The 72,089-nt window shown below is 35.6% G+C and overlaps 3 protein-coding genes and 1 long non-coding RNA gene across 4 annotated transcripts in view; all 4 read right to left on the bottom strand.

Moving 5' to 3' along the window:
• Positions 1 to 51,712: 51,712 nt before the first annotated feature.
• LOC127839352 (uncharacterized) lies at positions 51,713 to 52,738 on the bottom strand. The gene is made up of 2 exons (XM_052367688.1): positions 52,630 to 52,738; positions 51,713 to 52,366 (listed from the first exon to the last, which is right to left on the bottom strand). The coding sequence occupies exons 1-2, from the start codon at positions 52,696 to 52,698 to the stop codon at positions 52,058 to 52,060; spliced, it is 378 nt and encodes a 125-aa protein (XP_052223648.1). The 5' UTR covers positions 52,699 to 52,738; the 3' UTR covers positions 51,713 to 52,057.
• A 1,109-nt stretch (positions 52,739 to 53,847) lies between these two features.
• LOC127840000 (zinc phosphodiesterase ELAC protein 2-like) lies at positions 53,848 to 61,486 on the bottom strand. The gene is made up of 5 exons (XM_052368389.1): positions 61,315 to 61,486; positions 60,807 to 60,955; positions 57,861 to 57,951; positions 54,613 to 54,733; positions 53,848 to 53,954 (listed from the first exon to the last, which is right to left on the bottom strand). Exons 1-5 carry the CDS (start codon positions 61,441 to 61,443, stop codon positions 53,848 to 53,850), a joined length of 597 nt encoding a protein of 198 aa, XP_052224349.1. The 5' UTR covers positions 61,444 to 61,486.
• Positions 61,487 to 64,303: 2,817 nt separating this feature from the next.
• LOC127836916 (uncharacterized) lies at positions 64,304 to 67,951 on the bottom strand. Its single transcript, XR_008028995.1, has 3 exons — positions 67,886 to 67,951; positions 65,261 to 65,399; positions 64,304 to 64,522 (listed from the first exon to the last, which is right to left on the bottom strand). It is a non-coding gene; the product is annotated as an uncharacterized LOC127836916 (long non-coding RNA).
• Positions 67,952 to 69,753: 1,802 nt separating this feature from the next.
• LOC127839999 (zinc phosphodiesterase ELAC protein 2 homolog) overlaps positions 69,754 to 72,089 on the bottom strand; it is a 12,846-nt gene continuing 10,510 nt past the window's right edge. The window contains exons 6-7 of the mRNA XM_052368388.1: positions 72,074 to 72,089; positions 69,754 to 69,938 (exon numbers count right to left, since the gene is read on the bottom strand). The exon at positions 72,074 to 72,089 is cut by the window's right edge and continues 48 nt beyond it. Coding sequence (XP_052224348.1) covers positions 69,754 to 69,938; positions 72,074 to 72,089 — 201 coding nt within the window. The remainder of the gene's footprint in view (positions 69,939 to 72,073) is intronic.

Raw genomic sequence — 72,089 nt, 5'->3', positions numbered from 1 at the left:
ACTGAATGAAAACAATTGCACATAATGAAACTAACAATTAATGAAAGTAAGTTCCGTTGTCTATAATAAGTTTCTGTGTGACTAAACAGTTCATGAATCAATGTTTCGTTGAATGAAATTTATAAAGTGTATATAGTTTTTCCTACAAACCTACAAAACAGACTGTTTAACTTTCATATAATTGTATTCATACTGTGCCAATATGACATTGACTTTTAGTTTTGCTTTTCTTTCGATTGTAGTGCTCCAGATCCGATGAAAAAAATAAAGTAACGTGTGTTATTGTAATGCATTTGCATAATATTTTATTTCTATATTATGTAACATGAATAGTTAATTAAGCACGACCAGGTATTATTTTAGATAGGTTCATACAAAATTAAGTATATACGTAGTATTTGATTGTTTACACATTCTGATTACGAAAACAGTCACGACCAAGTCTATCATTTTCCTTGATCAACGCATTGCAACCAACATACAGTGAAATACTTACGTCATTAATAAAACAGATCAACAGATATATGCTCCATTTCTTTGAGTTTGTATATTTCCGCAAACTCACACGCGACATACGTAATTTGTATTTTTAATGTGTAAGATATTATTAATTATGTACATTAATATATTTTAATTGATTACTAAAGTATGTTTTAAGATTTACATGCATCTTTTCAGATGTCATTTAGGTATGAATACAATAAACTACCATTTTGCTAGTGTTAAGTTTGTTCTTACAACTTGACAAAATTATTAACAAGTTCATACACGCTTAAGTGTTTTTTTGTATTTTATTGCATGTCGTTTTTTTGTATTATCAAGCCAATGTATTCACGTAGTATATATTATTATGAATATATAATGATATGAGCAATTGTATGATAACGTGTGTCATTTATATGCAAACTATTGTTGTATGATCATTCAACTGTGTTAACCATAAGCAATGTAGATGTGTATTCGTACACCATAATGCATTGATGAACAATAGAACAGAGATGCTCCAGATAAGTTGAAAATGTATGTGTGTTAGTAGCAACAAACATAAGAACACAATGAAGAGACCTAATAACTAGTTAACGATTGTAGAAGTAATTATACACATATGTCTTTGACACTTCTGTGCTTTAAACACGAATCATTTGAATTACTTGAAGAAACGTAGGAGAATTGCAAATATCAAGGCTCACATAACATTAACCTAAATGCAATACCCAATTACCCAATATGTTTTCTTCCAATACATTGTATTGGTCAATATATTTATGCTATTTCACCACACATATATTGTAAGTATTTTGTAATTAATTTGACTTTGAATTGCAACATAGCAAACACTTGTCTATCAACTCGTTAATTAAATACATAAAGTTTGTATAATTTGATAACACTGCTATTATACAAAATACAATTCATGCAATCTAAATTGTACTATCTTTAAAAGTTAACGATTATTTTGCTGTCTACTAATTTTGCTTGACATGCTAAATGTTACTGAAGGAGACATATTTGCATTTAATTATTATACTGAGTCATCGTATTTCTTTTCTTAGCTTAGTATAAATATATACTACAGATAATGACGCACTCAATTAATTTGCGCTTGGGTGTAGTAGTATGTTTATGTGTTTATAACTCCTTCTTGTAAGTTGAATAAACGAATTGTGATTGTATTTTAAATGATGCAATTTTAATTTCATAAATAATGTATACAATTTGATTGATATACTTTATTATATTTTTTTGTCGTGTCTTGACTAAGCAATCACATATGCGGACCTACTTTATTGTACTTGAAATAATATGACACGTGTTTTACGTCAGATCTTAATATGCAATAACATTGTAGTTTATTATACATCGCATTAAGAGGTGGATAAATCAAATGTCAGTATTGTCATAGTCGGCCAAAAATATGAACGGACAATGAGAATTTGATTGACGTTGTTATATACAGTCATTTGCTTTACGGACTTGATGCGAGTGGAATTGTAAAAGGAATTGTATAAGTTGTATATTATACTGTTTGCTTAATACATTTGAAACGTATCACTCTCGTGTTACGAACAGAGGATATGTATTGAGCATTTACCTCTGCTTTGTGTTCAAGATGTGCAAGCGGGTCATTAAGTTCATACGAAAATAATGCATATGCACATATGAACGTTCTTTAAGGCCATCTGTCCGTATAAAAACTCTTAAAACCATCTAGCTTAATAGATTTAAAACGTCCCGTGTGTGATTGCAATGAAATACGCAGACACTGTAAAGATTTGTATTCTTCGTCTTATTATTATTAATAGTAGTATTATATACTTAATATTGTGTTTTTTATCGTATAGTTGTTATTATAAAAAAATTTTGCTTTTGAAGTGTTTATCAGCAAACCATAGTGCAAGTAATTTTTTTATTTATAAACATAAGAGGTCTGTTTTGGAAAACAGTTAAACGTGATACTTATTTATGTTAAATATGATAACAAAACATCATTAATTCAAAAATTCAACAACAATTACGTCCAATTTGTTTTAATCTGTTTCACGTGTACGCAAACAACTATGGACATTGGTTTGGCTGTAATTGTATGATTATATATAGAGCATTTCGATTGATCAATATGTGTTTAAATGTATTTTGTATTGGAACAAAGTGTTGAGTCTTCAGGTATAAATAAACGTCAGACCGGTAATCGAGCTTCATCATTCGCAGATATGAACGTCAGATATGTTCGTATGCGTATATTCCAGATTAATTTGCCAAATTACTCATACGCATGTGTTTTGTGTAATGAGCAAACGAAGGCTTAACCACATGTTGAATGTGAAATGGTATGTGTTATAATCCGATGGTTAAAGAATAGATACCTAAAGACTCAAAACACATAACTGTTTTCTAGTAATGTATTGTAGTTTTAGTCGCGTATTTTTGTTAGTTTTTTAAGGGACATATTCGCAGATTGCCACGAGGGCACAATTCAAAAAACAAACGTGACACAATGGAGATTATTATTGTTCCTGCTGTTTAATTAAAGTTTGTTATGTCGGCATAGCCGAAAAGTAATCGAAAGGTAATCTCAAAGAGGAAGCATTATTTAACTCCCTCGTTATGCTTTTCTCGTATTGCGTATTAATTAATTAATGAAAGTCCTTTGAATTGCCACGATAAGGCTATAAATGATGAAAATAAAATGAATTGTGAGCATGTCCCATAAATAAGTTATACAATATTACTATAAGATGTTTTACAAATGGTGTTTTGAGGCTTTAGAAAACTTAATCGAATCATGATACAAAAAAATTCGATTCGTCATACGAGAACATAACGGCAATACCCAGATTAAGTTAAAAATATATGTATAATTATTCATTACCTTCAGTCAATACTTTTGGTTCGGTGACAAAAACGCAGTAGCGTTAAATTTCTTTGAACGACATTTACATAAAGTACCTAAAAGCGCATTTGCCACAATAGTTTAAAAAGTTGTTTTTTTTTAAATGTCGCGGATTGAATTCGGGATTTTAATTTTGGCTGCTAGAACCGAGTATAAAAAAAATCTTCTTAAGTATTTGTAATAACCTTTCTTAGTTTTCTACAAAAGCATCATTAGGGGAATAGCCATTTTTCGAGATTTATAATTATGTCAATCTATAGAATAGAAATCCGTCTATATGCCTCTTAAAATCGTTTGAAAACGCATACAGCTAAAAGACATTGCCGCAATTATACTATTTTTAATGAAAGCCTCAAGATGCCATGATATATAATATATTCACATATATATATATGCATGTGTAGTATAATAGCTTTGACATAATAGCAATAAAAAAAAGAAAGTGTGTGTGTTTTGTTTTATTTCGATTCTTGCATATGTCTCACTCAAACGGTTTTGTGTCTCTTCTTGATTAGATCCTTCAGGTTAAATTTACCTTAAGATGAATACGTATTTGAATGTTTACATATGTAAACAAAAAACATTGACGAACTGCAATGAAAAAGGTGTTTTAAATTTTAACAGCCCTTATACATTTTTAATGCCGATCAAATAAGACGAACGCAATACCGCTTTGAAAAACGTTCGTTTAGATGAAGTATTTATGAATAAGTGTAGGTGTGAGGAAAACATACCAAATACAATTTTCATTTTATTTAAAGTATGTTATGTATTTAACAGCATGAATGCAACATTGAATATAAAGACCCATTTGCATATACACAATAGGTCGATGTTAATTTTCTATGACCGAACGAAAACAATGCACGCATTACTAAAAACTTTAACACGTACTAGCGAAAATATGTAGTTTAAACAAGTGAGAAACGTAATTGATGCAAATATAAATGAAAAACCTGAAATTTGCAATACCTTGAAATATGTAAAACACTCGATAAGTTCAAATCTATTTATTTAAGCTCGATTACACAGAAAGATAATCATTTATATAGACACTCTCGAATCCGTTGCCTGTGTAGAACCAGTACTTGGCGTCTTAAGAGGAAATTTTGAGACATCATATCAACTTTGCCACTCAGATATTTCTAAGTGAACTACATGTTTCATGTCGTCGGCATTGTTGACCTTGCTGTTGATAGCTCCTGGCTTATCAATTATCATCGGTGCGATTTGCCATCTGTATAGAGATCATGGCTGCTATCGGCATATCCATTGTGACCAGAGCGTCGTTATGTTAAAAGGGGTGTATAACATTAGATTTGGGGGTCGAGGACACAGTTCAAATAAAGAAGACTTTACAGCGATTGTTTCCTTTTTGTCGACAGAAAATGCACGAATATAACATAAGTTGTAACATCTGATACAGTAGTTATGAACTTAGTGCTTTATATATATTTCAGAAAACAATGTTTTATAAGGGCAATTCGTATAAATACGGTTCGTAGTTCAAAGACGAATGCATCATGCGTCTCTGTTCCAACGGGTAGTGTACACTAATGGTATGCATAGGCATTAAAATGTATATTTTCGGTGTACAAGAGAAATATTTTTACAGCAAAGCATGATTTAAGATAAGAATATCTCTCATACCACACAGATATGAATAACATCCTTCGTCACAGTTTTGTAAAAGTCGTATCAATTGTTATCATTAAGATATGAAGTTCTACATCAACTGAATCAATGGAATGTTTCAGAAATAAATAATTCGGTACATTTTCAAAAGATTCTAATTATTTCGAAAAAAAAGTATGTATCGACAGCAAAACGGACATACAAAAATACGTTTATTTCACCTACTTTAAGCATTCAATAAATACTATTGTATTTGTTTTTATAAAATGTACATTTTTCTTTCATAACTTAAGCTTATAATAACCATCTGAACTTTGCAAAATGGTTAAATCAAAATGTCAAGCAATGTTAAGCGACTTTATTTAAAAAACTTGCGTTTAAGTTCTTCCCCAAAATATCGTTTGTGGATTTCTCGTTTAATGAGTCTCAATAATACTATTTAATGCATGGTCAGTTGTTAAGCTGATCGCATTACTATGCTAATTTGCATAACCGGTTTATATCGAGAAGAATAACAACGTGACAACAATGGATCACGAAGCAAGTAAATGCATTTAAGAATCTTATCCTAATTTCTTTGTCTCGATGTCTCCGACTCGACTGAGCGTTTCTGTTGAAAAGGAATCGCATGAAAAAAATAATTGTTATTACCTACTGAAATATTAATTTGGGCGTTATTATGAAACAGAAAAAACAAGAGCTGTGTTTGTGAAACACAATGCCCTCTACTGATCTTTGAAGCCGTTTCTACTTTAGAAACAAGATTATATTTTGAATGTAAAGGTGACAGTGACCTTGACCTTTGACATAGTGACCTCAAACCATGTTTGATTGTAGATCTCAATGAGATGCATGCACATGTGAAGTCTAAAGAACATAAACACAAGAGTTTTCATTTAATGAGCAAGGTTAAAGTTTTGGGACAGACACACTCCTACAATGACAGACAGACTTATTATGCGAAGATTAATAACATGACAACAATGGATAGCGAAGACAGAAAGACAGGCCGAAAAACAATATACCCACTAATCATTAAATCTGAGGTCATACACATTTTTGAAATAAAAGTTTGTAGGTCATACAAATTGGACTACAGGGTAATCCTCGTGGGCTGTCTCAAAAGTACCGTAGTTATTTTAGTGTCAAAATGTTGTATATATATTTTATGCATTGATCGATAGCAACACAACCTCACAATCAGCATATATATACATGTAATTTGTCCACTCAGCTGAATTGTATCTCTAATCGGCCTTATCGTGCAATAAAAGATGATGGGGGCTCATGTACAGGTTCATCGGGCTCTTAAATTTTGTGTACACTATCGCCTGTCTGTTGCGTTATCTAGTTATCAGTCTTTCATTGATTTCTGGTCAATACAACGGGTGTGAAATCTGCCATCTCTGAGAAATTCCCATTGGTTCTCAACAGAGAACGACGTTTGTCCTGTATACTGTATATGCTGAGCGTGCTTTAATTATGTAAGAGTAATCGTTAATTATCTCCATAATATTTGCTGGGTTAAGAATGTCCTTTGCCTGGATTCCCCAAAGATTGTCTAACAGTGCAGACACATTTGTTCTTATGGTACTTGAGATGAGTTTGAAAATAGTTGCGGTCATTTGGAAAGACATGGCAACCAGGGGGGGCAGGGAATGGTCTTTTCCTTATTTGGAAAAAGTAACAACTTGTTATAATTCTAGAAGTCAAATGTATAATCAGTAGGCAGATAAATATTCACTTTGACCCCAAACAAATTGAAACAAAGGGTATTTTAATTGATCCTGATAGGGTAAGAAGGTCCTTTATAATACATGTATATCAAAAGTCTTACGTAATCGGACCTTCGGAAAGGTTTGGGTTTTTTTCAAGATGGCCGCCAAAATGACCAACGAAACCTATTAACTAGAAATGGCGCGGCAGAGGCCGACGCGTATCCCCACGCCGAATGTTTGACCTAGGTGTGCCCCAGGGTTGGTAATGGGGCCATGCATAGCTGAGATTGACCGTATTGTCATAAGAGAAGTTCATCATCAATTAGAAGTGAATTGGTGTAGAAATGAAGAAGTTATAGTAAAAGGCAATTTTGGGTGGGTGTGACATATGTGGGCAGGGCGCCCCAGGGTTGGTAATTGTGCCATGCATAGTTGAGATTGACCGTATTGTCATAAGAGAAGTTCAGTATCAATTTGAAGTGAATCGGTGTAGAAATGAAGTAATTATAGTAAAAGGCAATTTTGGGCGGGTGTGGTCTATGTGGGCGGGGCCCCAGGGTTGGTAATGGGGCCATGCATAGTTGAGATTGACCGTATTGTCATAAGAGAGGTTCAGTATCAATTTGAAGTGAATCGGTGTAGAAATGAAGAAATTATAGTAAAAGGCAATTTTGGGTGGGTGTGGTCTATGTGGGCGGGGCGCCCCAGGGTTGGTAATGGGGCCATGCATAGTTGAGATTGACTGTATTGTCATAAGAGAAGTTCAATATCAATTTAAAGTGAATCGGTGTAGAAATGAAGAAATTATAGTAAAGGCAATTTTGGGTGGGTGTGGTCTATGTGGGCGGGGCCCCAGGGTTGGTTATGGGGCCATGCATAGTTGAGATTGACCCTAATGTCATAAGAGAAGTTCAGAATCAATTTGAAGTGAATCCGTGTAGAAATGAAAAAATTATAGTAAATGGAATTTTTTGGTTGGTGTGGCCTATGTGGGCGGGCACCCCAGGGTTGGGATTGGGGCCATGCATAGTTGAGATTGACCCTAATGTCATAACAAAAGTTCAGTATCAATTTGAAGTGAATCCGTGTAGAAATGAAAAAATTATAGTAAATGGAAATTTTTGGTGGGTGTGGCCTATGTGGGCGGGGCGCCCCAGGGTTGGGAATGGGACCATGCATGGTTGAGATTGACCGTGTTGTCATAAGAGAGGTCCAGTATCAATTTGAAGTGAATCGGTGTAGAAATAAAGAAGTAAATGTAAAATAACCTAAAAAAATGAGTGATAATTTCTGACGCGGCCCCACCCCAACCGCTATAACTTTTGACCCAGGGGTCAGATCAAAATTCCAAATAGTGCAGGGTCGCACATATGCTCATAGCTACCATGTGTGTAAGTTTCAAGGTTCTAGTGCTTTTAGTGTAGGAGGAGATAGTGGCCAGGACGGACGGACAGACGGACGGACGGACGGACGGACGGACGGCGGAGATAACCACAATATCCCCACCTTTTTTTTCAAAAAGCGTGGGGATAATGATCATATGCAAATATCCACTCAAATTTGATGAGTCTGCAATTAGGATTTGGAGGCAAATAATACATTTAGACCATCACACATAATATAAATATATTATGTTACACAGAAATCCAACATGGCGCGAAAAAAGCCCATTGACACAATACGATGGATCACATGTCCATATCTTTTTCACTCAGACGTAATGATTGTTTCGTCAGAAGCATTGATTTAGAAGACTTGAAGAATTTGAATTGTTGGTGTCACTAAGCAGTTAAATAAACATGAAATCCAATTGATGACATTCAGCTGCCAACTACCACTTGATATGCAATCAACTGTGTCCATAACATGTATCTCAGAGCCTCAAATTGTAGTCCTCCTCCTCCTCAATAACGAACTTTTGTGAATTGTTTGGAGTTTTCAGTTTGGAAAGGGCTACATTCAGCAGTGCAGGGAGTGCAGGGGAGTCCATAGTGTCTGCAGCTGCATCGAGAGGATTCACATCCTACAGAAAAGTTACAATGGTTGATTTTCACTTGATCTTCAAGTTCAGCCTTATTTTCGGTCATGATTGAAGTATTTTGTCGTTATCCTGTTTCCATCCCAATTAAGTTCATTTTTATATTATTTGCCATCCCCATCAATACAATGATTTGATGTATACACGTTGGCTATGGAATACTGTGGCATTTGATGTTGGGGAAGTCACTCAGAAGGGACGATTGTTACGGCAGTAGCCACTTTCTGTGTTAACATGTTATGGCGCAGTGATTATAAGGAATCATTGGACTTGCCACCAAACAGATCAACCCTCAAGCATTTGCCAAGATTTAATATGTCTTTTTGAGACTCGTTTGATAAGCAGGAATGCACTAGCACGTGACTTCATGGTAGGAAGAGGTTTTACTAATTTCCGAACAAATGACTTTTTCGATGCCGAAAATACGAAAAAGGAATTTGATTTACAGCATAGGTAAGCATGAACAAAGAGCAACTCATTGCACAAAATGTCTATCAAAACATGAATATTTGTATATACTTTGTGTTTGTTTGACTGTTTGTTTACATAACAGCTGAAGTAGATGGTCGTATTTTCCGTTTCGGAGTAATGCAGGAGCCAGATGAGCAAATCTGTATCATCGCCAATAACGTTGTATTCTATGACGAGATCGTTCCGCTGTTGCTTTTACAATATCAACGTCTACATCCCCTGTAGACAAACCGACGTAGCATCCCCTTTTTGTTAATGCTGTGCTGATTAGAGCAATCATACCTGCCTAGTTTTTGTCACGATTCAAAATGTATGCCTCAGTCTCAGTCTAGGCAAACACTTGTGGCACCCATACCCCGTTTTAGACCAAACACATCATTAACACTTAAACCTCGGGACAAATTAGACAGCATTCTTCACAAATGTGTGAAAGATCATACACGTGTTCAATGTTATATATCCCTTTTTGACAAACAGTTAGATACAGACATAATAAATAACAGAAAAATGTTCAGTTCTGACTAGGTAAAATAACGCGAGAATGTGACAGGGAATCGTTCCTTTTTCCGAACTGGTCTGCACTTGAGATGTTCTGGAGCTTTGCGTCTGTATTCAATCCAGACACCCTATGTGTTAGAGAGCATAAGAGCCGCATATGAACCTCGGAAACAGGTACCGGGTTGAAATATGTTAATGTTTTATCTTCTGAATGAAGACACGTGAGTCAATTAAATGTTTTAAGATGTGTATTTAATTTCAAAAAGGGAACGTTTGGGTTATGACTGTAGCCTAACAAAGAAAACAATTCTGCATAAATTAAAACATTAAAAAAGGAATTGTATCTAGTTCCTATGTCGTAATAGTTATCAGAGAGAAAGTCTAGATACATGTTCTATACCATACGTTATTCATTACATATTTACAACAGGAGGTTATCCGTTCTTTTACTTCGGACAATAGGAAAGTAATTCGCAACTGTGTTGCAGACATAAACGAGGAAATTCGGATCTAAATTGCAGCCATATCAGGGAAACATTTCATACCTATATTGCTTGTGAATCATGGAAGGAAATTGAATCTTCCTTGCAGCAGTATAAGAGAGGTAAATCATGGTGACATTAAGTAGTAAAAGGGAGACAATATAAATATGCACGGTGCAGCTGCTCTAATAAAGCCTGTATTTGCAACAGTCTGTGTGAAGTTACTAATATCTATATTCAATACGCAGACATCTTAATTTAGTGGTGTAATGATGCTGTTCTACTGAAGACGTAAAGCAGAGATTATTCATATTAACATAACAGTCTTATAAGGGAAGCAACCCGTACATACATGTACCATCGATGATTGACGGATGGTTGACCATCCTGGAATCAACCATCTGTTCTCGGTGCGATTTCAGGCTCGTCAACACGTCATCGAATGTGCGAAGGTAGTTCTTGTTGAGTTTCGCAACAGAATCAGAGCGCTGAAAGGTCCATTCGATTACTTTATGTAAGTACTTGTGATGAACGTTTCTGCAAACATTCATCGAACGTATGAACAAAGTGCGTAAAATTTAAGCAATTTAAATTATTAAATAAAGATTAAGTCTCATAAGTAGTTTCGCACAAATCAAATGACGGCGCTGGTGAAAAATGTTTTTGTTATATTATCCCAAGACTACAAACCTTGTTTATTCGTTGTTCTACATTAACTTAACGTCTGGCACCTCTGTTGTGACGTCATGGCCGTCTTTCGTTCACTTTCGAAACCCGCCGTCCAGGACCGAAATCTTGTTGTGCCTGAACAGCTAATAACGTTCCGTTCATTTGAGTGAAAAGATATTAAAGAAAATAGTGCGCAACAAAGCTTATGGTGGACTAATGAAATTCTATTGAACAAAATCATTAAACAAAAAAATAACGGGAGGAGGTCAAAATGATAGTAACAATAGCTATGCACGTCACTTTAAAAGAGGAGGTAATGGTGTCGTGTTCTGAGAAACCTGGGCATAATGCATTTGCGTAAAGTGCGCAGTCCGCACAGGCTAATCAGGGACGACACTTTCCGCTTGTGTGACATTTTGCGAATAAATGAAGTCTCTTCTTAGCAAAAATCCAATTTAGGCGGAAAGTGTCGTCCCTGACTAGCCTGTGCGGACTGCACAAGCTAATCTAGGATGACACTTTACGCACACGCATTATGCCCTGTTTTCTCACAAAAGCGACGCAATGTTCACTTGATATACGCACCGGAGCATCCACCACGCCCTGTAGGCTGAAATGGGTCCCAAGCGGTCGTAGGCGACAACGTGGGTGTCAGGCCACACCCCTAGACTCTGGATGCAGTCCGTAAAGCAGTTTGTGTCCGGGAGATTGAACAGGATCTCGGGGGTGCTCGTAACTCATTTGAAGATGTCGAAGTGAACATAGTTTGGGATGTGACCCCTGAAAAACACGAGAGAAAACCATGCACAATATAAACTAGAACTTGTCACAATAGTGACAAATACCCCTTTATGCCGCATGCAGTTATATGTAGCAAGGTGTAGCATTGAACGATGGGACACTCGGTCTTTGCGAGTTTTTACCCCAGGGACATTTTTTTAACAATGTTTGTAGATAACAATAATGATTTTACATACAAAATATTAAACATTTGGGCCTTCAGATGTAAGTAAACAAACGGACATATATTTTGCAATTTTTTACATACGACGATACGAATCGCGAATACACAACCATGCCTGCAAGTGCGAATGGTGTACGTGTAAAAGTGTAGTAGAACGCCTGCTAACATGTTTGTGTCCATGGAGAGACAGGCGGAAAGATGTCCATTGTGATTCCAGTATACCTCCTCTACTTCGTAACGCGGGGGGGGGGGGGGTGTTAAAAATATAAAAAAAATCAAAATGACTGAAAACAAATATTAATCACAGGCAATGGATTCTCCACATTTCAGCAATATTACTTGCCGAGCCGGGCTAGATAAGATGCGTTACATGACCTGTTTGGGTATATTTAATGAAAAAAGGTATACGGTCATTCACCCAAATTCTGATTTTAGTGGAACATTAATACTTTTTAACACAAGTTCGAAACGTACTTTTATTTTCATTCAACTGATTACGACATTTATGACGTATCTCGTGTGACGTTATTTATGTGACGAAACACACTGCTTTAAGCTAGACACTCTTGATTTTAGGGACAATAATTCGAACGCTGTTTTATTTAATAGTATAAAATTTATTTTAAAAAAGCATCGAACGAATCAAAAACGTATTTCGGTTTGTGTTTTGTAATGTATAATAGAAAACTTAAAGTTCAAGAGGAATAAAATAAATCACTCCGAGCAGTCATTCGATTTTGTAAAACGTTTTAAAAGTGTAGTTTGAAATAGATTAAGATAAATGGGTGGAAAAAACCGAAAATGGAAGTGCATATCGTTGTAATTTTATTATTATAAGCATTGGATTAAAATTGTCATCGAGGTAAGATTGTCGTTTATTAAATTTTGATGTCGGATGACTCCTGTTAAACTTAAAGCTCAAATAGTGTCATCAATCGAATCAACAGTACAGTCTTAGATGCAATCGATACTTTTTTAATCATTCTAATACGTTTAATTATCTTTTTTTTTATTCCGACAATTTGTGGCTTAATTTTATTAATCACCGTTGGAAAAGACTGAATACGGTCGCCAGTTTGTTCAGTTGACGTCGCGCGATCCGATTCTTTTCTGATATAAAAAAAATCGGCCCTGCGGGCCAATATAATTTATATCAGCCGCTAGATACGAATAACGGCCCGCTCGCGACGTCATTTTGTTACTATTTGTAGTAACACAATGTAATATTTGTAAAATAACAAAGTGTTTGGTGATTGTTTGTATGCATTGCCATTCTGCTAAATGATATCTATAAACCCATGACGTGTCATGATTAAATATTGTATATTATATAACTCTTATTTTAGAAAGTGCATGGTTGTGGTTTTTGTTCATTGAACTTCCCCTCATTTTTATCTATACACCCACGAAGGTTCAAGTTGGAAATGTATATAGTTTCTGAGATATAGCCTTGAAAAGTTTGTGACAAACGGACTGACGGACGGAAATACAACACCAAAACAATATCCCTCCGCCTAGATTTTGAAAGAAAATGAAATTGTATTTATAAAAACTTAAACATATAATAATAACTTGGATGATGATAAGTCGAGAAAAATTATCGTCAAAATTACCATAATTACGTTGACATTGTATTCAGGAACTTTCTCCCTCGTTCGTATATGAATGTTGCGTATCATTCGCCCTTATTTGTTCATGTCATTCCTATGGAGTTTAAGAAATATAACACATGAGTAAGTTATCTGTGCAATTTTATCTGAAGTGTCCCTTATATTTGCACGTAAGTACTTGTTGTTTAAAACCGTAACAATTGCTAGTTATTAAATATATCCATCCCCGTAAATAATTCTGAAACATAAAACAAGTATGATCGCGATATATACGGAGCAGCTAGAGATCACAGTTCCACGCAAAAATGCGTCTAATGACCATGATAGCAACAGGCCACTTTATGACAGTTACAACCACAAAAGGGTCACATTGCAGTGCACTATCCAACAATAACCAAAAACCCAGAGTTATGGTCCTTTCTCTATCACAACTTATCACAGATTTGGGTAAACAAACATTTATCAACAATTGTCATACTGGATGATACTGCCAATCAAGTGCTGCATACCCACGAAGAATGAGATCCGCAGGAAGATCAAGCTTTTGAAGAACAGCAAGTTTGCGGGATCTGACAACGTACCGGCAAACGTGCTAAAGGCTGACGTCAAGATCAGTTTGGAGCTACTCTTCTCGCTCTTCATCCAGCTCCTCGAGAAAGGCGACTTCAGTTCCTGCTCAAACTACCGAAGGGATTATGCTGTCGTACATCTCATAAAAGGTGCTTAAACGCATCCTGCTAAATCGAATGAAAGACGCTGTAGACCCGCATCGCCAGGACCAAGAAGCCGGCGTCCGAAAGGAGTGATCGTGCACGGATCAGATCGCATCTCTAAGCAACATTCTTGAAAAAAAAATCCAACCCTGAGTGGAAATTACCCGTCTTCGTTTACTTCATCGACTATGAGAATGCGTTTCGATAGCATTGACCGGCTATGCCAGGTCCCTCTGGAGACTACTTAGATACTTTGGAATGCCAGAAAAGATCACCGAATCATCAGGACGTCTTGTAATGGGATAACACACCGCTTTTATGGAATTTTTCGTTTGAATGATGTCTCGTCTTAGCGAAAATCCAGTTTAGGCGGAAAGTGTCGTCCCGAATAAGCCTGTGTGGACTGCACAAACAATTGTCATACGAGGAATTTATTTAACAAAACAAATATGAATAAATATTTTGATCAAACTCCTAGATTATAAAATTCCTCTTCAACGCCGCTACACGCATGTAGTGTATGTCACGATGGAGACAAATCCTACAAAATTGGGATAATTTATAGCTGGTAGGTATCTCCCTTTCAAGGATTCAAACGAATTACGCAATGAAATGTGTTAAGATCTCTACCTACGTTTCAGTATAAATAAACGTTGAAAAATACCTTATTCGTACACCTAGTGTTAAGCTTGTTCTTTCTTCTTCTCGATAGCCGCTACACTTGGAAACCGGAGGCAGTCCCGGATTACCCATAAGGCAGAGAAGGCAACTGCATATCAACCCTGCTTTGTTGGGGCCCCACGAGACCGTGACAAAATAATTGTGTACTATACTTTCTTAGTCTAATCTTAATTCTGGGTAAATAGTTAAATACGTAAATATACAGACTGCAGTTTTCTTAAATACTTTTATTTAGGCGTATAGGTAGTATAATGACATGTTATACCTAAACAAGTACATTGACACATGTTATGTCTTGTCAGAAATGGCACTGGTAGGATAATTGAAACGAGTGAAATCGACTGTGCACTGACGTTCTTGTAGGAACTCGGCCGACTATGGACCTGGGGTAAGGCCGCATGGACCCCAATATTTCACTGCCTATGGACCTCCACCGGAGTAATCCGACACTGAACCGAGGCAAGTATGCAACTGGTGGTCTTCTTTAGAGCCTCTATCCATCCGTACAGCTTCTCCTGCAGGCTCACATTTGCCGGCCATACATACATACATACATGTTAGTGTTGATGTGTCGTATGAATAGACATCTTTGCGGGAAATTAAAATGGAATTACATATGCAAACAAAATATAGAAACGAGCATTTTGGATCTAGAAACATCTATGTTACCAGACCACATATGACGTTAAAATTTCGGCACTTGCCATAAGGAACACTGATTTTTAATTGGTTAACTTTATTTTACGAAATATCGTGCGAAATGTTCGTTGTTTTTGTGTAGTAATGGGGTTTTAAGAGAGGGTCGGCGATGGCATATGCACACAGACCGTAAATTTGCCATGGTTTGACTTTTATTCAATCACGCTTACTTATTTTAACGCAAACTTTCTGGTTTGATGGATTTGTGGCATCATTTCAAAAAAGGTGTTAAGTGCTTGTGCCTATTTCATGCTTAGACATGTTTTCAGTGTTGTTTTCCAACGGTTCCTTAAGGTCAAATACCCCCTTCCCCAACACGTTACAATAGTTCAGTATACTGTACTTTCAAAAATGTCATATTTTTCGCACATATTCTCTCATCAAAAACAAAAGTTATGTATGGTTTCTTACATTGGTTACATTCTGGGCCATATCATGTTCGTGATATATTAAATGTATTATACAAAATTTATCTAGTTTAATAATGTGCAAATGTATATTTGATTAAGCATTTAGTATTCTAGCATAAAAGCATATGAATAAGCAAAAAGCAAATTAAAAATGTTCATTAATTATTTGTTTGATTGCATCGCTTACAACAGTACTTGTAATAAAAATGGTTGCAGAGCATAACTGACATGAAGCCGTTTTTTTTGCCACTTTTTCGAAGAACCTTCACACCTTAAAATATAGATGTATACATGACAATACAATAAATGTTGAGTCAAATGTAATTTAAATATATTGAATTATTGGTGTAAACTATAAGTGTTTTTATGACATACCGCAGTGCGCAACTCTTTAATATAATTTTAATAGCTCCATTTAGTTATTTGAATAACTTTAGGAATGTTGTTTTGCAATAAAATAAATTAAATAATTCGCTTTCATAATTAAAACTTTCTCCAAACGGTGGTGGTCGTATCGTTGATGACGTAAACTACTTAAAATGCTACTATTGCATTCTGATTGAGCAATTACCGGTAGACGTTAAGTGACCATGATCTCAACAAACACTGATAAACTTGATACAGTTTATATCTGTATGCACTCTTTCAAGAGTAATAGATATTGTTTGTTGGTAGATATAAAACATCAAATAAGCAGACCAAAGTCTCAACCAATCGACACCACGTGTATTAAATAAACATGCCCTATACGTATACGCTTATAGCCCCCACCCGCATAGATCCCAATTTAAATTTCCTCGAGTAAAACATACCAATCGTACCGATTATAAAGCTTTAACCTCTATTTATAACAACAAAGGTTCGTTGCTTTATTACGTACCGATTTTAAAGCTTTAACCTCTATTTATATCAACAAAGGTTCGTTGCTTTATTACGTACCGATTACAAAGCTTTAACCTCTATTTATAACAACCAAGGTGCGTTGCTTTATTACTTTGTTTATTACGGAATAACGTTAGGCCCATCGTGGTTACACATTAAAATCCAAAGGGCGACAATGCGATAGTGCGATAGTACGATGGCGACAATGCGATAGAACGATGGCGACAATGCGATAGTGCGATGGCGACAATGCGACAACGCAATAGTACGATGGCGACAATGCATTAGTTATCGTACTGTCGTCATCGTATTATCGCATTGCCGCCATCTTACTTTCGCACGGTCGCCATTGCATTGTCGCACTGTCGCATTGTCGTCATCGTACTGTCGCATCGTCGTCATCGTACTATCGCACTGTCGCCATCGTATTGTCGCACTGTCGTCATCGTATTATCGCACTATCGCAATGTCGCATTGTCGCCATCTACTATCGCATTGTAGACTATCGCCTTCCGGTACAAAAACTAGTCTTATTGCAAAAACAAAATAGATGACTTTATAAGGATGTACTTTGAAATAGTTTACAGTTATAATGAAATCGAATTCTTATTAAGTTATAGAATGGGTATTGATATAAGGTATACCGAACTGTAAATAATTTTAAAAGTGGCTCCATCTAGGAAAAAATACGATGTGCGCATGTTTACCGGAAGACGATAGACGACAATGCGACAGTACGATGACGACAATGCGACAGTGCGACAATACGATGGCGACAGTGCGATTGAACGATAACGCAATAGTACGATGGCATACAGTCATATCGTACTGTCGCCATCGTATCATCGCATTGTCGCCAGTTTACTATCGCGTTATCGTACTGTCGTCATCGTATTATCGCATTGTCGCTTTCGTACTATCGCACTGTCGCCATCGTATTGTCGCACTGTCGTCATCGTAATATCGCTCTTTCGCATTGTCGCATTGTCGCCATCGTACTATCGCATTGTCGCCATTGTATTGTCGCACTGTCGTCATCGTATTGTCGCACTGTCGTCATCGTATTATCGCATCGTACTATCGCGTTATCGTACTGTCGTCATCGTATTATCGCATCGTCGCCATCGTACTATCGCATCGTACTATCGCATCGTATTATCGCATTATCGTACTGTCGTCATCGTATTATCGCATTGTCGCCATCGTACTATCGCACTATCGCATTGTCGCCCTTTGGATTTTAATGTGTTATCACGATTGCCCTAAAGGTATTCCGTAGTATTCGGTAGTTTATTGACGCGTTATTGATTCTCGCCATGTTCTGTTTAGTAGGCGACAGCGTTATGTCGCGCGCCAGATGTAGAATATGTACGAGTATGTTTATATTTAAATCAATTTTCTGTAAAATGGTTTCCATATTATCGAAACTCATACTCAAAAAAGCATGCTGAGAAAGTTTTTGTTCAAAAGAGAATTTTGATTCGTAATTCGGTAGCGCGTTAAACGACATCGGATTTTTGGCGGGAATGAAACTCGGGTCAGTCTAATATTTGCTGGGTGCCGTTTAGTTTATGGTCCGTACCTGCAGTACATTGTAGTATACTAAAGAGTACCCGGGGTACTTTTATATAGTACCCGAGCCGACAATAACCAAGTGAGCTTAAATTAGATAACAGATATGATCATAGTACACGTTGAGAACATTGGCAAGGAACACATTGTGTATGCAATCATCAATTGGGACACTATTTACAATAAGTATGAATATGTTTACAAAAATGAGTTTGTAAACACACATTATTCCCAGTTATTTCCAATATGCTGTAATTTGTTTAGTTATGATCGGTAATTCTGCATGTCACTTAATGTGTTACACAAAAAGCTTGGAATATCTGAGCGCCAATATGAACTACACATTCAAAGAATGTAGGAAGTAACCGCGTAAACACCATTTCAGTTTTCGTGCCAAACGATACTCAAATTATCAAGATAAATGGATAACAGTGAAAATGTATGTGAATGGTAAGAAATGGTATTTAAACTTGTTTCAAGGTATAACACGTTGACGACAATTTTTTTTGCCATACACCACATCAAAAATGTTCCAAAATGTATTAATCAGTTTTTAATAGTATTCTATGGCGCAAGATAATATCACTTTAAAAAGGAACTTGATTTTAGCACACAAACAATATGTTCCCCTTGTGATAAGATCGTTTTGTGCCCTGTTTATCACCCTGTTACCCTCTTTAGCCAGGTGTCCAGCCAAACCTTTTCACGTGACAAGTGTATGTAATAAAAACTTGAAAGAAACGTCTAGCCGTTTAAGGTTTTTTTACCTAACTTACCAGCACTTGTCCGACACCAATATATCGCATGATCCTGTTAATTACATACTCACTATAAATAACGTCATTTGCTTTTAGACTACTCGAATACCCACAGTGACATATACAAACAAATATATATTTATCAATAGCACGTTAACATCACTTGGACGTTAATCTCTATATTACTTAAAAAACGTGTGGACGTAGGCCAATCTGAGGTAAATCCTACCGGAATATAACAATGTTTCTAATACATCAATAGTGTAATTCCACCCTTTGTAGATTAGTGTAGACAGCATTTATTGTCACTTTAATTCAATCTTAAATTAAAGTGACATAAGGTTATATTTCTAAAACGATGGTGTATGTATGTTACGCATGCGCAGTAACGCTCATTAGGTCATTGTCGACCCGGGTACTACTTCCTAGTACCCCGGGTACTTTGAAGTATACTTCAAAGTACCCGGGGTACGGGAAAGTATACTTCAAATTAATCTGGGTGCGTGGAAGTAGTACCCTGAAAATATCGTACCCAAAATGTTTCGTTTCCAATTTTCTTTCGTACTCACAATTTTTCGGACCCAAATTTTTGTTGTAACCAAACTTTTCGTACCCAATTTTTTATTCGTACCCACATTTTTTTCTTACCCACAATTTTTTTTTGGGCTTGCAATTTTTTTTTCGTATCCAAAATTGGGTCGAAAATGACCCAATGAGCCGCAGAAGCACTTTTTTAGAGTCATGTTTAAAATGCATGCGTATTATGTACGTTTATTACATGGTGGCATGTACAAGCGTGTTACTTGTATATTGCACGCGTTTTTTTTTCAAACCAAAGATCTATAAATAAACATGTTTATTTTCTAGATCTTTGTTCAAACTAAGCCGAACTGGTCGACTTATCTACCACGTTTCGAAACACGTTGAAACACAGACATGTTATTAATTTGTCATTGTAAAATATCAGACATGCATGGATTCTTATAAAGCACATAACCGTATCTACCTCGGTTTTATTAATTAGCTCTTACAGCAACACGACTTCCCTCTTTTTGTTAAATAGATTGATGCAATTATTGTAATATAGAGAATAAACTATAATAACATCCGAAAAGGACACGCCTTTATATATTTGCATAGAATAAAACGATTTGGCACCTATTACAAACTATAAGGGTTTCCGACAAAATCAGCTGCGTTGTTAATCTCCATATGCAAATGAGGTTGTTATTGTACGTGATACATTATTTATTTGATAAATGTACCTATGAAGTTTCATTATCCTAGGCATAAGCGTTCTTGAGTTATCATCCGGAAACCATTTTACTATTTCCGGTCACCATGATCTTGACCTTTGACCTAGTGACATGAAAATCAATAGGGGTCATCTGGGAGTCATGATCAATTTACCTATGAAGTTTCATGATCCTAGGCATAAGCGTTCTTGAGTTATCATCCGGAAACCATTTTACTATTTCGGGTCACCGTGACCTTGACCTTTGACCTAATGACCTGAAAATCAATTGATGTCAACAAGGGCTGTTTGTAAAACATGCATGCCCCCCATATGGGCTCTCAGTTGTAGTGACAGCCATTGTGTGAATATGTTTGTCACTGTGACCTTGACCTTTGACTCAGTGACCTGAAAATCAATAGATGTCATCTGTGAGTCATGATCAATCTACCTATCAAGTTCCATGATCCTAGGCATAAGCGTTCTTGAGTGATCATCCGGAAACCATTTTACTATTTCGGGTCACCGTGACCTTGACCTTTGACCTAGTGACCTGAAAAGGGGTCATCTGCGAGTCATGATCAATCTACCTATCAAGTTTCATGATCCTAAGCCTAAGCGTTCTTGAGTTATCATCCGGAAACCATTTTACTATTTCGGGTCACCGCGACCTTGACCTTTGACCTAATGACCTGAAAATCAATAGGGTTCATCTGTGAGTCATGATCAATCTACCTATGAAGTTGCATGATCCTAGCCACAAGCCTTCTTGAGTTATTATCCGGAAACCACCTGGTGGACGGACCGACCGACCGACCGACCGAACGACATGTGCAAAGCAATATACCCCCTCTTCTTCGAAGGGGGGCATAATTAGTCTAAATTAGCTATAAGTAAAAATGAAAATATCAGTGGCATCCAATAATTTGATTATATACATATGAATCCATGAAAAGAAATGACAGTTACATAGTTTATTTATTTATCATATTTAACTGTTACAATGAAAACATGTTTGAAAATAATAATATAAATGTGATTTTACCATTTTTCAATTCACAAATTGACCCTTGTTAATTGGATTAAACACAACAAATAACTACAGTTCCACAACCCAAGTTTACTCAAAATTAAATAATTCATCAATTGATCCTATTTAATTGGATTAAAAACAACAACATGTATCAGATACTCAGTAAGATTTTGAGAATATTCCATTTATTCCACTAGTATACCAGCATGCACTTATTAATGATTTACATGCATTCCTTAAACAGTTTAACACAAAAAAAAAATGAATTCTAAATCCAAAGAAAACAACAAACAATATGCTTCCTAGATAAAGTTAATTAAAGATTACATAAGCAAAATATTCATTTTGATAATAAATCAAGATTATACTTCAAACAAACAATTATGAATTTATGGGGGGCGTCAGCACTAAAACTAAAATGGGCGAAGGGAAACGTCTGTGGAGGAAATGTCGTGGGGGATGTCTGGGGAGGAAACATCTTGGGGGATGGGGGAATGTCTGGAATTCCTGCTAAGGGCGAAAAGTGTTTAATGTGCCTTAAGAAGAAATAATTGAAGGAAAGTATTCATTGGTGTATGCCCATCCAGAAGCATTTCTGAGCACAACAATGGGAACACATGCTCCTTGTATGGTAACTTTTACAATTTTATACTTATTAAAAATATACTCTATGATCTAGCTCTTTTGTCATAAAATGAAAGGTTTCATTATCCAGCAGGTTTCTTGTTTGAACCTTACACATTTTCTTACACCCAAGTCCCATCATATAAATTTGTTGTTTTTACATATGATAATTCATAAATCTCTTATTACATTGTAATTACTCTAATCCTTATTGTAGACATTATATTTGATTGGTTTAATAATAATGAGATAATATATACTAACAATTATTTATAACATATAAATTAACATGCAACAGGAACTCAGGAAGCATTCCAGAAATGCCCGCCCGCTCGAAAGTGCCCTCTTCACAAAATAATGCGTGTCGAAAGTGCCCTTTTGACAAAAAAGCCCCCCTGCCCTTTTCAAATCCCAGCTGGAGCACTGTAGTAGTAGTAAAAGTTAAATAGAACAAATAGTAGTAGTTGTTGTTGTTGTTCGTGTTGTAGTAGAAGTTAATCAATAAGTAGTAGTAGCAGTAGTAGTAGTTGTAGTGGTTGTGTTTGTATTTGCATTGAATTCTGGTCTGACAGGGATTTCAATAGATTTTAAAAACCAGGAGTCAATGACCCCTGGATTGAAATTTTTAAGGAGTCAAATTGAAAAATGGTGGGATCAATTTTAAACGCGTTAATTGTGTTTTTGTCTGTTTTATTCAATATTTTAGATAAAAATATGCTCCAAGAGTAAAACAATATCTTAAAAAGTTATACTGCTTTATTATATAACAACATCATGATACATAACACAACATATTTTAATGAATTGGTACATTAAATATACTTCCTTATAGTTATAACACATTTAAGTCTTTTAACACATTTAAATAATTTAAGATATGTACCGGTAGCACCTTTTCATTACATATTTATCGTCATTATATTATCATCATCCCTATGATAGCTTTTCTAACAAAACACAATCTAAATGCATGGAACATCTAGTATATCTATTACCTGTAGTAGTTTTACTTTAATAATCCAATTTTTTCTTGCTGTTATCGGGTTTAACAAACCTTATCAAATGTTTGTTAAATCCAGTTAATGCTTTCTCCATTATTGAATCGCCATTACTTGCAATTTGAATCGCAAGCTTTGAATTGAACGCGGGTTGAATGTTAAGTCCGCCATTTACAATGTCGAAGGTCATGACGCAGCAATTTAATTCTACTCGGATAATTTATATCTTGTCGAGAAAATGTGTTTTCTCAATGTTTATGTGTAGTATTATTACTTGTTAGTATAAAAAATGAACTGTGATTCCAGTTTATATAAGATGGGTGTTACTCGTAATTATCGGTGGATTAACAACTGACAAAACTCGATGGACTTAGATCTACTATTGGATCTACGTAATTAATAGACCATTGATCAATATGGTTTTTACTATAATTAATTTTGCCGACTTTCTTTAACCGTGCCGTCTGAAAAGTCTGCAAAAAATCTGCAATTTTCGGATGGTCAATCAATTATCACGTAACCACTGCTGCTAATTGCCCAGTTAGTGGGCACGCACTATTTAGACGGTGACATGTGTATTGGAAGAGATGAGATAAGATAAACAACGCCCGGGGTATTCCCTCTATTATAGACCGAGTTTCAACAGGGACCTATACAAACATAGGTCCCTGGTTTCAAATACTGAAACATTAATTTCAATTAGGAGCACAGAGGGATTTATTACCATGGAACTCGAGATGTTAACTGACTGACGCACGGGTCAAATTTTCGACGAGTCACAATGACGCACAGCAGAAAAAAAGGGTTTCGTCAAAAATGAGTCATTTTTAATTTGCTCGCGTCAAAACGCAGGATTCTGCGTCTATTGAAATTCCTGCGGTCATACAACATAATTATGCAGCTGCTAATGGTGATGATGATTAATATGATAATGCTGCTGCTGATTGAGATGATGATTATAAGTATTTTGTGAAAAGGGCACTTTCGAGCGCGCGGGCATTTTTGGAATGCTTCCTGTTGCATGTTAATTTATATGTTATAAATAATTGTTAGAACATATTATTCCCATTATTATTAAACCAATCAAATATAACGTCTACAATACGGATTAAAGTAATTACAATGTAATAAGAGATTTATGAATTATAATATGTAAAAACAAGAAATGTGTTTGTCAGAAACACTATGTCCCCTTCTGCGCCGCTTTGATTTTGTTTTTTAGACCTTTGACCTCGAAGGATGACCTTGACCTTTCACCACTCAAATTATGCAGCTCCATGAGATACACATGCAAGCCTTATATCAAGTTGATATCTTCAATATTGCAAAAGTTATGGCAAATGTTAAAGCTGGAGCAAACAAACACACAAACCAACCAACCAACCAAAAGACAGGGCAAAAACAATATGTCCCCCACTATAAGTGGTGGGAGACATAAAAAAGTAAAACATACTGTTCGTGTATCTTTTTATTTATACATGCATCAACTATTCTGGTTATGAATACTTTTTTTAATTATATAAAAAAAATGAGCAAATAAATTAAATGGAAAACATAAAATATTATGTCAAGAGAAATAATTAAGCTGTAAAAATTTCACCAGTTTTACTTTGATGTTGCGATTAGCACATTCAGCATTTTCAGTATCAACTGATAAATAAATATATGAAAATGCCAAATGTCCAAGATACCATGACGTCCTCCTCCAAAAGTTGAATCCTTCGGACTCCATTTTATTTCATCCCTGAATAATCCTCTCACACGTTCCATGTAAGTTTCCTTGCAATGTTCACAGTGTTTTATTTTGAATCATTTAAGTCCACAAAATTCAGCAGGTTTTAAATTTATGATTTCAAAGATAACAGTCATTGCAACGTGTTCAGTGAATATTCCAAAAATAGACTGGCATGAAAAGTGGCTCCTTTTGAAGCACATACTGCGACCAAGAATATATTATAGTAGACCGCGTTTGATGTAGCCTGATTTTTTTTATAAAATTAATTACCATTTTTCATGTGTTTTATGATTACCAGCGCCATGCTGAAAATAGTCTGTTTCCCACAATGCTTAGCGCTCATTTGCACAGATCTGAAAGATCTTTTGTTGACTCATTGCCCTTAACTGGACTTGATCCACTGACCCTTGGATTAAAAGTCAAGTGCTTAAACCAATGGGCCATCAGGTCTCACATCGTCAGTGGTTTATGTTATACCTATATAAGCAATCCTTGTAATGTCACAAAATCAAACTATTACAAAAGAACTCTCCAAATTATTTTTGTCATTAAATGCTATATTCATAAATGTACATGTAAACATTGGATCTTAAAAGCTCCAATAAAAAACAAGAATACAATTTAAAATGTAACCCTCAACTGGTCTTGAACCATTGACCCGTCTACCGCTTAGACCACTCAGCCATCCATGCTCATACAATGATTATGAGTGATGTATTTTATACTTTATGTAAGCAATCCTCGTAGCGTCACAAAATATAACGAAAACAGTCGCTTTAAAATTAATTCAATGTCAATAATGGCATCTTTAAATTTTAACAATTTTGTAAGTTGTGAGAATTCACAGATCTACACTTATTATTATTATTTAAAGAATGTAATCTTGCAACAGACGAGCTACAAAAAACACATTTTAATTTTTCATCTTTACGTCGGGTTTGAACCGAGGGGGGCGCCATCTTGTTTTCAAAAGTAGTTCCAAATCCAATATGACGGTCGCCTTCGTACCAATCTCCACGCAGAGTTGTCGTTCCTTGCTCTCACATACAACTCTGCGAAAGGCTCAGCCCTCCATTTTGACTATAAAATAGATAAAACCGAACAAACGCATTCAACGTATATTTGATTGGATATTTAAGATCGCATGCATTAAATTAAGAAATATGACTTTTAAATGTGCGATAAATCGTGCAAAAACTTGCGAGTTTTAATGCAACTCTTTGGAACTAATTTATTGCCAATTTACGCAGATGGAATCATTTCACGCACTTCACAAACGTAAACAATTGAACATATTTTTTTGAGTGACGTTAGGAATTGCTTCTACGTGTGTATGTACAGTCCACTCTCGTTATCTCGAAGTCGGCGGGAACAAGAAAAAATATCGAGATAACGAGAGTTCGAGATATCCGATTAGGCGTTTTCAAAGAAAACATGAGACGAAAATTTACCTTGTTTTAAACACCGAAATATCTGCTAAGTGGTCTAATTAAAGCCGTCACCGTGTGGCATAATACTCTCTACCTGATATATACGCGTTTTTACGAGGTACGATTAATTTTGCTATTCAAATGCTTAAAATGACGTTTTAAGTTTTACATAATTGCATGAACACATGCGGTTATAATTTTTCTAAACTGTCGAGTAAACATCCGGTAATGTTGCTATTTAAAGTTATGATGCAATTGGCGTCCAAACAAGACGAGGGTTTTCCATCTGAACATGCGTAAATCACGTTCCGGAATACTGAACTGTACATGCACATTTTGTTGTTTGAAATGCTAAGTTCAATCGATTATTAGTACAGGATCAAATAAAAATGAAAAGCCATTTTGAGTCTTGTCTTTATTATCTTTATTACTCAACATCCCCAGATCTACATACAGGCTGTGTATTAATTGCAGTTAACTGATGTTAAAGTGACAGTTAAAGTGACAGGCCTTACTCAAGTGTTAAGGGCTAACGACATTACACACGTGTGATCATTGATGCAATTAACGGATCAATTTCCTACCGAACAGTATCGTGAGCAGCCGGGCGAAGCGGGGCGGTGAAGAATCAAAGAAATTTGTTCTCACCTTTTGCCGACACTGGAACAGTTATTCGCACTTCGAGATAAACCACAGTAAATACATGTAAAATCGGGACTCGGGACAAAATTTTATATCGAGATATCGAATTATTCGATATAACGAAAATCGAGATATGCGATGTTTATTTATATAGATAAAGAAGGAAAAAAGTTGGGACATTGAACTTACTTCGACATATCGAGAATATCGAGATATCCGATGTCGAGATAACGAGAGTGGATTGTATGTTGGTTTCTTAACATAAACAAACCATAACAATTTTATAATAATGAATTGAGACTGATAAAAGATATCATGGAATGAGATGGTTTTCTTTAATGCAGTGAATGCAATGTAACCGTCGTGCAAGAGATTGTTTAGTCTTCTGTAACCTCAATGATGAACGCTTGGAATGATCATGACATAAAACAGACGCTTTCATAACAATAGTCCGTTCTGAGCCCAACACAGAGGCGAATGTAATGTAACCGTCGTGCAAGAGATTGCCTTCGTACATCAGTGAGACGGTGTGGTGTAGCCCACTGTCCGATGCGTTCAGAATGAGATTGTCACGCCTTCACACGCTGTCGGATTATACACGGTAACGTTGCTAATTATAGGAGCTGTCAATCCTGACTGTCTATTTTGGGAACACTCACGACTTTTGCTACCCTGATGGTTGTAAGGCTATGCAGACTGTGAGCGTTTTTCGACCCTTGTCAATGAACCGGCCCTTGTCAATGAACGTGGATTACGCGGAAGTCCACGTGCAGGTGTCGTTTCGTGCACGGTAATGTTTGGAATGAGTGCATCGCATGAAATTGATTTCAACACCGTTTCATCGCTTGTGTAAGCTCCGTTTCAATTTTTGTTTGTAGATATGTATGTTGGCGGTTTATTATTCAGTGTTGAAGGATCCGTGATTGAACGTGTATTTTGTTAAAAATTTACAGCATATTGCGAAGGCAGACCGTTGCTAATGGAAGGGAGCTTTTGCGTTACTTCCGGTGTACTTAACGCCTGGTTTTGAGGGAGGTTTTGCATCTCGTCGACGTGCGGTTGTGATTGTGAGCAGACGCCTTCTATCAACATGTGTAGTGGGTTTGAAAGGGTTCGTGTGTTGGTATCCCACTGATTGGGACCGTTGCGTTGTTGCTGTTCATGTCTTGGGCTGACGTTACGACTAAACTGCGGTGATTTAACAGTTCCAATATTGTTAACTGTTGCCAGCCTGTTTGCCCTGATATATTTTCCCCAATCTGGCATTTCATCCTGGATAATAGTTCCATCGTGTATTAGCTTTGCGGGGTAAACAATATGAACTTTCGACCTTGGATTTTGTTGTTTTATAGTTTTGTATTTTGGCCACACACAACTGACGCACATTGCTCATTATCTTTTCCACAATACCGTAGTCCCGAAAATTGACGATAATTGATCTATTTTGGTATGATTTGTTCGGGTTTCTGTGTCCGAGTCGGTGAGCTCTAGAAATGTATATCTGGCGCGGGTTAATATCTAGGTTGTTCTTTAAAAAGTCAACAATAAGCTGATGGCAATTTTCTCCATAATTTTCGACAAAGTCTTCGCTAATGCCACAGATTTATACTGAAAATACACTTTTTTTTACTAAAAAGCATCGTTAGAAACTGATAAAATTATAAAGCGTCTCAGACGCGAAACGATCTAAAAATGTCGATTTCTTGTGGATGGTATCGTTTTATTTTGTAACAGCATGTGGATAGTTATACAAAGTATAAAATAAATGGCAACCCATGTGAAGACGTATGGTTATGTCCGCACATAATATAGTCGCAAAGAATCAACGACTAACCGAACATAAGCTTTGAATAACACACAAACACACACACACACAGAGACAGACGGACACCATGCCATTCCATAAGCTCTTCTGCCTTTGGAAGTAGAGCTTAAAACGTTAATGTGTACATTTATGCCCATTTTAGATTCAAAATTCAAGATTCACATGACAATTTGTTTGAAAACTGACGCGAGCAAATATAATTATGATTTAATTCAACTGTCCCTAGAATATACGTTCACTTTAAGAGCTGACGATCTTCTTTTTCATTGTGCGCACCACCTGCAACATGATCAACTTCCGGGCGAGGAACTTGTCGCCAAGGGCAATAATGGTGCCCTTGTCACGTGACATTGTAACGTAGAAGATGTCCACGCCGCAGTTGAACACGCACATCTCCGTGCCGTTCTTCAAGCGCCAGAGGCGGATCGTGCCGTCAGCGGAACCGGATATAACGATATCGTTGTCGCTTGAGATGGCCGTGTATCAAACCTGCGGATGTATTAAATGATCCCAGATTAAATATGATAGTGTCTCCATTATAACATACCAAGACAGTAATATTGCTTAAATTGTCCATGCATACATACGAACAAGATCTACTTTACAACGCAAGCTTGAAAACCAGTATTTAATAAGGTTCTTTTTTCGGCGTAAGCTGTATTAAGCCAGCTTTTCACCTCTCCTGACCTTTGTAAGTGTCCAATAAAATTCAAATAAAATTTCCCGCAGCTAGGTACGAATGAATACACTTCATTTATTCCATTGGCTGATTTGAGTATTCCACTAGAACATTGGAAACATATCCGAGTCTTTGTAACACTTTTTTACGGCATGAAACAATTTTATTTCTAATGAAAAGGCTTAATAGATAGAACAGTTTTACACTCAATTCTCGACATCAATACAGTTTGTGCATGCACCCTTTATTTTCAGAGAATTACCAGCGCAACGCGTTTATATTTAAAGGCTATGTTCTCATATTTAGAACTTACTTCCATATTCTTGTCAACATGTTAACATGTAAAAGTATAAAGAGCAGTGGAAGCGAGGCCTCACTTTAATACATTGCATTTCAACCCGCGAGGTATCGGGTCAATTCGCGGCCAGTGTATGAATGTCAGAGTTTATATACAGGTCATCACCGGAGTTCACGGCCAGTAAAATAATAGTTATATAATAAATACGCTATCCGTGAACTAGGTGACCTGGAATTTTCTTTAGACCAGAAATATGTAGATTCTTAATGTGTTTTCAACAATACAATGATAAATATTAATTTTGATTCATTTAACAATAATTATTCCACCATATTGACCAATGTATTAAGCATGAGCGCGATGATTATCGATACTGTTAATAATCGAATCAAATAGCAATGCCCGACAAACCACTAAACAGGTTTGTTCGAAGAACGCGCCTATAAATACGGATACTTCTCGTGTGGTCGGTTGACTCATATGTTTTAATTTCACTTCCATTCTTCTTTTGGTTTTCTGTTTTGTATCTATAGGTTTATGACCAGCAATATCTAATAATGTAAAATAAGCCGCGAAAACTCCGCGTAACATCCCGTACTGCGTGTGATGCAGCTAAGAACTGCACAGAAAAATGACATTCGCTATCCTTGATCTCATTCATTGAACTATCAACGCCGTATATCTTTTTTAAAGATATTTCTTGTTTATAATACCCGTGGTTTAGATATGTTTGTTTGGTGTAAGTTGTCTGCGCTAGGAAGCTGTGCTTATTAATCATATATCTCAATAGTGTCACGTTCAGTAACAAAAGCGGCAGGTTTTTTATGAATTGCCAATAAATAATACATATTGAAATGAAGAAGGCGTCACTTTAAATAATTAAAAGCATTGGCGAATGTATTTAACGGCGAAAGATGAATTGCGCAATTTCGTAGTAAGAAGTAAGTTTTTGTATAACATTTATTAACTGGTGCAAAGAAAATACGCAATTTCTTTATTTTCATGGCATTTTGTCTGATATTTACTTTCATTTATTTGTACATTATTGAAAGGCTGTTTACATCTAGATGTGATATAAATAATGATTAAACTATTTTGCCATGTAGTAAGTTGATGCTAAACAAATCCCTGGGTTGCAAATTAAGCAAGAAAACAGCAGACTTTAAAAGGCATACGTGAGCCCAAAAAATTGATTCCAACTCTTAGCATTTTATAAAATCGTGGAGCTTTGTTTATAAAGAAATCCACATTATGTTTATGACATAATAAACATTAAAATATAAGAAAAACAAACAAACAACAAAAAAACTTAACAGCAAACAACAGTAATACAAATTAGAGCACATGGCAAAAAAAACACGGATATCCACCTGGCAGCTAAATCAACTGCGCTATACACGCTTGCATCATAGTACAGGAAATTAATTGTTTCAGAATGCATGTCATTTTGCCGCGCTCATCTCGTCGAAGACTTGACCCAGATTCAATATTTGTCTTGCTCTTGTCTCAATACACGTTCTAACCAAGTTTAAAGGCAATGACTATTTCAATCCTCTTTTCAAATTATACCATATGCCCTCTCTTGACAACAGCTTTATTTTATTGGCAACGTCAATGAAGTTAAGGTTATTTACTCAACACTTTCAAAAGACGATGCTGTAAATATAGAATACTAGGTCGGTGCCGAATAAAGCGAAGTTTATTTTGCGAGGCTTAGAAAATTTGAACCACGAGCCTTAAAGGCTAATAAAAGGTGACGATCCGTAATTATTACCGATTTTTAAATATTTTTGGCATATTTTATTTATTAAGGTTATCAAAAAACAATATATATATGCTATTGGTCATTACCTTAAAATGAGCAATACAAGTTGTTAACAACATGCTTTTTTGGAAGTTCTGAAAGCATAGAAAGTATGATGAAAATGGTTATGAGAACTTAATATAAAGAAAATTTGCAGTCACCATCATATTAAAGGAATATTTTTCTAATATCAAATGACTCACCAAGAATATAAATTAATAATGAAAGTTCCGTGTACAAAACTTTTGATTTTTGACACCATATATAAATTCAAAATATACAATAATCTTCGTATCTTGTATATGGAGGAATAAAAGTATATAAACATTGCTGTTTATGCTTTACTTGTTACCCGAGCAGTTCACACGGTGTCAACAACGCTAACATAAACATAGGTATAGAGCACTAATGCGCTTTTAGGCGTAGCTGTTTCAGTTTTCATCTATGTGACTTTTACATAACGCCAACAGACACGCATGAATATTTTCGAATATTTAATAAGCTGATTCGAGATACAACCTCTGAATTTTTGCTACATCATTGCGTATGTGCTCAATTCAAAGGATGTAGCACTGTTCAGTGTAAGGAATTCCGGACTTCTCTCTGTATGCTTAAACGACACAAATTGTGGCCCTGTTACAATTACGCGTTACAATCCATCTCGCAGAATTTCACTTTCGCCTCCAAGATGAGAAAACAATCATTAGCGAAATAGTATAGTGTCACGATAAGAGAAAATCGTTTAATTATCATACCACAATGTTTGCCGTACTTGGTCAGCACGTCTGGAAATCATTCCTTAATGTGTGGATAGGCTGCCATTATTAACAAGTTTGCTATTTTGAATTCAATTTTGTATCAAAAAGCATTGTTCTTAAATGTGGCATTTTCAATTCGCAATGAGATTTGTAATGATCCTCGTCATGCGAAAATGGGTCTTATTCCATATGCGCCCATCATATAAATAGCTCACTCAGCTATCCCTCCTTCTGGTAAGGAGAAACATAACATATTGAGTGATTTTAAAGCGAACAGCATCGCCTATGGCCTGACTGCGCAAAAGCACATGTTGGGTTTAACAAACGCTTGCCGAAACGCATAAGACCCATTTTCGCATGACGGCGCTATTGACGTGTGCTTTAAATGTGTCGAAAGAAAACTGCGTTTAAATCAAATATAAACATACGATATATTTCGATAGTGAAGAAAGATACTCATAACAAGGCATATGCGGACACATATGAAGTGCTGTCCAGTAGTATATTTTTTATTTACTCACACTAATGTGTGGTTTGACAATGCTAACACACATTTCATGTGTTGAATATGCAGCTTACAAGTGAAAAACACAACACAATAGTTAAACTTTTGTTTAATTGTATTTAATTATTTAGAAAAGTAAATTGCTAACTTTATTTCAAAGTCAGCGTATACGCCGACTACATTTTTAAAAGACATTTATTGTTATAAATATATTTAATATAATATATTTAGTTGTTTTCGGTTTTAGCGATTATAAAGCATTTTCGAGGTTGCCTATAGTATGCCTGAAGTAATTGATGAACTCATATCCAACTGTCCATGTATTGAGAACTGTGAATATAAACAAGCTAAACCTTCTACTAACCTTCTACTTTTGCGTTACTAGCACCCGTAAATACAAAAGATCGCCGCTATCTGTTCAGAACCAAAGAACGTTTTTAGAAATACCCGCTGTAGTAGCATGAACGAGGTTATGAAACAGGTCATTCGTATTATTATTATAAATTGTTTGTTATATTCGGGTTTAGCGATTATGAAACATTTTTTTTTTGTTTTTGTCTATCGTATCGCTGAAGTTATTGTTGAACTTATGTTCAACGTTTTATAAATTGAGAATATAAATAAGCGTCAACTTTTTCCCGAATCTCTCAATTTACGACCTGTACTACGTCATTGTGTTGTATGTGAGAGCGTAACCTATTGCGTTGTTATAACCCGTAACCTTTCCTTTGTTTATCGACAGGCGCATCTATTAATAGCCTCATATCATGAATGCCAAAACACCCGCGAAAAAAGAACCACGTGACCGAATAGGACGCTAAACGCAAATACCATGGGACTACGACTTTTATTATCGCTCCGCAATTCCTTTGAAGCCGGAGCCTTGTGGTTGCTATTACGTAAAGAATTGACCTCTAACTGAAGTAAGCAAAGGAAACGCAGCACCCATTTGACCCATTCCTTCTATGTGCGAAGGCAGATTGAATTTTACTAATGTATGGTTTGCCTATTATAACACACATTATAATGCGGTAAATATGCGACTAACAAGTAAAAAACACTATTACTAAACTTTTGTTTTGAATTAAGTTATTTAGAAACCAAAATTCCAAACCTTATTTCAAAACAGCAAGACTACATTTTTTTAGAGAATATTCTTGTTATATTTTTTTTTTTTTAACAGTTTCAGCGATAATGAAACATTTTTTATGTTGTCTATCGTATCCCTGTAATAATTGTCGAACTCGTGGTCAACGTATTATTAATTTAGACCTGTGAATATAAACAAGCGTAACCTTATACTAGTGCGTTATTCTCACCCGGACTCCCCTTTGTTTATCGCCAGCCGCAGAGTTATGAATGAGCTGAGCGAAAATACTACGCCACGCAGACGCAGCAGAAAGTGGACTATTTTAATCATTCATAAACAATCTCCTCCGCGACACGTACAATACGATCATTGTTTATTGATTCTGTTCTATAAAACACCGTTCGAAAATATTGAATGTAACACGATATTAATATAATGTTTCCATTTGTGAATACACATAATTGGAGAACTCAAACCTCTTGCATAAATTATACAACTCTTTCTTGCGCGGATACGCAAGCGGGTATTGGGTTAATCATACCTAGGCCGTATCGACCTGAATTTCACATCAAGCACTTTAGACGGTCGCTAAAGCGACCATCTAAAAATTAATGCATGCCGTTGCGACGATCACTTTCTTGTGATCTTCTCTGGTTTTTAAAAGATCTTATAGCCATGGACATGAAAAGGATGGCGACTTCCTGGCAACGGCAGACACCCTCCTTAAGGTTCATGTAGAGGCTTCAATTTGAAAAATGTGGGACCCCTAGCATTGAACTCAAATTTGACTAATGGAAGAGTGCAACATTGAAAATGTATACATATATGCTTTAAAGGATGTTTTTCTTTCAAACTGCTACCAATTTTGTACATCAACGTATCATAACATCCACAAAATCAATCAAAATATAAAGCGATTTTAACAATAAAATATACATTATTTTCAAAAATCTGAATCATGTTTATTCCACGTATTTCGGCGGAAAATTATATAACTAGTGATTAATATCGACATTGTCGAGGGCAAGTTACGCTTAAATAGTAAATAAAGTTTACATATCTAGAAATATCAAAACTCGAACACATGTCATTTCATCACCATGGGGGCAGCCATTTTTAAATTAATAAAATAGAAAGAAACATGCTAAAAACTCACTCATCGCCTAATTGATATTCCAAACGGTTGACGATGACAAATGCATTGGATTGTACTCTTTCCGTTGATGTTTGCAAACTGCACGATCAGACTTCATAAACACTCAAAAGAATAACTATGTAAGAAGCATTTCACCAATGTTTACAATCGTTGTCGAATCACATTGCTTATATTATTACGCATAAAATAGTACGCTTACAGACTGACAGAAAGATCGATACGTAACTCCGTTCAAGTCATCACGGTATACTATTATAATGATAATATATAATTATACATCGCTTTAACAATCTAAAAGTAGAAATAATTCTTTTAAACGGAGTTTTTAATAACCAAAGTGAAAACAACGGAAGTTGGATGGATATTCTGTGAGATGCACTTCGGCTCCAGAAAAACAATACATATAAACTAAAAAAGACGTGTGGGGGACAATTTTCAGCTGGAAAATATTTGAAATAGGGCAAGTGATGATATCTGTACGTGGTCATTTCTGTTATTTAGTGCGATCTCTTGCTGATTTATGTTAATAGTTGTTTTACTAGTTGCCACCCAACTGTCAAAATAAGATTTGTGTTTTCTCAGGTATGTGTGTACACATACCCGGTTTTCTTACCACTGCACGTGGTTTCGACCGATTTGTTTTGCACGTTTTTCTACGGAGCACAGCGATGGCCACGCTTTCAAAATGGGTAGAAGGAATCGAAATATAAAATCAATCGGTTTGCCAATTTTTTTATATTCCTTTACAATTTTATATGTCGTCTGCAATCATTTCAATTTGAGATGGTTTAAAATTTGCAATTTGGTTGAGAGGTAAATAACAAAATTGTTAAGCCTTTGAAATAGAATTGTGACTCTTATTGTCCACCATACCTGGATTTTTAAAAAGTAGTTACGTTTTAGTTATTTTTAGAACTTTGTTTAGGAAATTTATCCAAAAAGGCAGTTGAATAAAAACTCATTTGTTGTTTTATGACAATAATTTTCTGTGAAATGTTGCTAACTTGACCTTGTATATGTATATAGCTTTGTATTTATTCAACTTAAGGTAGTGCATATCCTTCCTAACTTTAGATTGAGTTTTTGTAAATTAGTGTAAAAATGTATTGGTTTTTAAACCAAAATATGAATAAAGCACACAAATATTGAATGTCAAAAATGTGTTTATGTTATTCTATCCGTCTAAAGCTTTAAAATGATATATAGTTTGACCATATCCTACCACATTGAATGAAGAAAAACCAAAGCGAAGTTTTAATGAATGTTATCCCCCTCATGAACCTTAACATTGCAGAAAATAAGATCGTAAAGGAGAAATGTGCTTTCAAGCAGAGAGTGATCTTGGACTTTTTCGTGAAATCGTAAACTTCAAGAATTGGTAGGTTTTGAGATTATGAATATCTTAAAAAATATTTATGACGCTGTTTTTTGCTTGTGTGTATGTTTTATGAAATGTGGTACATGTATGTATGGAATAATAAATCGTGTATCTACAACAATCTTATTTGTGTCGTCACTCGCCTATATGACAAATGCCACGTACGCACATCTATAAAGCACCACGCTCACTTTGGGATTAATCAAAACAAGTCGGTATGGATTGTTTTTGCTTTTAATCGATTAAAAACACATTTTTTAAGAATGCAATTAACATCATCAATACCTGCGTACAGTTATCACATGATACAATAATAATAATTACATGTAAATGTATATGGTTTGTTTTATTTCTATGTGATTCTGTACACAATGTATACCATGTATATTTCAGCAATATGCATACTCTTGGTAAAGCGGAACTCTCTGAAAACCGGACGATCAGGCCAGTCCCGAGACCGTCCGGTTTACAGAGAGTCTACTGTATAACTAACCTATTTTTCTGTTTATCATACACATGTTCTTACGCATGTACTTACGTCCCCGATTTTAAAGAAATGAAAATAAAAACACTAAACAACGGCAGCTTTAGCGGGAAAGAGTATGACTTTTGTCGTTTGACGTGTTAATAATAACGTCATGAGTACGCACACTTAATATTAGTAAATAATGTGTTTTTTTTTGCTTTTTGTGTTGCATTTTGTCTTTAAAATATATAACACCTTGGTATCAAATTGTTTGTTTTGTTGAGTATTGTTTGTTTTGTTGAATCTGATTCGATTTGACATAAAACGATTACTTTATAGTTGATTCCGAGTAATACGACCATCCTCCGCCGCGCGTGACAGCTAGAGTCGATGCGGCTAATTCCGTACGTATTCGGACAAGAATCAATATGGTCGGTTATCGGCTGTTTTCTACCGAGAATTGAAAACTGGAGTGGACGCCGGGACCATTGGTCTATATTTTGCTTGCTTTTTATATCGCGAGTTTTGATTGGATACTTCAGAAAGTGTTGTCATGTACATTTACCTACCCGAGTCTAATTTCGTACAGTGTGTGGGTAATTCCGTACACGCAAAAAAAAGTATGCCAAGGTCAATCTAGACGGGTTTGTGATAGAAATATCGATACCTATATTGGATCATTGTGTACACACCGGTCTAACTTACCTGTGTACTAATGCGAAAGGAGTTGTGGGTGGCACTTCTTTTACGAGTGTAAAGTGAAAGCGAAAGTAGGAAAGGTAATCGTGCTTCTGATAATCGCTATCAGTCTAAATAGATATTCAAAATCACATTTAAACATACTTAAATAACATTTCTCCAAACAACATTCCATTTTAATTAAACACACAATAAAAAACGATTTTTCTTTCATTATTAACATTTTCATTCCTACGCAGAACTACTTTGGCGGAAGCATAATTCCCCAAACCAGGGGAATGCGATGCGTCTTAGTATAGAGGTGACAATAACGTAGTGACGTCACCATCTATGTATAGAATGATATTGGATATAATTAATTTTTAATTTTTAGAAACTCAATATGAAATTAAATTTGTTGTAAATTAAATATTTTCATGTAAAATCATGTTGAATTCGTACTTTTTTTAATATAAGAAATTTGATTCTGTAATTTAGATCTAATTCATAATGTACGTGTAAGCGACACTAAAAGTTTTTTACGAATTCATATTCATATTTGTAATTGTTGTTTAATTTTCTTTTTGTTGCTGTTTTAGTTAGTTTGTTTGTTGTGCAAGAGAGTGACAGTGAAGACTCCGTATCTGTTAATACCTGTTCATCAATGACAATATATAAGATAGTAAAGAAACACTTAGTTAATTAAAGAAACCTTGTATAACCATTAGTTTAATATGGTACAGTCTATAATGTTAGACACAAACATTGTAATAAACTAACCGTTATTTCAACAAATATTAAAATATAGATATTTAAACTTGTTTTCAATGTCATACAGTTGTTGTGTTGTTTTTTTACACAATTCATTTTATTTTGTTATGGGTTTCGCTTTTTTTATAAGACCTAGACAATTTCCGACTTTCTTTTTCTTGTTCGAGCCTTTCTTTTTTCTCCATGTCAGCTCGTTTCTTTTCAACTATTTCCTCGAAAGTTAAAATTCTATGGGGAGTCAACTTCCTGGCATTGGGTTTCTCCATAGTTCTTTCAGATGTCGGCAGCGCGAATTCCTGGTCAACCACAACTGACCAGTCATGTACGGGTTTTTTTCGCTCCTCGTTTTGTTGTACGGACTGACCATTGAACAACTGCAGACTGACTTCCAGATTCCATGTTACGGGATCAACAGTACAGGGATACTGTCCCGATGTAAACAGTTCTATCAGTTCTGCTTAATTTAGGACAGTTCCGGCGTGAGCAGTTTCCAACACTTCCGTGTGATGGTCCCGTGGATCTGGCTGCCGAGCAACAACATTATCGACACCGGATGGTGTTGTTATGTTATGCGTGGTTGGTTGTACATCGAAAGGGACCGAGGGCGCAAGAGCTGTCTTTGGAATGGCATTTCGGTCCACAGGGTATATACCGCATTTGCGAAACCCGCTTACAATTTTAGCAACGCTAAAGGATTCGTCATAAGCTCGCCTGAACAGCCGAGGCCACTCCCATTTGTTTACAATATTGTTTGGACTAAGTGCCATGAATTCGGTACAGATTCTTGAGTCCTCTCGAGAAAGTGGACCGAATATGGACTTGTCCAAAGGACACAATCACTGGGTTGTGTGGGGTGGAAACGCTAAGAGATGGACATCGTTAGCTATAGCAGCGTCTATGAGACCAAGTGTCTCGTGGGAAGAGTGAGAGTCCAGAATTATAAGCTGGGGCCTCGCTGGACCACAGTGTTTAAGAAAATGGCCCTAAACCAGATCTCACCCAAAATATCCTCCATCCAAGCTCGTTCCTGGAATGTGTAAACGCTGCCGGGAACTCCGTTCTCAGTATTGTAAGATAACAAACTTTTGTACGTTTTGCCCTTTACAATAACCAGAGGGGGGATCTTGCCTCCAGCAGCGTTAACACAGGCCAGGACAGAGACATTTTCCCGGTTATTCCCAACCCTTCCGGGAATATTTTTCGCAACGGACGGCCCAAGCACCTTAGCAGGCTTGTGCAGCAGTGGAACGCTGGTTTCATCAATGTTCCAGATGCGAACAGGCTTGTCCTGTAAAGAGAGAGACTCAAGCAGCCTAGCAAGATCGTTAAATAATTATTGGTCACAGTTTCATTGAACACCCTTGCTCTGCACGTCGATAAGGCCTGTGGTGTCCTAAGGCTTACGTATGGGTGCCTCTTCAAAAATCCCGCAATCCAATCCTTGCCAGGAACGCCATTTCTAAATGGGGACTTAATTCCGAGCTTACGGACGATTCTGCCAATCTTCACCTGCAACATTCGTCTGGTTATTTCAAATCCCTGCAACAATAATAATATATGATGTATATGATGAATTTCACCGCATTATATCAATAAATCGATCGTTTAATTTGTTTATACACGTGGGTGATGTGAAACAAAATAAGATTTGCATTGTCGACCAATAATCACCAATACGGAGTTTTTATGATATAAGTAACGGAGTAAAGAACAATTATAAAATGCAAATGGTTTATAAATTAAATCCGCTTTATCGTTGGAAACAATTTGCTACTGTAATAGGCAGTGCTTTAATGCCGCTTCTAGGAATCGAGAACACATTTTTGCGTTGCGTATGTTTGGTTTTAACAACGACCAATAAGCGCAACAGGTCGTTGGAAATGTTAATTTTAAAAATCTTCATTGATTGTTATTTAAACTGACCAACATTTTAAAAACATAATGTGTATTGATCATGACGCATGAATGACAGAAACATTTTCAACAAGCTAGTGTACATAGAAACAGCTACACACCATGTTTGCTGCCCGTTAAAATTTTTCATCTAGCTCCACCTCAACTTCGGCTGGTATGACTGTGGGTCGCCCAGCTTGTGCCAAATCGTCGACCTTGCCGCTGATCCGGTTTTAGATGGTCATGACTGGGACACCGAATTTGCTAGAAGATTTTCGGTACGACATCCCCTGTCTTACCGCACTCACAGCATCGAGGATATTCTTTTGAGAATACCTTTTGGGCATTGTGGACTGTAATTGACAAAAACAAACAAAACTCATAATTGGAAATGTATTGATCATTTTACAGAAAATACGGAAGCTCTATTAAAGAGTGTTAGCTCTAATCTCGTCCACGTGGTCAAGCAAGTCACAGTCCTGCAAAACTCTACCAACGTTCCTTGCGAGATGCACTATGCTAAGTTCGTCCCTATCAAGACTGCAATTTGCATTTCATATCACCTGCTGATAATACACATTTTCTGTCAATTGAATTGACAGTCTGGTGAGAACGTCAAAAAAAAAGATGATGTTCATATTAGGGCTGCAACGGGTACCCGAAATATCCGATGATATCGGATCCTACTTCAGATTCGCGGGTACGGATCCACCCCTGGAAATTTCATTCCGAATATTTATTTTTATAGTTGTATGTAACCTAGCGCTGTTTTCACGAGTATTGATTTTATACAGACTGGTTTGATTTAAAAGATAAAAGAAACCTATAATAGTCGATATTTATTGACGTGTGACAGTCAAATAGCAGATCATTCGAGATCCTTCGGCTTTTATTGTATTCGCTATATTCCAGTAGACCATAACTCCTTGCGGCTAGACGAGTTGGTGACTTCCGGTCAAATGTAAACAGATTTGTCTGTTGCAACAACGAAAACAATCAACTTCGGTTGATAAAGTATGTTTACAAAATGTTTTTGTTTGTTTGATACTGATGGGTATTTTACCTTATTAAATTTGATTTTGTGTATTTGCACTCAAGTAATTGTCTTGATGTGTGTGCAGATTCTGATTTTGAACAATAATTATCAGTAACAGGATAAGTATCTTGGGTACTTTATGACATCTCGTTCCAAATTGCTTGTGTAATACTGTCTTCAGCAGGGTAATTGTTGTCATGGTGTCAGACCACAATTTTCTGTTTATTGGGCTCTTAATGTGATACCTCCTTTTACTATTGTTACACAATAGGAGACTGAACAAGAAATATCTTTAAAAAAGATATACGGCGTAAATTGTTTAATGAATGAGATCAAGGATAGCGTATGTCTTTTTCTGTGCAGTTCTTAGCTGCATCACACGCAGTACGGGATGTTACGCGGAGTTTTCGCGGCTTATTTTACATTATAACATATTTCTGGTCATAAACCTATAGATACAAAACAGAAAACCAAAAGAAGAATGGAAGTGAAATTTAAACATATGAGTCAACCGGCCACACGAGAAGTATCCGTATTTATAGGCGCGTTCTTCAAACAAACCTGTTTTAGTGGTTTGTCGGGCATTGCTATTTGATTCGATTATTAACAGTATCGAGAATCATCGTGCTCATGCTTAAAGTGATATTATGGGCATTTTGCACTGTTGAATTGAGCTGAAAAGAATTAACAGGTCAAAATAGTTAGTTAAAATGTGGTTACTGATCAATTATCTGCAACTCACCTTGCTACCAGTTGTTTATAAAAATATATTTTATATTCGATATTCTTACGTGACCCACCCAGTCCTGTAAGCCGAAATGATCCGTAAAACAATATTGTGTCTTTGTGTCGTATGAACAAATCTGCACTAAAACTAAATTTAGGTTCAACTCGTAAACGCATGATCAGTTGTCAAACGAAAGTACGGTTGATATTCAAATGCATTATTTTTCTCTTTCTGGTATATTGTTTTAGTATGTTGATGCTGCATGAATTAATATAAGTGTATATGAAGTAGAAACATCAAAAATAATCAACGGTTGCGATAGACACCTATAAACTGTTACATGCTCATAATATCACTTTAGTACATTAGGCAATATGGTGGAATAATTATTGTTAAACTTATCAAAAATAATATTTATCATTGTATTGTTGAAAACACATTAAGAATCTATTATTGACATACCATAATTATATTGCTGAATATCTTCATTTAACATATTTCTGGTCTAAAGAAAATCCCAGGTCACCTAGTTCACGGATAGCGTCTTTATTATATAACGATTATTTTACTGGCCGCGAACTCCGGTGATGACCTGTATATAAACTCTGAATGTCCGCGAATTGACCCGAAAACTCGCGGGTTGAAATGCAATGCTTTAAAGTGAGGCCTCGCTTCCACTGCTCTTTATACTTTTACATGTTAACATGTTGACAGGAATATGGAAGTAAGTACTAAATATGACAACATAGCCTTTTAAGTATAAACGCTTTTGCGCTGGTAATAAAAGGTGTACGCACAAACTGTATTGATGTCGAGAATTGAGTGTAAAACTGTTCTATCTATTAAGCCTTTTCATTAGAGATAAAATTGTTTCATACAGTAAAACAGTGTTACAAAGACGCGGATATGTTTCAAATGTTCTGGTGGTATACTCAAATCAGCCAATGGAATAAATGAAGTGTATTCATTCGTACCTAGCCGCGGGAAATTTTATTTGAATTGTATTGGACACTTACAAAGGTCAGGCTAAGGTGAAAAGCTGGCTTAATACAGCTTACGCCGAAAAAAAAATATTAAAGATAATATATTTGACTTTTTCTTATCTACAATTTATGTTAACATTTTTTCTTGAAAGTGTGGATGTTCTTGTTTTTGAATGAATTTATATGAAACTACATACACTGTCTTAATGTTTTTTTTTGTTTTGTTTTTACCCATGCACTTGAACTTATTACATGTGTCTATTCAATATTTTTTGATACTACATTATATATAAATGGTAGTTTTATTTACAAACAGAAACTCATCAAGATACTAAATACAATTAATCAATGAAAAATATGAGCTGAAAAACTAAAAAAAATCAAATGCCTAAAAAATTAACCTATTCTGTTCACAATTCTTGTTATTATTTTTGGTATAATTATATTCTTAAATATCATTTCAACTTATTATGTAAAGACTGAATATTTTACAAGTATGAGAAGTAAACCATGCAATAACAATATTCACTTCAGAATCAATGTATTATTTGCCATCTTTTAATGTTTCAATTTTCTTAATTCAAATAAATATTTATATTAACCAATATTTTTATTATATTCATTTCAACCTTTTTTATGATTTGTAATAAATAATCATCAAAGATTGTGAAATCCTGGTAAAATCCATGTTCCTTTCTCTGTATTGGCTGACCTAAAATCTGCGTTGTATACCCATTAAGCCCAGTTTTCTAAAAATGCGACTCATTTATTTATTTCTGTTTCAAATACAATTTAGTAATAATGTTAAAGATCTATCATGTATGTAACAGTGTATGAATAAGAAATAATTAACACACACTCATTAGTTGTGTCATCTATGAACATTTAATAGCATTTTCAAGTTCAACATAAATATAAATTTCTAACTTTTTTCGTTCGTGATAAGCAAGTCACTTAAATAAGGGTTAAAGTCTGTGTCAATAATTAATGTCATAAAAGCTGCGGGTCTGCTAAACTGTTCCTTTGTAGCCTCCTGCAATCCGTGGTGAGCGGTTGATGTGAGTAGGAGGATCCATCGGATATCTTAAAATAGAAATTGTTAAAATGGACCAGTTATCATTTAAAATCTAGTTCAGAAAAAGGATGTTCAATAACCTATAAGACAGCATTGTAGTATTTTAAAACAACTTAACAAGTCTAAAAAAATTATTTCACTGAGTCTGAGTACGTTTTCACCAATTTTAAACTGATCAACAGTATACAAAAACAATAAAGTCTTCTTTTGACAACACATAAATAATATTTAAAATAATTGCAAATGCTATTTTTTATGTTTGAGCATTTGAGAACTGTGTTTTGTTGTATTGTATTCCACTAGATGAACGTTTTCAATTTACCCCACCCACTAAGCATAATGTTGAATTCCGAAATTATAATCTCGTCTTTAATTGAAACAGCACACTAATTGCAATAATATTTAGATATAAGTACACAATAAACATTTGAATGTTATTAATTAATAGATTTTTATCATTAATATGAAACCACTTACCAAGTACGCAGTGTTTTTCAGTTTCTTTAGTCCAAATAATAATTCGCGAGACCGGAAACCGGAAGTCACCAACTCGAAAAGGAATTATGGTCTATTGGAAAGTCACGAATAAGATTGTCATTTGCGACAAAGAAAAACTAATTCGAAATCATGGAGGATTTACACATTACAAATGCAATTCCTAATGGCAATAAGTAAGTTTTCGATCCTTATTGTCTTTCTGAATTGTATTAAAAACAACGGCAGTGGATCCAGTGTGTCTGGAATGTTATTCAGGTAAATTTTGCATAATTTCGCGACCTGTCAAATTGTTGCAATAATTCAATTCTACGCTTTATAGCTCAATGGGCTGAATATAGTTACAGTTATCAGCGAGAAAAGTGTGTTAAAACATCGTCGTGTTTTTATAGGGTGCATGCAAAGGATAACATCCGTAGGTTGCCAGTCAGGTAAATTTAACATGTTTATGAAGTTTATTCATTATTTTCCTCAATTTGTCTCGAACGACGTCAGTTTAGTGACGCGCACGGATTCACTGCGCTGAACTGCACCCATGTTTATGAAGGGGTGCATATGGACTCCCAGAGCCGCCATAGAAACAATTATCAAAGGCTCTGGGAGTTCCTTTAATATGGACGACTGGTCCAATTGAGTTCCTGCATCATGTAAAATGTAATGTCTTGAAAGCATCATCTACTAAGTTTAAATGCTATCTTGTGATGCAAGGAACCTCGGTGCCCAGTGAGAGAATCTTCTGCACAGCAGGAGATCTTGCCAGTGCTCATAGGGCTTGCCTGGACCCGGACAATGTTGGAATGATAATTTTTGTGAAAACAAACATCAAACTGTATGAACAGTGAAAAGCATATGTTAACAAACAAACTATTAAGTGAATAATTGTTAAGGTTTCATTTTATTTTGACATTGCTACAATGTTAAACGAGAACTTTGTATGTTTGTTTTTTTTGTTAATAAATGTTCTATGTTTTTTAGTCAAATTATACTTCTAATACAATTGATTTCTTTAATTTAGACAGAAACTTATAATTTTCTCTTATATGAGGGATCCGGATCCGAAAAACAGTAAGAAACCATATTTGGATTCGGATCCGAACATTTTTTTTTGATTCGTTGCAGCCCTAGTTCATATTGCGTTTCACGCAAAAACATCTGGCACAAAACAACGTGTATTATCAGGCCGGTCGCCCCAAATCAAATTGAACTCAACATCAACGCATGTGGGGTTTATCTTAATTGGAAACACATGTCTGTAAACCAATAAACAACAACTATATAGAACATTTCTTTTCTGTACAAACATTTAAAACACCTTTTTTATTCCACAGTGGTTTATTTCGACGATGCCGGTTACTTTAAAAAAACAAACTATTTTTAACAAATAATTTATCTTTTTTTCTTAACGAATTTCAGAAACATATGACACTTCAGGCTTCATTAAGACCCTTTAACCACAAACTACTGACCCTATGGTCTCAATATATGCTAACAGTTGATGAAAATTAAACGATAACGTCCATCTGATCATATGTTATAACGTTTTAATTTCATTATAACAACTGTTTAAGAGTAGGACAAGCCGATATATATAGTGTAAAGTTTGACAATTAAAACATTGTGGAAAGTGGAGCAGAACAGATGCCATTAACTTAGTGTTGGTGAACTACAAAACAGCTATATTGCTTTGTAACACTGATTTGTTTTCTTGTCATTTATTTTTTTGTATTATGACTTGAGCATAGCTGATATATTTTTGCTGGATAACCATTAAGGGTTGTACGGGGATATAACAAAAAGACAACGCAGTCTGTAGAAAATGCTGTGCACAATGTGTTATTGTTATAAATCGTGGTTTAATGCAAAGGTATTAACCAGGTATTGACTCATAAGTCTTCGGCAATAGTCGAAGGGTGTTCTTTGATTTCAGTCATTTTCAGAAACTGACATAACATTCCGTTAATAAACATCTAAAATGTATTTTCTTTTTTATAAGATTATTTATTTATTCAAGTTAATCAAATTGTTTTTCCAGCCTTTTAGATAATTGTCGGAAAAGGTTATTGGACTGGGATTTCAACCCACAATAAATAGGCTTCAACAATTCGTTATGATATCTACTGTTATAGCTTTAACAGATATTAATAACGATAACAAAAGTTACCAAACACTCATTTAGTATCAAATATCTATAAATAAGTATCGATTTTATACGGATTAGAGTGCCAGGTTTATAATTTTGCATTATACAAAAAACAAATATCTATTTGTAACAAAGATTCAAATTCCATTTTTCCGGGACCTGCTTCTTAGATCTTCTAAAATTTTGCAGTCACAACTTCTGTTGATTTCAACAATTCTTTGGTTAAAACTTGTAAATAAAAATCACGCGTCATCTTGGAAATGACTTAATCGACAAATTGATTATATGGTGAATACAACATTATTTTAACGCTTAAATACGAATACTCATTGGGTTCATGGAAAAAAATAACAGTTTTTGCGTCTGGTAAAGTTGGGTGCCACATGTATTACAGAAATCATCTATGAAAACAAGTACTTATTCTAACGATACATTTTTCCGTCACGACCAGTAAATTCCAAAATAATTCATTATTTCTTACTTTGCGCGGCTGCATTTCAAATTTGCATTGATCCACTGTTTAGACACATTTTAAATCCAAAACTGCCTATCCGAAGGTAAAGCCTCGTCATTTCTGATGATGACAGAGTGAGGCATATGTAAAACACAACCTTGAACCGTATGACGTCATATGAAATAATCGAATTATTTTGTCGATATAGAATGAACAATTGAACATATTGTTTTCAATGTTATTTTAATTTATTTTGGTATGTGTTATTTGTTTATTCAATAATAGCAAAAATACACATTTTCTCAGACATGATCATTTGCGGGCGCTCTTAAAATTCGTTCCTGCCTCCTGAAACGGATTTTTCGAGCGCCCACGGATGATCATTCCTTCGAAAACGTGTATTATCCCTATGTTATTGCATAAACTCGATCTATAATGCCCTCTGGCGGGTTGCAGAAACTTGGCAAAAGGAGAGCTTGAACGGGAGAAATCGTGTATTAACAAGGCGATTTACGTGCCGTTCAAGCCCTGTTATGTGTTTTTCATATCCATAAACTGGTCCACACGCAGTTAATTCCCATTTTTCATTGGATTCAATGAAGTTTTTTAATAATTCCATCCTTCGACGACTTTTCAAGCATAATTAGGGAACTGAATAAGCACCAGTTTCCTCATGCATGCAGGGATAAAGGCAATGAATATTTAAATCCACTTTTCACATTATACCATATGCACTCTCTTGACAACAGCTTTATTGGCAACGTCAATGAAGTTAAGGTTATTTACTCAACACTTTCAAAAGACTATGCTGTAAATGTAAGTGTTCATGTACCTTCAACGTCCTTGCTGTATGCTGGAAATACTTCAGGGACAATATATTGGCAGTATTGACTGTCCTTGAACCGTATGACGTCATATGAAGTAAACGGTTTTTTGCTACTGTACTCGGACATGATCATTTGTGGGCGCTCTCAAAATTCGTTCCTGTCCGAGTGCGCCCGAAGATGATCATGCCCTCGAAAACTTGTATTATCCCTATAATAAAACATGTTCCATTATTGTTAATATAAAAGTTCGTACTGTCTGAAATATACTATCACATATTTGACAGTTTTGTTCTGCGGGTCCCGCTGCGACTACCTCTGTTTTGTTCATCAAAAATAATTATTTTTATTAAGTATTCCACAAAATAATAAATTAAAGACATATCTGAAATTAAATTGCGCTAAAACCTTATGACCGCCCGCAACGAAAACGTGCGACAGTCCCAGTTTTGTTGGAATGTTACTATTAGTAGACTATATTTAAACAGAAACAGAGTACTGTGTGCATTGTTTGATCTTTCATACTGTTGCATAGTGTTATTCAATGCACCTGTGAAATCATCGTTGGATACCTTTTTTTCTTTATATATATATAAGGACCAACAAAATTGGTCAAGCACCTGTGCTTCAATTATTCTGGACTCGCTGCATAGCAGTTAACAACATCATATCATCAAATATTAACTTAGGCATACCTGGTAATGTGGGTGTACGTCCTCTTCTCCGAATTGATTCTATTCGATTGATTGTTACAAAATTAATAATTACTGTATTTCGCACTCAAATTATGCGTGTAGTCCCCCATGGTTGCTTCTATGTTATGCCGCGTTATGGTAACCGATGGCATTACCCCTAATGCTGCCTGCGTTTACACGATGTTCCCGGCGACCACGGCAATCACGTTTCGGGCCGACGTGGAGGAAACGGGATGAACGTGAGGCAACGTAGGGGAACGGGATAGCCAAACGTGACATACCGGGGTTGCCATGCCAAAATTATAAACTGTCAAAACTTTGCCACGGCAGCCACGACGGAAATGAGAAACGTGATAGAACTTTTTAACCGCAACAAAACTTTACAGTACGTAGCAGGCCGTAACAGAACCCGAAAAGGGTCCGTACTCTATGATACACCGACATGTTATTTTTCTATCAAGTTTTCATACGTTTTGTCAAGATTACCATGGCAAGCTGGGATAATTGACAGCCGTTTTGCTACGTGTTTATTCCGACCCGTTTTGCAGACATGCGTTACGGCTAGTTGAGTTGTTGTACGGTCTCAACAACGGTACGTCGTGCCCGAAACCTCTCGGATGTCCACGTTTGATCCGCACGGTACCTTGACAGAACGTGACAAATGAACGACAAACGCAAAGAACGTACGGGAACTTAACAGAAGGCATCGTACCTTTAAGCAACATTTATAGATCCGTGGATGAAAACTAAGCGCACCGTCGAAGGGCCGCGCTTTCGCTTCGACGGCACGTCAAGGATACCTTGATAAACCGTGAGGAATATTGGCACAACCTAGCAAACTTTGGATTAAAGGTCAACAATTGCAACAGTCACACGGCGCGATACGTTTCGAGCAAACGGGACTGCCTTGGCTTCCGGGAACATAATGTAAACGCAGCATTATAACGTTTACGTCACAATTACAAAATGACGTCAACCCCACGTCACTAAGCTTAATGTGATAGGTGAAGATATGTGTCTTGTTCTGATAAAACTGGGCATAATACATGTGCGCAAATAGTCGTCCCATATTAGCCTGTGCAGTCCGCACAGGCTAATCAGAGACGACACTTTCCGCTTTTATGGTATTTTTAGTTTCAAGGAAGTCCCTCTTTACCGAAAATCAAGTTTAGGCGGAAAGTGTCGTCCCTGATTAGCCTGAGCGGACTGCACAGGCTAATCTGGGACGACACTTTACGCACATGAATTCAGCCCAGTTTTCTCAGAACAAGACACATATATACTCGCCTTGAGTAGCAATCAATTTACTTATAATCTTTTAGCTCTACATAACTTAAGCCAACTAAATACAACTATATATATATAACTATATATCTGGTAAATTGTGGTGATGTTCTACTTGATATGCGACACCATTATTTCTCTATAAAATAGAGGTAATTAAAGGGGCCTTTTCACGTTTTAGTAAATTGACAAAATAAAAACAATTGTTTCAGATTTGCAGATGTTCGTTTTAGTTGTGAGAAAACATAAATAAAAAAAATAAAAAAATAAACAAATAAAAATAGCCATTATATGCATCTTTTGACGATGTAAAAACCTGAAAATTATAAAGCGTTGCAACGCGAAACATTTGGAGAGTTCTGTTGGTGTAGTTATATTTTGTTAAACTACGAGGATTGCTTATATAAAGTATAAAATACAACCTGCATAGTATGAGCACGGATGGCCGAGTGGTCTAAGTGGTAGACTTTTTACTCCAAGGGTCAGTGGTACGAGCTCAGTTGAGGGTTACTTTTTTTTAAATTGTATTCTTGAATTTTTACTGGGGCTTTTAAGAGGTCATGTTTACAATTATCAATATAGAGCATTCAATGACAAACTTAAATGCATGCCAAAATCTGTGAAAAGGCTCCTTTAGAGGGCAAAAAAACTTGCTGGAATAGATCTAATTGTGATTATCATGCCAAAATGAATAATCATCTATCTTCTATCTTCGGATACTGTTGAACTCCCCTTTCGGGTATTTTTAACAGATCGCGCTGTCATTGCAAGAAAAAGATTTATACCATATTTAAAATTAAAAGCAGCTGGTTCACAGATTTTCCTATTTGTGAACAGGGTCATAAAATGCATTTACAATTGCAATTTTTGAAATGGTTTTAAAACAATTATACCGACTTTGCAAATATAAAATGAAAACAAAGTGCCGGTCGGAACCCTCAACTGACATAATCTTCCATCTAAACAGCACTGCTTCTAAATGGAAGATTTTGTGCCCACGTGGCATTGACCTTTGACCCTGAAATCGCCTTTATCAAGGTGGCTGTTCTTCAAAGTGTATTCCCTTTTTTCCAATACTTAAATACAACGTTCATACAAAGTCTTCAAGGTACACGGAACTTGTGGATAACTGTTGACATCTCTTTACATATTGTCTATTGCAACATAACCAGCGTTACAGCCACAGGGGGGACACATTATACTTTCATTCTGAAAGTAACCGTTTAATTTACTGACCTTCATTTGTTAACTTTTCAAAAGTTAACAGGTTGTTCAATTTGGTGCTAATTAATCGTATGATTTCCAAGACTTGCTAATAAAAGAATCATGGACGCTTGTCATTATAAAAAACATTACATCATCAAAAGTGTGCCAAACTTTTACCACGCTTACAATTAAGTGGCCCAATGTCATGTCAAATCCCCCGCAGTTGTTCCTAACAACATTATATCTTAATTATCAACAGCAACTGCTGTCAACTAGCTACAGGCATTTAAATTAAAATTTGCTTTAACTGATCAATTTTTCGGTAAAATCTAAATATTATAATTTGCAAGTATATGTAAAAAGTAACTGGTAAGTAAAACACAATTCTCAATCTACCCCTCAAACTAAAGCCATGTACATGTAGTTCTGAAATTAAAAGCGAGTCCAAATATATGGTACCTCACAAACTGTTTATATTGTTTAGCCTTAAAGCTTTAAACCGTATTTGATGAAACACCAGCAGCGACTATACAAATTAATTAAAGTAACAATAATTTCTTTATCGGGACTTTCACGCAAGAAACACATGAAATTCAACTGAAAAGTTAAGTCAAAGCGTATATTTCTAGTAATACCAGTACGAGTGCAACCAAAATATCGAATACATTTATTAAACTTATCAACAGAAAATTCTTTTCATTTTTATGTTCAATTCATTAACCTATTTTTCATAAAAAATATTATCATTCAACCTTAGAACGTTTTACATCTTTTTGCAATTCACCATGTTTTCTTTTCTCAGTTTGATCTACCTTCGTGTTCTGAATCAAAGAATCTTCACCAATCTCATAACTATCAACAGAACAATCACCATTTTTCCCATGTTCTTCACCAGCACCAAGATTCAAGTCTTTAAACTCTTTAGAACTCTCACACACTTGTTCCAAATTCTATTCAACCTTTGCACCCTTCTTTTCATCCGATTCTGCACCCACATCTCTGACACTTCTGCCTGTATTTTCCCCATCTACACATGTCCAGCTCTCTATCATTGCCAGTCTTTTCTTCAGCACTTCCTCCAAGTCTTCAACTGTAGCTGCCACACCCTCTGCCAGACTTTCTTTAGAGCCATCAGCGGGTTCAGTTTGTTTCACTTTCAAATACTTCTTTTTCGTGTCCGCTGCTTCAATGTGTGCTCCATACAGGCTCTCATAGAATGGCTTCATGTGGTATAGGAGATGTAATTGATTGGGCTTTATCTAAAACAATATGATAAAACGCAAGCATATTTCCTCTATGAATGAATTGAAACCAGTACTTTAAAAGCCTTTTGATAGAAAATGCTTACCTATTACAGAATTTCAGGCAATTACATAATTTCAGTACACATATATACAAAAAATTATGATACAGGAAATAATTGTATAGTGTTAAAATAGCATGTTATTATAAAGACATCCAGAACTAAACTAAAGTGTCAGAGCCACATTGTGCAGACTAACAATAAGACAGAAAAGCTTACCGTCATAAGATCGAATGCATAGCCAACGTTTTCTGTGAACAAGGCAGTGAATTTTGGTATGTTGGGCATTTTCTTCGAAAAATGAGTGAGCAGAGTGTACTTGGCTGCCATCTTCTTCCCAACTAGTATTGCCTCACTGGTTACACTGTAAACAGAAATGGAAAAGCTACTTACAAAGAGGATTTTTTTTTTAAATATTTAAGATCTTCACCGGTAAGTGGCAACTTTTTGATTATGCAATGGCCATTATACATTTAAAAGCACTAAAGGTCATCTTTCTGGAAATCAAAAACTGCCAAGTTATTGTTCCCACAAAAGAATCAAGATGAACTGATTTAAATTATTTAGAGCAAAGAGGTTAAAATGACATCATTTTTTTTATAATTCAAGGGCCATAATTCAGATGCACTTCAGGTTGGTTATCAAACTAGGGCAAATTATTTTGCCTACAAACATTATCACCAAGTTGTCACTCATATCTGTAACTTTTCAAACTTGGGCGAAATATTATGCTCACAAACATTATCACTAAGTTTTTACTAATATCTGTAACACTTGCAATCACATTTTTGGTCTGACAAAAAAATGGAATAACGTGCATTAACACCACATGTCATGACCCTCGTTCCAAATACATGTACTGAGTTTTATCAGTCTATAATACATATTTTTTTAGTTATTCTGGAATCCAGATTTTTCTTATTAACAGACGGACTGACATACTTTTGGACAAAACTGAATTAGAAAGCATATGTCTCATATTGTGTTCTATACACATATGCCACTCTATAAAAACATCAAGTTTTTATTAACCTAGCTTACTTACTTTTTGAGGTATCGCAGGATACAGAATTTAGTTTTCAATTATTTCTGTACCTATAGCATCGGTGACCGAGGCAACCTCAATTTTTGTCAGACGAAAAAAACACAACTGGCATAATGTGGATACATGTATTGATCATCTGTCTTTTTATCTACATTCCAATTTCATTAATCTAGCTTAAGAACTTTTTCAATTATTTCAAGATCTGGACTTTAGTTTGTTATTATTTCTGTAACCATACAAACCGTAATTATGTTCTGTCGTAAAACGTACTTACAACAAACATTTGAGTTATCCCTTTGGACAGACACACAAATGAACAGAAGGACAAACAGACGCATCGGAGATGCAACTAAAGTTCCCCCCAGTTACCCCGCCGACAGGGTTGGGGAGAACTAACCAGCTGCTTGCAAGGATACATACCAATGATGCTTTTTCAAAGCATGGTCAATTTCAACATTGTTAAATGTGGCTTCATGGATCAATATATCACAATTCCTGCCTGAAAAGAAATAAACGTATCCTTAATTAAGGATAATTACAAAAAAAAGAAGATATAAACATAGGAAAATTTACTAAGTTAGATTAAACCAGTCCAATAAAAGCATGGCATGTACACAATATGTGCAAATCTAAAACAAAATAATCAATTTGCTTATCTGCATATTTAAAGATTCAGTTTCTTTTTTTATAAATGATATCATAATTTTGATGCCTCTGCTTATGTTGCTGCTACTTTTTACCTTACTAATACTAGGACTACTTCTGTACTTCTACTTAAGTACTACTTAAATTGTTGCTACATTTAAAACTGAATTCACAATTCTGCTGTTTTAATTGACACCTTATATTAACCCTTTACCCCCCCATCAGAAGCAAAGTGAAAATGGCTTTTGCAATCAGCATAAAACCAGAACAGCCTGCGAGAAACTCGCAGTCTGTTTAGGTTTTATGCTATTTGTTGCTCATCAGTATCTAAGGGTTGGAAATGAAGCCTTAAAAAAATGGATCTAGTAAAAAAGGTCTGAAATTTAATATAACTTTCAAAGGGACTACACATGCGTAAAAAATTGTATCTAAGAGGTAAAGGGTTAATAATTGGATACCTAATAAATGAAATAAGGTCGGTAAACACCATGAGAATGGAAAACAGCACAAACCTGCCTTCACCAGAGCCTCACATGGCATGGTATCTCCGGAGTAAACCAACTTCCAGCCATCATTGTGTTGCATAACAAGTCCCGCAGATGACTTTGTGTGCAATACCTGGCATAGCTGTAGCTGTGAAACCAAGAATTCTAATTGTAACTATATTCAGATACATGTTATTGTTAAAATCAAAGATTAACAAGGGAAAAAATTGTCACAAAACCAGGTTTTCAATTTTTAAAAAAAGTCTGATAAAGGGAGACAATTCAAAATATGCATTGTTACCCCCCTTGTTTCAAATTCAATCTATTTTTACTCATGGCGACCTTGATTTCAATTTGGAAAAAAATAATCTGATAAAGGTAGACAACTCAAAATGTGCATTGTTGCTGATTGTTCATAGTTAACCCCCTTGTTCCAAAATCAATCTATTTTTAATCTTGGCGACCTTGACCTTGGAGATATCGACGTAATTTTTTTGCGCGACACACCGTCCAATGATGGTAAAAAAATGTGCCAAATGATTTTAAAATCTAACCATGAACGACATAGTTATGGCCTGGACAAGCTCATTTATGGCTATTTTTGACCTTTGAACTCAAAGTGTGACCTTGACCTTGGAGATATTGACGTAATTCTTTTGCGCGACACACCGTCCAATGATGTTAAACAAATGTGCCAAATGATTTTAAAATCTCACAATGAACGACAAAGTCATGGCCCGGACAAGCTTGTTCCGCCCGCCAGCCCTTCGACATATGCCAATCTAATAACCAGTTTTTTCCTTTGGAAAACCTGGTTAAAAAGGGAGGCCCCTCCCCTGAACTCACATTCATTTTATGTTAATAAGAAATAAAACAAAATGTCCGGCATACCCGGGTTATAAGCTAACATTTGAACACATTTGCCCATTTGTGTACTTTTAATACTTCTTATATAGTGAAAATAGTTTTTTTTTACAAAAGCCAGGGGCTTTGCACACATTGTATGTGCAATGGGCTAGACGGCTCATTCCGATTGATATCCCTGCATGCCATCATATTCAATCTAAATAACTTTTGCAATTTTTTTTATATTGTTCAATATAACATAGTTCAAACAGAAATCTCAAACCTAAATTCAAGCACATTTCAAGGACTTTTCAATGCCAAATTTTTATTTTCAAGGCCGAGAACGATATGTTAGTTTCCTTTAAAAAAATGCATTTTCCATTTGCTTGGATTGGTCTTTCTTGTTTAAACTTTCATCAAAAGACACTGAGTAGGGTCCACTTATAGAACTATCAAGTAAAGTATTGAAATGATCAGCTAGCCCCAAAACGGCCACATATGCTGTTTTGCGATTTCCACAAGAAAATTTCTTTGCTATGGTACTGTCATGGAACATAACCTGAAATAACTTATGTACATGTATAAATGTAATGTTTTATTGGAATTCAAGGATTGATGTGTGCAATCGGTATGCAATACCCACAATACTTCCACTTTCAACATATCATTTTTTTGTAACAAATTTTTCTATGGTTGTCTGCGAGTTTGATACTGCTGCTGATGGTTGGGACGGTCCTGGAATATGAATATCTTCTATCTGGGCTTTTCAAAGCGCTCTCCCCCATCCCCCCAACATCAATGGTCTTCATACAGACCCGACAATGTGCTTTTCGAATGTCATTTGTTTTCTGTACCCAGGAATATTCAGTTAACCACTCTGGTCAGAAACGTCACTTCCCCATTGCTGCGTTTTCACTCGCGAAAATTGAGCACAGTGGAGAACCTCTGATATAGTAAACATAATCTGTAACATGTACATATAAGGTTTCGTTCTCAATAGTGTACAAAACTTACATTTCATACTCAACATTTTGCACGAAGGAATTTATGATAAATTTTTGTAATATTTCCCTTGAGAACGATTTAAGTTTATAATTAAAGCGATGATAAAAGTAATTGTGAGCAGAAATAAACATTTTCAAGGCTTTTACATGAAATAAGCACTTTTCAAGCACTTTTTCAAGGTCAACCTTTGTTCAATGTCTTTTCAAGCCTAGGACTCGTTTTCAAGCACTTTTCAAGCCCTGTGAGAACCCTGTATAAAGCATTTCCTGCCTGCTTATGAACCTCCTTGTACACATGTGTCGTGTTCTGAGAAAACTGGGCTTAATGCATGTGCGTAAAGTGTCATCCCAGATTAGCCTGTGCAGTCCTCACAGGCTTATCAGGGACGACACTTTCCACTTTTATGAAATTTTTAGTTTCAATGAAGTCCCTCCTTACTGAAAATCTAGTTTAGGCAGAAAGTGTCGTCCCTGATTAGCCTGTGCGGACTGCAGAGGCTAATTTGGGATGACACTTTACGCACATGCATTATGCCCAGTTTTCTCAGAACGCAACTGATATAACTCTTCTTCAAAATACAATGAACTGAATACTATTAACAAATTGAATTTATAAAATTGACCATAATTCATATAACAACACCAATCAGGTCCGGAATACAATTTTAAAAAAGACATTCCCAATATCCAATGCAATGATGCCAACTTAGGTAGAAAACATAGGTTTGATTAAACCAGAAATATATACCATGGGCATTTATTAGTTCACAAGATATTTAACAATGATGTTGGTAGCTTTAAACAAATAACAAGAGTGCCAAACTGTCACAAGATACGCCTGTTCGAAGGTTTTGGACACCATGCTCAATGCTTGAAATGCACTAAGTGACCTCAAGACCTAGGTATTGACCTGGCATGACCCATATTTGAACTTGACCTAGATATCATTTAGATGTAACATCTGACTAAATTTGGTGAAGATCAGATGAAAACTACTTCAATTAGAGAGCGGACACCATGCTAAATGCTTGAAATGCACCATGTGACCTCGTTTTTGACCTGGCTTGACCCATATTCAAACTGGACCTACATATCAATCTAGACACAACTTCTGACCAAATAAGGTGAAGATCAGATTAAAACTACTTCAATTAGAGAGCAGACACCATGCTTAATCCTTGAAATGCACTAAGTGACCCCGTGACCTAGTTTTTGACCTGGCATGACCCATATTTAAACTTGACCTAGATATTGTCTAGACACAACTTCTGACCAAGTTTGGTGAAGATTAGATGAAAACTTGAAAAATTGAATTAGAGAGCGGACACTGCTGTGGACGCCGCCCGCCCGTCCGCCAAGGGTGAAACTATATGTCCCGTTTTTAAAAAACGGGCGTATAAAAAGAAATTAATAATCAACACTTACATCAGTCAAGCAAAGCCTTGTCTTGACTTGTTGTAACAAGCCTTCCCGTGCAGTGTGGTTTGCATTGAGTAAAACGCTGTGGGGGATGAACCTGCAGAAAAGACTTTCATGTATCTGTTTGCATTTGCTTACAAACATCTACCTGTATAAAATAATATCACAAACAAGGGCCGTTTGTAAAACATGCATGCCCCTCATATGGGCTGTCAGTTGTAGTGGCAGCCATTGTGTGAATATGTTTTTTGCCACTGTGACCTTGACCTTTGACCTAGTGACCTGAAAAACAATAGGGGTCACCTGCGAGTCATGCATGATCAATGTACCTATGAAATTTCATGATCCTAGGCGTAAGCTTTCTTGAGTTATCATCCGGAAACCATTTTACTGCGTCAAGTCACCTTTACCTTGACCTTTGACCTAGTGACCAGAAAGTCAATAGGGGTCATCTGCGAGTCATGATCAATTTATCTATGAAGTTTCATGATCCTAGGTGTAAGCGTTCTTGAGTTATCATCCGGAAACCATTTTTCCAAGTTGAGTCACAGTGACCTTGACCTTTGACCTAGTAACCTGAAAATTAATAGGGGTCATCTGCGAGTCATGATCAATGTACCTATGAAGTTTCATGATACTAGGCATAAGCGTTCTTGAGTTATCATCCAGAAACCATTTTACTATTTCGGGTCACCGTGACCTTGACCTTTGACCTAGTGACCTGAAAATCAATAGGGGTAATTTGCCAGTCATGATCAATGTTCCTATGAAGTTGCATGATCCTAGGCATCTCTTGAGTTATCATCCGGAAACCATTTTATTATTTCGGGTCGCCGTGACCTTGACCTTTTACCTAGTGACCTGAAAATCAATAGGGGTCATCTGTGAGTAATGATCAATGCACCTATTAAGTTTCATGATCCTAGGCATAAGCGTTCTTGAGTTATCATCTGGAAACCATTTTACTATTTTGGGTCACCGTTACCTTGACCTTTGGCCTAGTGACCTGAAAATCAATAGGGGTCATCTGCGAGTCATTATCAATGTACCTATGAAGTTTCATGATCCTAGGCATAAGTGTTCTTGAGTTATCATCCGGAAACCATTTTACTATTTCGGGTCACCGTGACCTTGACCTTTGACCTAGTGACCTCAAAATCAATAGGGGTCATCTGCGAATCATGATCAATGTACCTATGAAGTTTCATGATCCTAGGCCTAAGTGTTCTTGAGTAATCATCCGGAAACCATCTGGTGGACAGACATACAGACGGACCCACATGTGCAAAACAATATACCCCCTCTTCTTCGAAGAGGGGCATTATAATATTAACCATTATACATTTATGTCGCAAATAAATATGACAAGATTTGTGAACCATTCTTTAAAATATTTGAAATCCCTACAGAGTGTTACTATAATTGTAAGCAAGATTATAATCATCCTCATCATCAACACCATATGCATCCTCATCTGCATCATCACCATCATCCTCATCATCGTCCTCATCTGTATCATCCTCCTCCTCATCTGCATCCTCATCACTATCACCATTATCATAATAATAATCCCCATCATCACCATACTTTTTATCAACTTTTTCTACTTCCTCATCATCACAAACATCAACAGCATCTTTGTATACCTCTTCATAATCATCCTCTTCTTCTTCATCATCATAATAAAATAATTATCGGAAGAAGCCTCATTGCAAGTTATAACAAGAGGCCCATGAGAGCCTGAATCGCTCTAATGGCTGGAATCAATAGGGCTCAAGCCCTTGATAGTATGAACAATCTGAGTAAGTTTTAAAAAAACAGACCCAAAATGGGAAGTTTATCGCATAAACAAGAAGAAACGTAAAATTAAAACTTCAAATGGCTCCTTTTCAACAATAAGTTGGACAAATTTTCTTCACTCTCAAAGGGGTTCTGGCCCTTGATGATATAAAACATCCGTTGAAGTTTCAAAAGGATAGAACTTTATATGTCCCCTTCTGCGCCGCTTTGATTTTTTTTGTTGACCCTTGACCTAGAAGAATGACCTTGACCTTTCACCACTCAAAATGTGCAGCTCCATGAGATACACATGCATGCCAAATATGAAGTTGCTATCTTTAATATTGCAAAAGTTATGGCAAAATGTTAAAGATTTACATTTTTTCCTCAAATTCAAGGGGAGATAATTCTGGACTTATAACTCCTATAATGCTCATTTTCAATTGGGTTTGACTCATCATTCAGATAAAGACACTGTGCAAGTTGGGAAATGATTGGATGAAAACTGTGGACTTTATTGCGTAAACAAGCCTTATTTAACAATTTTCTCAAATTCAAGGGGAGATAATTCTGGACTTTTTACTCTGATGTAACCTCATTAATATAAAGACACTGAACAAGTTTGAAAAGAATCGGATGAAAACTGTGGACTTTATTGCGTAAACAAGCCTTATTTCACAATTTTCTCAAATTCAAGGGGAGATAATTCTGGACTTTTTACTCTGATGTAACCCATTTTCAATAGGGTTCGAGTACTCATTAATATAAAGACACTGAACAAGTTTGAAAAGAATCGGATGAAAACTGTGGACTTTTTTGCGTCAACAAGCCTTATTTCACAATTTTCTCAAATTTAAGGGGAGATAATTCTGGACTTTTTTCTCTGACGTTACCCATATTCAATAGGGTTCGAGTCCTGATTCATATAAAGGCACTGAACAAGTTTGAAAAGAATCGGATGAAAACTGTGGACTTTATTGCGTAAACAAGAAAAAATCTAACGCACGCACCGACGACGGAAACCACGCCATGACATACGCTCTTCAGGCCTTCGGCCAGTAGAGCTAAAAACAAACAAAAGCATACAATGAACTGTAGCCCATTAATGGCCATTACAGCTCAAATTAGTGAACCGTTTACCAAATTTAACACTCAATTTTACCCTATACATACTCAAAGTCTTGTGAAATGTTGAGGACATGCTTGGAATAGAGTCGTATCCAGTTGATGAGGAAGTAGGGAGCCAGCAGCAAGGGTCTCTGTCTAACTCCTGAATCTTGTGCACGAGTTTCACGAATTGCTCTCAAAATGGAGAACAATACCTGCCAATAGAATAGTATAATGTACCGCAGTAGAAAAGAAAGAATTAGAGAAAGAATCAATTTTAAGTCTTCATGGGCAGTGATAAGACTATAGCTATCAGGATACATGTACATATGACAGAAGCCTTTCGTTTATTGATTACTATGTTTAAATATCATTTTAGAAAACATCATCAAAGAAATCATCATCAAAGCCAAAATGCTCAGAATTTCTTTATCAGCAAGCCCTACTTGCCAAAATGGGTCAAAAGGCATTAAATCTGTATTAAAGGAGTATGAGTTATCACATCACAAGACTAAACTTTTCATATCTTTTCAACAATGTCGGCCAACCCTAACCAAGAACATTAAAGCCTTACCCCATGGTGGTCGAAGTGAAGATGTGACACAAAGATAGCTTTGGTTTGCGCAAGAATCAGATTGGTTCTTTCCCTACCGAACATAGTTATCATCTGATGGAGTGTGCCCTCACCGCAGTCTAACAACATGTACTCATTCTGTCTGAAAACATCAAAAGGTGGTGTTTATTATAGACTATAGCCATGGAAAATCACACAACTCTGAATTCTGGCCAGAGACCGCTTACAAAAGGATGACAATGAAATTGAATAGACTTACTGAAGTCAGGTAATTACAGAACTTTTATAACATTAACCCACTTATGCCTAGCGTCTAGAAAAAAGGATTTGGCAAACAGGGTAGACCCAGATGAGACGCCGCATGATGCAGCGTCTCATCAGGTTCTGCGCTGTTTGCTTTAAGGAATTTCAATAAGAAATATATTAAATATAGAAATAAATATACTAGACATCCCCAATTTTGGAAATAAATTGATCCAATTTAGAAGGATGGGAGAGTCCACTAGGCCTAAATGTGTTAAACATGAGTAGGTTTTATGAATATTTCATAATCTTGCACCTTGGGGCACATGGTGTGAACCCAACGGATGAGGATTCTATTAAAAATATTAATGCATTCAAATTTCTACTCAAACACTTTATGCATTGTTTAAACAATGGAACATACATTCAAAAGTGATTTATCATCTATATAGGAGACAAATTGAGTCACGTTCTGAGAAAATATATGCATAATGCTTGTGTGTAAAGTGTTGTCCCAGATTAGCCTGTGCAGTCCACACAGGCTAATCAGGACACTTTCCGCCTAAACTTGATTTTCGGTAAGGAGGGACTTCCTTTAAACTAAATATACCATAAAAGCGTTAAGTGTCGTCCCTGATTAGCCTGTGCGGACTGCACAGGCTAATCTGGGACGACACTTAAAGCACATGCATTATGCCCAGTTTTCTCAGAACACGACTCAATTTTAGTTTTATCAACAGTTTCAATAGCAGTCAGCGCATGGCTGCTTATGATCATAGCGTACCTTAAAGCAACAAAGATTCCTGATGCCCCTCTTTTTTGTGACGGTTTCGCAGACCCCGTGCCAATAAATGTTATCTCTGGATAGTCTTTATCAAATATAGGCGCTGTAGCGATGGAAAATATTAATGTGTATATTCAATCTTATTGTAAACCTTTCATCTACAAAGAAATTGGCATAAACAAATCGTCATTCACAAGTGACTAAAAATTAAAAGCCTTTTGGCTTATCAATATTTTCCAAATAATATACCAATATGTTTGTTATGCTAATTAGATAAATAACATTTGTTCCAAGAATACAATTAACCCTCTCCCACTCAGAAGCAAAGTGAAAATGGCTATGTGCAAAAAGCATAACACCAGAACAGCCAGCAAGTAACTCGCAGTCTGTTCAGGTTTATACTATTTGCTGCTCATCGGTATCTAATGTTGGGCCTACGAATGCATCAAAATACGTATCTATGTGGTAAAGGGTTAAAAAACAATTGCTAAAATTGTGTTTCCTCCTGTACATGGTATCATGCAGACACATTACTAAAAGATTCATTAAAAAAAGATCCATATGAAGAATAAGATCGAGAGATTTGAATATTCTAGAATTAAAATATTGTAAGTTAAAGCTTAACTTGAACATCGTTGTAACATCATCATGATCTGCCAACAATACTTCTAAAGTGAACACTAAGTCAGGTTGGTATACAACAAAGTTTCTTCTGAGGCTTAGCACACAAGAAAAGCATTATTATTACAACTCAAAGACCATATATTTAACGATTTCTTGTAAGTTGTAGAGAGTTCTGACCTTATGACACAAGTAAAGAGTTTCACTTTGATTTTATTTAACTCTTCCAGTGCTGGAACCCAATTTTGAAGGCCTTTGCAAGCAGTTTGGATCCAGACGAGACGCCACAGAACGTGGTGTCTCATCAAGATTCAAACTGTTTGATATTCTGAAAGTATTCTTTAAAAAAAATCAAAGAAAATGCTAATTATAGAAATTCAGCAGGCAACATTTTTGCAGACGACAAATTTCCCACCATACAAATACCTTGCACACATACCTGCATCACCATTCTTCAGCTTAAGCTTAAACCTTTCCATCGCTTTGTCCACCCATTCCTTGCTGTGTTCCTCTTTACTGCTGCCGCCAGACCTGTTCAGCTTTCGGACATCTTCCATAATCTTCTCTTTCGCCACCTCCATTGCCTTGCCTGCATGGAACTGTGGAATCTGGTCATTGGAATGGGTGGCATGAATTAATTTTGTGAGCGTCTGTGAAATTTGGTCAATGCATTGGAATGGGTGGCATGAATTTATTTTGTGAGCATCAAACTGTGGAATCCAGTCACTGCATATGAATGGGTGGCATGAATTCATTCAGTGATTTTTTGTTTGAAAAGTTTCATGTTAAGTACAAAAATTTGGTAAATTAGTTGTGAAAAGTATCAAAATTGTTAAAGCCAGAATCATTCAGTTTTGAATAATGTCAAGTCTTCAAACATTTTAAGATTGATCTATTTATATTTTATTCTCTTCACTTCTTTTATGATCATATCGGACATTTTTTGTGTATTCACTAACTTTCAAAAGAGAAGACACTATTTGGGGAAAATGTAAGATTTTTTGTCTGAGGAAAACTGCCTTTAAATGGAACTACAATAAACAAAACAAAATTAACTGTCATTAGATTTAATAATGTATGGGCCTTTGATTTTAATATAGCAAAAAGATTATACATCTTAAATCCACTTCAATCAAGATTCGAGTTGATAAACTATAGTCTGCATTTCAGTGTTTAATGATTTCACATAGCTGTAGCATCGAATGAATTTACTTTGAATCCTTCATCAAAAATAAAGGTGAATTAGTCTCCATTATACTCTTATCCCCTGGTTAAATGAGAATTTCAAAGCAGAGTGCCCATTGAAAAACACGTGCGATCATATATTGCACATACCAATGAAATCCCTTCAAACTATACGGCCTCATCATGTAATTCAAATGGTAGCAACCATATACAGTGTTGGCGCCCTGTGCTATATCCGGTCTTATGAACGAGTACCCACGAGGTAGGGGGAATATATCTCCGTGAATGTAGTTACGTATGCCACATGCGTTGTGGAGTTCAGGAAGGTAACTAATCTCGGCAGCTTCATTGAGAATCAGGTGACGACAGTTGTAGCTTTATAATAAATGACCCGGTAAGTGTAAAGACCCTTAAGAAATATAAATAAATACACAAAATTGCACTAAATGCAGAAAGCATTAATAAATATTTCATAAGTTTTATTTTCTTTTCATTTTAATATAGACATGGGCCTCAGGATGCAATATTTATTGTACACATCAACTACCAATGGTAAATAATAGCTAACAAGCAAATTCGTTGAATTGATATTACCCTTCAATATGCTTCTGGACACAAAAGTGTTATATTTGACACTCAAAAAAGCATTTTTTCGAGATACAAAGGGCCATAACTCCTTTATTATCCAATGGTGTACAATGCCATTTGGCGTGCATCATCCTCTTATCCATATATATATATACTCATACCAAGTTTCAATGCAATCCGCCAAAGCACTTCCAAGATATGGCTCCGGACACAAAAAAGCATTTTTCCAAGATACAAAGGGCCATAACTCTGTTATTAACAGATGGTGTACAATGCCATTAGGCGTGCATCATCCTCTTATCCATATATATATACTCATACCAAGTTTCTTTGAAATCCGCCAAAGCACTTCCAAGATATGGCTCCGGACACTAAAGTGCCGGACGGACAGATGGACGGACGGACAACACCAAAACAATAACCCTCCGCCTATTGCGGGGGATAATTAGTTAAACAAAGGCAAATAATTCAACAAAACAGTATAGTTCAAAATTACATAATAAACATATACACATCCCCAATTACCGTTTCATGAAGGTCTGGTATCTGGGGTCGTCAATGATGCTCTGTGGGGTGATGTGCACGATGATATCAGGTGAGGGAAGGTTGTGAAGGGGGGAGGTCAACAGGGAAGTCAGGTAGGCCTCACAAGGCACTTCCAACACTGAAATGGAAATGATTTGCGTGTTTACATACAGGATAGTTGAAAGTTTGAGCATACTCAAACTAGAGCTTTGTCAAAGACGTGACAAATACCCCCACATGCCGCATTGACACAGAATATTTGCATGTTGTCTTCATAAAAAACAGCGGACACCATGCTCAATGTTAAAAACGCACTAAGTGACCCCCCAACCTAGTTTTTGACCCGGCATGGCCCATGTTACAACTTGACCTACACATCATCTATATACAACTTCAGACCAAGTATGGTGAAGATTGAATGAAAACTACTTGAATTAGAGAGTGGACACCATGCTCAATGTTTTAAACGCACTAAGTCGACCCGTGACCTAGTTTTTGACCGGCCGTAACCCATGCTTCAACTTTGCCTAGATATCATTTGGATACAACTTCTGACCAAGTTTGGTGAAGCTCGGATGAAAATAATTTGAATTAGAGAGCGGACACCATGCTCAATGTTTAAAATGCACTTAGTGACCCCGTGACTTAGTTTTTGACCCCGCATGACCTATATTCGAACTTGACCTAGACATCATCAAGATACAATATCTGACCAAGTTTGGTGAAGAGCTGATGAAAACAACTTGAATTAGAGAGCGGACACTTAATACAAACTGACCGACCGACAAACCGATCGACCGACAGACAAGCTAACTCCTATATACCCCCCTAAACTTCGTTTGTGGGGGTATATATAACTACACTTAAACACCGTTATTTCGAAGTCGTCTGGACCCTTAAAAAAACTTCGGATAAACGATACTTCGAAATAAACATTTGACAGGCTTAGATTTCTTTGATTGATTCTGTAAAAATAAAACGTTGTGGAATTCATATGATTCGGTTACACGATACTATTAATAATTGTTGTATTTAAAAACGTAAACTAGTCATAAAGCAATAGATTTCTACTTGTAATAAAGGAATAAAACGATTCTGTTTCTGATCTTTATTTTTCTCTCATTACCGAAGATATAAAATATAATGAATAGCACAAATTATCAAATTAACACGCTACGCGCATATGAAAAAATTGTAATTATCGGCTTTTGACGGGCCACGCTCAGACGACAGGTGTGAAATTACGCTCAGTGTTTTGCAGTTTTGACTTCGGATTAAAGATTGATAATTAGGTGCGAATTAAAGTGTTGGGACCGACAGAATCACTTCGAATTAACGATTTCTTCGGTTTAAAGAAGTTCGGATTAACAATGAAATTTTACATTAAACAAAGAATAACTAAAATTGCGACCTGAAAAATACTTCGAAATAACGGTGACTTCGGATTATCGGTGTTTGAAATAACGGTGTTGAAGTGTATGTATATATCTCATGAAGGAATGTCATTTTTGTACTGCTTGACACCAAACCTTTGATTTGCTTCAGTTATATGGCGTACTAATTTTATTTCAATACATGTAGTGATCATAGACAAATAAGTAAATATATATTTCTGATAACAAGTAAATAAAAATATTTAATATAAATTTGACTTTTTCTTTTGTTTTGTTTGCATAGCTTTTACCAGCATTTTGCTTTGATTCTTTTAAAAGGATTTCACTGACAGATTTTGCATAACATTTTCTCATAACATTACTACATCAAAATATGACATCATTTTAGATTGTCATAATTGATAGGCTGTTCAATTTACTGTCATCATGCATGAACCACTTACATGTAAATACAGATGTATGATAACTGTCTAGAAACCACATGTTAATTTGATTGATAATGCAAATGTTTCAACATACCATATATCCAAATATATGACAATGCAGATTATAGATGTTTAAAAAAGTAAGTAAAAACAGCAAATCAATTTCACAATCATTGTGGATTAATTTAAATGATACAATTATACTTTTTAATAATAATAAAAAAAAGCTTACTATGTTAAACGAGCAAATTTGTTGAATTGATATCACCCGCCAATATGCTTCTGGACACAAAAGTGTTATATTTGACTTTCAAAAAAGCATTTTTTCAAGATACGAAGAGCCATAACCCCGTTCTTAACAGATGGTGTACAATGACATTTGGCGTGCATCATCCTCTTATCCATATATATACTCATACCAAGTTTCAATGAAATCCGCCAAAGCACTTCCAAGATATGGCTTCGGACAGACGAAAAGACGGACGGACAGACAGAAAACACCAAAACAATATCCCTCCGCATATAGGGGGGGGAATAATTAACCCTGTACCACCTAGATACGTAATTTGACGCATTTGTAGTGCTGTAGAAAATTAAATTTAAATACCTTTCTTACTAGATTCAAGTTTTACAGGCTGTATTCCAACCTTTAGATATAATTGATGAGCAGCAAACAGCATAAAACCTGAACAGACTGTACGTCACTCGCAGACTGTTCTGGTTTTTGGCTGTTTGCACATAGCCATTTTCACTTTGCTTCTGAGTGGGAAAGTGTTAAACATGCACTACAAAGTATCCTTGCTTACCTATCAGTGGTCCCAAAACTGGACCCTCTTCTTGAATAATATCTTTAGGCTCCAGCTATAAAACACAAGCAAATGATGTGTGTAAAGTTAAAACAGTTATGCCTGCTTAAGTTTGAAAGCAAACTTGAAAACAAATTGTGTTATGAAGGTTCAATGACTGAAAATTTGAGCCATTAAAAAAAGCAAATTTGAAATAATTTATTCTAGGAACTGGGCTTTTTCATACCCACAGCTTTTGGTCAATCAAATCAATAGTGTAACCTGAGACCTTGTAATAGATTGGTTATGAAGACTACTTAGATAAAGTAAGACTTCAAGCTTCATAACTTAACAGTTCCTTCTTATATTGGTCTCATGGCATGTTGAATTTAATGAAGATTTACATGTATTAAGCTTTTAATGACATTATGTACAATTGTACAAAAATCATTTTAAAAGAAATTCTACTTTAATTTCCTTTATTTTTTTTTAAAGAAGTGTCTTATGATTATTGTTTCTCACTTTTATTTCAATTACATCTTACAAAGTTAATAACTATAATGTACACAATATTTGTCTTATGTCAATAATAATTTAGTTATTTAAAATTAGTTTTTCCGAAATATGTTGACTTTTGTGCGAAAAATTTGTACCCCTAATTGCATTTTTCTAAAATGGCCAGGAAAAGGCCTGATAGAAAAATAATTTAAAGATGTATACCGGTCACATCATGTACACATAAAGATACATTAATAAGCAATGTTTCCATTTTTTTATTTAATTAAATTGCGGTACCATTTAAAGTATCAACTGTCAATAATAAAATTAAAATTTAAAGAAATAAATAACAGAAACAAATCAGCCATAGTAATTTAACAAGAGCTGTCAGAGGACAGCGCACTCGACTTTGTAGTGCTTGACAGTATAACGTAAGCCATGATGGGGAAATTATTCATATTCAATAATTTATTAGACGATCTTTCAAAAATAAAAAAAGGATTATTTTTTTCTATTTTTTTTTTTGGGGGGGGGGGGGGGGGGTTGAGAGGGGGTATAATGTGGGCTGTGGTCATTTATGAGACAATCTTTCAAAAATGAAAAAATGAAAAAAAAATTGGGGGGGTGGGGGGGGGGTGAGAGGGGGTATAATCAGGGGTGTGGTCATTTATTAGGTGATCTTTCAAAAATAAAAAAAGGGGAAAAAAAAATTGGGGGGGGAGGTGGGGGGGCAGGGATTCTGGGTTGGGGCGTATTGTTTAGGTGGAATCCATTGTGGTATTAAGGTAAGTGTTGTTTTGTCAAAGTATTAATAAAATCTGATCATAAATAAAGAAGTTTTGGCAATTTAAGCAAAATGTTCAATTATCTAAGTATACAAGGGACCATAATTCTGTCAAAATGCTTGATACAGTTGTCTGCTCTTGTTTATAGGTTGGGGTCATGTTGGTAAACAAGTATGCAAAATATGAAAGCAATATGTCAAGGGACATAGGAAATATTTGGGGTAAAACACAAACTTAAACATAGATTTATCAATAATATGCATATTCTAAGTATATAAGGGGCAATAATTATGTCAAAATGCTTGATACAGTGGTCTGCTCTTGTTTATAGGTTGGGGTCATGTTGGTAAACAAGTATGCAAAATATAAAAGCAATTTGTCAAGGGACAATGAAAATAATTGGGGTAGTACGAAAACTTTAACATTTGCACACTAACGGAAACGGAAACGCCGACGCTGGGGTGAGTAGGATAGCTCCACTACATATATTTCATATAATAGTCGAGCTAAAAATGTATTATCAACTCAATTGTTTTTACTGTTATTCATTAAAAATTCCCAGGAAAGTACAAGCTTTTTATAAAATAACCATTCCTTAGCTAATTGTCAAACCTTGACAATATAAGCCATTGTCATATGTTTAGCTTGATCAATCTCATCTTCCTCATCAATGTCAGCTCTGTTCCTAGGCATGTTCTCAATATTGCCGTCATAACGCTCGTCATATAGAGGCACATATTCCACTGTCACTTGAGCATCTTCGTATGACTTGTGTGGCAAACAACGCCATTCTGAGGTATAACATTTGAAGGTGCTTAATGTGTGTTTTATTAAAAATGAAAACTGACATAAGGTTGGTCAATAAAAATTCACCACTGTTAACATCAATGATTGGATTTGACAAGCATTCTGTAACACAATAAGACAAGCGAGGAGTTTATAGTAGAAATGAAAACCCTGTAATTAAGTGAAAATTTTTATTGTTTTTTGAGTGACCTAAAAACCTTCTCTAACACAAGAGAATGTTGTACTCTTGTGTATGGAGTATTTTGTGAGGGACACAATAAATGTCGTGCAAATAGAACATACATAAATGATTTTTAAGGAAGAAAATAAAACACAGTATGTTAGGCAAGACACATTTAAGGAATATCTAAGTAAGTAAGACATACACTTGGTAATGAAACGTTTGTGAAAAAAATCATTAGTGAAACAACTATACTAAAAATTCTGTTCCGCACGCGAACTTCATAAAAAACATGAACTATAATCATAAACAGACATACACATCAAATATTTATTTAAAAGGTAGTGCTCCAGATAACTGTTTATTTCAATTAGTAGTTTACTTTCTGTTTAAAAATATATAAAATAATATCCAGAATTTGGCATCAAATAGTTCAAAGTCGAATATTTCATGGTCTGCTGTAAAACTCTATGGTCAATAAATTGTGATAAATGTAGTACATCAACACTGCGTTACAAAGGATGAAAGTAATTTTCTTATATTTAATAAAAAGAAGTATATGCTAAAATAATAAATACTATTATAGAGCATACTTGTCTTTTTGGGGATAATACCATGAATTATCTTCCCAGTAAGGTGAGAAAACTAATATTTGCAAGAGCGCTTACGCGATATATATACCTGATGCAATGAAAGGTGATAAGTCGCATGTCATCCATGAAATGCAACCACTAAGTTTCTACCTCACCATAGACAACGTAGGTAATCAAGAGACCATGGAAGACCATAAAACATATATTTAAATACATCCATATCCTTTGCACACCTGTACTATATTAGAACGTAAAGTTTTTTCTCTCCTCAAAACCAGGGCTATTTTTACAGTGAACGACTACAACGTCATAGAACGCATACAAATATCGTTGTTTCAAAACCTGACCCCTATTAAGCGTAGGAACCCTGACACTTTTTTTCTTAAAAAATACAAGTATCAATGTTTATAAATGAACTGAAACTTAATCAAAGACAAAAAAATAAAATAAGACTGCGACATTCGAATGTTCAATATACAGTCTGTTGACTATAAACTTGTCAAATATAGTTTCGACCATTTATGGTTAATAATTGAGAGTTAAAATCAAAAAACATTTAAATGCTCAAAATTCATCTTAAAAAAGCAAATGAGTGGTATTTTGAAAACAATGATTTTCTGTCATGTTTGTGGTATAAACTTAGGAAAGTTCTGCATTTCGAATGTTCATATGACAACGTTTTGGCAAAAAAGATCAACTCAAACAACGGATTATGTGTAAAATTGTTTATTCATCTGTATTGATTTTTTCAAAAATACGTTTTTATACGTTATAGAGGTTTATTTGCTATCACCAAAGTTCATAAACAATACGTTAAGTTCTTCTTAGTATTCTCATGCACTTCATTTTTCATTTGTATAAAAGCGTAAAAATACGATAGAAACCGCTATGGGGCATCCCTTTCTAAAACAAATTATAACGTATTTAAGCAGATAATTGTTTGACGATAAACAACTGTGACGGGTAAAAACGTATTTTAAGCCCGATTTTTGTTGTGAACTGTAAAATGTATTTTAAAAAACGCGAAAAATCCGTTAAGTATTTAAAATAGCCCCAGTTCTGAGAAGAAGAAAAAATTGTAATACCTCTCAATACGCTACAGCGTTTCGCTGCAAAAATCGACTCGTGCCTTAAGGATATACAGTAAAATGTTACTGTGATCATACTGATATTTGGCTCTTGAAACAAGCTAGTGTAAGTCCTGTCCTCAGATTGATACAAAACTGATGACATATCTATTTTTGACATTTCATTCTTTCCACCATTGACCTTAAGGCAGATTTTTTAGCACAAAATATAATCGTTTGTCATGAGACTTAACATTTAACCCAAAATATCCAAATTAATTTTCCATAACTGTACGTACCAATTCTTGCCCTTGG

The sequence above is a fragment of the Dreissena polymorpha genome, chromosome 7 (genome assembly GCF_020536995.1).
Source record: "Dreissena polymorpha isolate Duluth1 chromosome 7, UMN_Dpol_1.0, whole genome shotgun sequence".
In the NCBI taxonomy this organism is placed as follows: Eukaryota; Metazoa; Mollusca; class Bivalvia; order Myida; family Dreissenidae; genus Dreissena; species Dreissena polymorpha.
Note: the sequence above shows the minus strand (reverse complement) of the source record. Positions and strands in the feature narration are given on the sequence as shown.

Excerpts from the sequence above, each read along its gene's own strand:
- LOC127839352 (XM_052367688.1), bottom strand. The coding sequence starts at position 52,698 with ATGCCCAACATACCAAAATTCACTGCCTTGTTCACAGAAAACGTTGGC. Across the intron at positions 52,367-52,629 it reads ATGCATTCGATCTTATGACG|ATAAAGCCCAATCAATTACA; the intron begins GTAAGCTTTTCT and ends ATATTGTTTTAG.
- LOC127840000 (XM_052368389.1), bottom strand. The coding sequence starts at position 61,443 with ATGTTGTTAGACTGCGGTGAGGGCACACTCCATCAGATGATAACTATG. Across the intron at positions 60,956-61,314 it reads TTCACTTCGACCACCATGGG|GTATTGTTCTCCATTTTGAG; the intron begins GTAAGGCTTTAA and ends TTCTATTGGCAG. Across the intron at positions 54,734-57,860 it reads CAAGGCTTTGCTTGACTGAT|CTACAGCTATGCCAGGTATT; the intron begins GTAAGTGTTGAT and ends TTGGTTTCACAG.